Below are 70,283 nucleotides of genomic sequence, written 5' to 3' on the forward strand. Positions count from 1 at the left end.
AGGGATGCTCCAAACCCGACATTCCCAGCTCCCAGCGATGCTCCAAACCCGACATTTCCTGTCCCCATGGATGCTCCAACCCCAACATTCCCAGCTCCCAGGGGTTCTCCAACCCCAGCATTCCCAGCTCCAAGGGGTTCTCCAACCCCAACCTCCCGCTTTGGATGCTCCAACCCCAGCATTCCCAGCTCCAAGGGGTTCTCCAACCCCAACATTCCCAGCTCCAAGGGGTTCTCCAACCCCAGCATTCCACTTTGGATGCTCCAGCCCCAACATTCCCAGCTCCAAGGGGTTCTCCAACCCCAACCTCCCCCTTTGGATGCTCCAACCCCAACATTCCCAGCTCCCAGGGGTTCTCCAACCCCAACATTCCCAGCTCCAAGGGGTTCTCCAACCCAAACATTCCCAGCTCCCAGGGGTTCTCCAACCCCAGCATTCCCAGCTCCAAGGGGTTCTCCAACCCCAGCATTCCCAGCTCCAAGGGGTTCTCCAACCCCAGCATTCCACTTTGGATGCTCCAGCCCCAACATTCCCAGCTCCAAGGGGTTCTCCAACCCCAGCATTCCACTTTGGATGCTCCAGCCCCACTCCCCACCCCTTTAATTCCCAGCGGGATCCTCTTTGCAGGGTCAAGCACCTTCCCTGCAGCCTTTTCCCTGTTTTTTTGGGGGGGGTTTTGGTTGGGAATTTCACTCTGCAAGAGCCTCAAACTCTCCCCTCCTTCTTTCCCCGCCAGCCACCCCCAATTTTCCATATTTTCATGCTCTTCCTTTGTTCCTCCTCCTCCTTTCACACTTCCCCCACTTTCCCCTCCAAATGTCACTTCAGGAAAAGAAAAAGTTGGGCCGAGAACCCAAAAGACTCAAAAGCAGCAGGAAAAAAAAACCCAACCAGGATTATTTTTAACGGGAACAGGAACAATTCCCACCCTAATGATTAGCTTGGATTTTTTTCCCGACCAGGAACAGCTCCTGGGATAAGGGAGAGGAGCAAAACCAGCAAGGAAAGGGCAGATTTTGCCAGATTTTTATTGGATTTTCCCGCAAGGCTCAGCTGGATCCAGCTGAGTTCCTCTGGAATGGTGGCACTTCCCATTTTTCCTGGGAATTTTGCTTTGGGCTGGGAGATCCCGCAGCAGGGGAAGGTTTGGGGCTCTGTGGTGGAGGATGAGGGAATTGGGGTCATTCCCAGATTTTTCCAGAGCCAGTGGCCTCAATCAGCTCCCACCCATCCCGGATCCCTCTGGAAGGCCTCAATCATCCCTGGATGAAAAGGAGCGGGATAAGGACAGCGGGATCTTCTCGGTGTGCTGGGAAAATGGGATGGGATGAGCACAACGGGATGGGAATTCGGGATGGGAGAGGCTGGAGGGGCCACAGGCCCCCAGAAACCACACCGTGGTCCACACTCCCATGGAAATTCCAGGCTGGAAACACATTCCCGGTGCCTGGAGATCCTCAGGGATGTTCCATAAGCTGGGATAACACATTCCCAATGCCTGGAGATCATCGGGAATGTTTCACTAAACCAGGATAACACATTCCCAATGCCTGGAGATCACCAGGGATGTTCCACCAAACCAGGACAACGCATTCCCAATGCCTGGAGATCCTCAGGGATGTTCCATAAGCTGGGATAACACATTCCCAATGCCTGGAGATCCACAGGAATGTTCCACTAAACTGGGATAACACATTCCCAATGCCTGGAAATCCACAGGAACGTTCCACTAAACCAGGATAACACATTCCCAATGCCTGCAGATCCTCAGGAATGTTCCACTAAACCAGGATAACACATTCCCAATGCCTGCAGATCCTCAGGAATGTTAAACAGGAGCTGCTAAACCAGGATAACACATTCCCAATGCCTGGAGATCACCAGGAGTGTTCCATTAAACTGGGATAACACATTCCCAATGCCTGGAGATCCTCAGGAATGTTCCATTAACCGGGATAACACATTCCCAATTCCTGCAGATCATCAGGAATGTTCCACTAAACCAGGACAACACATTCCCAATGCCTGGAGATCCTCAGGAATGTTCCATAAGCTGGGATAACACATTCCCAATGCCTGGAAATCCACAGGAATGTTCCACTAAACCAGGATAACACATTCCCAATGCCTGGAGATCCACAGGAACGTTCCACTAAACCGGGACAACACATTCCCAATGCCTGCAGATCCTCAGGAATGTTCCACTAAACCAGGATAACACATTCCCAATGCCTGGAGATCCACAGGAATGTTAAACAGGAGCTGCTAAACCAGGATAACACATTCCCAATGCCTGGAGATCACCAGGAGTGTTCCATTAAACTGGGATAACACATTCCCAATGCCTGGAGATCCTCAGGAATGTTCCATAAGCTGGGATAACACATTCCCAATGCCTGGAATGTTAAACCTGAGCCCCTAAACTGGGGTAACTGAGGGTTCTCCATCCAAGGATCCCAAATCCAGGCGCATCCCTCTCTTCCCATCCTGACCTCCCCGCTCCCGCTTCTCCCGCGGCTCAGCACTTTTTCCATGTGAAATAAATGTTATTTTCTCCCCGGCCGGAGCTCAATTCATCTTCCTGTCAGGGGGAATCACGGCGAGAGGGCGAGAGCAGCAGCCAGCGAGTGCTTACACACGGAAAAATGGGATAACACAGCTCCCAGAAATCCTCCCTTCCCTGCTTAATCAGCCTCGAACGCTTCTTGGCAGAGAATTCAACCAGAAAAAAAAGGAAAAAAAAAAAAAAATCTAATGGGAGGTGGAAAAAGTGATCCCGGTCCCCTCCCCGGCCCCTTTTGTTCCGGAAAACCCTGGGAGATTTTTATCTTTCCATAAAGTTTTATTGGAGCTGATGGTGGGAGGGAGATCCAATTAAACTCCCCCTAATCCCGCGCTCAACTCCACGGCCCCGGTGGGAGATTGGGAACGGATCAAGGTGACAAATGAGGGGAGACAAATGGGAGCAGAGCGGGAGGAGGGAGGGCATGGAAAAAAACGGGATTTAATTGGGAAAGTCGGGACCCCTGGAACTGGGGATTCTGGCTTTCTGCAACGGGAGCTGGGAAAGCTGGAATTCAGCACATCCAGGGATTTTCCAGGTAGGGCCGGGGATGCCCCAGGTGAGATAAAATAGTAGAATTAATAGATTCTTAATTATTATCTTTAATAGAATTAAAGTTTCTAAGAGGGTTCACCCCCCAAGGAACAGTCTCTGTTCAAATCCAGGGATGTGTTTATCCAGACATGAGAACAGATCCATGGAATTCCCAAATCCAGCAGCCCAGCCCCTCCTCATCCTCCATGGAAGATGAAGATCAGGGAATCATGGAATGCTTTGGGTTGGGAAGGGACCTAAATCCCATCCAGCTCCAATCCCAACACCTCCCACTGTCCCAGGCTGCTCCATCCTGGACTTGGGCACTTCCAGGGATTCAGGGGCAGCCACAGATTCCCGGGAATTCCAGCCCAGCCCCTCCCAGCCAGGAATTCCTTCCCAAAATCCCATCTCACTGTGCCCTCTGGCAGTGGGAAGCCATTCCCTGTGTCCTGGCACTCCAGGCCCTCCTTCCCAGCAGATTCCCAGCGACCAGGGCTGCTCCTGGAGCACACACAGAGGGATGGGAAGACAAAATCATGGAATGGTTTGGGTTGGAAGGACCTGAAATCCCATCCACTTCCAACCACGACGCCTCCCACTACCCCAGGTGGCTCCAACCTGGCCCTGGACACTTCCAGGGATGGAGCAGCCACAGCTTCTCCGGGAATTCCACCCCACTTTGCCTCAGACCCCAACCCTGCGCTCCAACTTTTCCATCAAACCCCGGGAAGAGGCAAAACGAGGTGAATCCCTCCAAAGCAGCTCGGGGCAGGTTTCCTGGGAACAGCTTCCCTGCAGTCCACGTGCTCCCCTCCCGTTCCTCGGAGCAGAACTGAGCTTGGCCTTGAGCAGGAGCTGCTGCTTTTAATTCCCTTCCCACTGAGTCACCCTCCCTTCCCTTCCCTCCCCGATCCGCGCGCGGCACTCCAACGCACCGCAGCTATTTTGACACACTGAGCAAATATCAATTAATTCGCCTCACAGAGAGGAGGAAAAAAAAAAAAAAACACAAAACACAAAAAAAAAAAAAAAAAAAAAAAAGACCCGAAAAGAAAAGCTTAATTGAAAAAATCCCGGGCCAGATTCGCAGCCTGGCGTTTGCCAACACAGCCGAGGTTTAAAGCTCCGCCGTTCCTCAAACGCCGCGGATTTTGCGGCTCCCCCGAGGAAAAGCTTTCTCTGGAGGAGCTGTGTGAGTCACCCGAGTCAGGACGGGGGGAGGAAAAGGGGGAAAAGAGGCACTTCCGAAAGGGTCTCGCCTCCCACTGGCTGATCTGGGATGAGGGAGGTCATGGGAGGACCCCAACGCTGGGATCCATCCCGAGGCTGCGGAAAAAGGACAAGGACACGGATCTGGGGACCAGGGATGCTGCAGTTGTTGGGTTCCTCCCCAGACAGCCCCAAAACCCCAAATCCGCCCCAAACCAAGCAGCTTTTGTGGGCCTCCCATCACCTTCTCCCGCATCCCCCGGCAGGAGCAGCAGGAATTTAATGGGAATAAACAACCCCCGAATCCTCAGCCCCCGCAGAAGGACGGGACTGAGTCAATCAATGGCTTTGACTCACGGAATTATTTTGCTGTTAAAACGCAATTAACTGACGACTCCTGGCTTTGTTTGGGGGCTTTTCCTCCGCAGGGACGTCACCGGCACCAGGAGGGGACACAAAGGCTCCGGGCCCTCCCGCCAGTGGGTCGCTGGAGCAGGAAACGGCACCAGGAATGAAATTCCGGAGCGGTTGGGATGGGAATGGAGCTAAATCCCATCCTGTCCCACTGGGCCACCTTCCATTATCCCAGGTGATTCCAGCCTGGCTTGGGACACTTCCAGGGATGCGGCAGCCACAGTTTTCTTTGGGTATCTCCCAAAATCCCATCTATCCCTTCCCTGTAGCAGTGGGAAGCCATTCCCATATTTCCGAGCGCCATTTGCTGCTAAGCAACCCCCACCCCTATAAAAAAAAAAAAAAAAAAAAAAAAAAATCTGCGGTGGGAAAAGGGGAATAAAAAATCCCCACACCCCAAAAAATCTGTTCACGCTCTGACACCCCTAATGAGGGCCACCCTTGGAGCGGCACAGGAGGGATTTTGAATTCCAAGGAAAAGGCAGAACGTGCCAGACTCGCCGTATTTTTAGCCGGCACAACGCCACACTTCCCACCCGCCGCTTCCCCGCCCTCTGCTCTTCACAGCTGCCCCGAGCCGGGAACGTCAGCGCTTCCCGAGTGAGAACGGGAGCAGGGAAAGGTTATCCAAGCTGTCAGGAAGGGTTTTTTCCTCTCTCCCGGAGACGGGAAAACAGCGGAATGCGTTCGGCGTTGGCGCTAACGAGGAGCGGGTCCTGACGCTGAGCGCGGGTGACACCGGGGACGGCCCTTGGTGGCGGCGGATTCCCGCGGTGCCCGAACGGATTATCCCGAGTGTCTGGCGCCGGGAAGCCCCGCTTGGAGGATATTCCAGTGGTTCAAGCAGTGGGTTTGGAGAAGGGAATTCCAGCGGGAAGGGATGGATTTGGGATGTTTATGGAACAACTGGGGAAATCTAAAATGCTTTTGTTCCTCAATTTCACGAGTTTGTTTTCCCTTTAACCAAAATCCCCCAGAGCTTGGTCTCGGAGCAGGAATTCTGCGGTTCCATGTCGCAACGGGGTCTTGGAACGGTTCGGGTTGGAAAGGACCTTAAATCCCAGCCAGTCCCATGGGCAGGGACACCTCCCACCGACCCAGGTGGCTCCAAGCCCAGGGACAGGTGGGACAAGGAATTTGGGATGCTGGGGGATAAGGAGCTCAGTTTGACCCAGAAATCCAACAGAGTCCTGGGATGAGCAAAGACTTGGAGTTGTTGGAGAAGGGAAGGATCCAGGGAGAGCTCAGAGCCCCTTCAGGGCCTGAAGGAGAGCTGGAGAGGATCTGGGGACAAGGGATGGAGGGACAGGACACAGGGAATGGCTTCCCACTGGGAAAGGGGAGATTTGGGTGGGATATTGGGAAGGAAAGTCCTTTCTTAAGGACTTCCAGGCACCCTTCTCCATGTCCAGCCTGTTTTTTTTTTTTTTTCCCAAATGGAACACACTGAAAGTGTGTGTGGGGATTTTAAAACCCCTGGTGTGACACTCCCTGAAATTTCAGTGTCCGCTCTGTGTGGGAACCTCCCGGGTGTGTTTCAGCAGGGAGAGGGACTTGGGACAAGGGATGGATTCCCACTGGCAGAGGGCAGGGCTGGATGGGATATTGGGAAGGAATTCCTGGCTGGGAGGGCGGGGAGGGGCTGGGATGGGATTCCCAGAGAATCTGTGGCTGCCCCTGCATCCCTGGAAGTGCCCAAGGCCTGCTTGGAGCAGCCTGGGAGAGTGGGAGCTGTCCTGGTTGGAACTGGATGGGATTCATGCTCCCTTCCCATGCAGACCACTCCGGAATTCCACGATTCCACGATTCCTCCTGAGCTGCTGGCATCCAGGCTGCCACGCCTCCATCCCCAAATCCCATTTTTCCAGGCACTGGGAACAACTCCCGGGCACCGTTCCTGCTCCCGCTCCCGGATTTCGTGGGCAGCCGCGATTTCCCGGCTTTTCCCACGCGGCAGCAGGTGGTGCCAGGGAGGATCAAGGATAAACAGGGATAAACACGGACACAGGAGCCGCTGGAATTCGCTGGGATCCGGGAGCTCCGGCCTGCAGGCCCTGTTCGGGAATGCCACCAAACCCAGCATTTAAACCTGTCCTAACCCATCCAAAATAAACCCCAATAACCAAATCCAGCATTTAAACCTTTCCTGACCCACCCAGAATTAAACCCAGTACCAAACCCAGCATTTAAACCTGTCCTAACCCATCCAAAATAAACCCAGCACCAAACCCAGCATTTAAACCTGTCCTAACCCATCCAAAATAAACCCCAATTACCAAATCCAGCATTTAAACCTGTCCTAACCCATCCAAACTAAACCCCAATTAACAAACCCAGCATTTAAACCTGTCCTAACCCACCCAAAATAAACCCCAATTACCAAACCCAGCATTTAAACCTGTCCTAACCCATCCAAAATAAACCCCAATAACCAAATTCAGCATTTAAACCTGTCCTAACCCATCCAAAATAAACCCAATTACCAAACCCAGCATTTAAACCTGTCCTAACCCATCCAAAATAAACCCAATTACCAAATCCAGCATTTAAACCTGTCCTGACCCATCCAAAATAAACCCAGCACCAAACCCAGCATTTAAACCTGTCCTAACCCATCCAAAATAAACCCCAATTACCAAACCCAGCATTTAAACCTGTCCTAACCCATCCAAAATAAACCCCAATTACCAAACCCAGCATTTAAACCTTTCCTGTCCCATATAAAATAAACCCCAATTACCAAACCCAGCATTTAAACCTGTCCTGACCCATCCAAAATAAACCCCAGTAACCAAACCCAGCATTTAAACCTGTCCTAACCCACCCAGAATTAAACCCAGTACCAAACCCAGCATTTAAACCTGTCCTAACCCATCCAAAATAAACCCAGCACCAAACCCAGCATTTAAACCTGTCCTAACCCATCCAAAATAAACCCCAATTACCAAATCCAGCCTTTAAACCTGTCCTAACCCATCCAAAATAAACCCCAATTAACAAACCCAGCATTTAAACCTGTCCTAACCCACCCAGAATTAAACCCAGCACCAAACCCAGCATTTAAACCTGTCCTGACCCATCCACAATAAACCCCAGTAACCAAACCCAGCATTTAAACCTGTCCTAACCCATCCAAAGTAAAACCCAGTAACCAAACCCAGCATTTAAACCTGTCCTAACCCATCCAAAATAAACCCCAATAACCAAACCCAGCATTTAAACCTGTCCTGACCCATCCAAAATAAACCCCAATAACCAAACCCAGCATTTAAACCTTTTCTGTTCCATCCAAAATAAACCCCAATTAACAAATCCAGCATTTAAACCTTTCCTGACCCACCCAGAATGAAACCCAGCACCAAACCCAGCATTTAAACTTGTCCTAACCCATCCAAAATAAACCCAGTACCAAACCCAGCATTTAAACCTGTCCTAACCTATCCAAAATAAACCCAGCACCAAACACAGCATTTAAACCTGTCCTGACCCACCCAGAATTAAACCCAGCACCAAACCCAGAATTTAAACCTGTCCTAACCCACCCAGAATTAAACCCAGCACCAAACCCAGCATTTAAACCTGTCCTAACCCTGCCCCACCCCTCCAAAATGCAGCCCAGGAGCCAAACCCGATATTTAAATTTAGATTACCCCGACTCCCATCTCTGATTATTTTTAATTCTTTTTCCATTTGTGCTACCGGAGACTTTCTCCTTTTGTTGGGAATTAATTTGCTCTAATTTAGGGAAGCGTTTTTGATTGCTTTTGATTAAGTTTAACAAGCAGGGAGGAAAAAAAAAAAAAGAAAAGCTGCAGCTTTAGACATCAAAGCAAACAAATCCTTGGGCTGGGCTTAATTAATAACGGCTGGCACTCCCCGAGCAGGGAATTTATCCATTATGGAACAAGAAATTCCGTGTTGGAATCATTAATCCGCACGAAAACACGGCCTGGGCAAATCCACGGATTTCTGGGAGGTGAAGGCGTGTGTTGGTTTAAAATCTGGGATTTGGGGTGACGCTCAGGAGTTCAAAAAATGGGAATTTTCCATTGGAGAGGAGACAAGGCATGTGTGGTTCCCGCTGGAAGGACAGAAATTCCCGGTTTTTCCTCTTCCCTGTGATAGCCACAAATCCTCCTTTAACTCCCAAAGTAGGGCAGGACAGAATTCCAGGCTCAATCCTGCTCCAGCCAGGAGTGGGAAGCAAAAATCCCAAAAATCCCGGTGTTTGAACGGCTTTTAGGAAAACCACCCATAACCCAGGCTGGGAACCCATTCTGGGAATTGGATCCTAAAATGGGAATTTGATCCTAAAATGGGAAATGGATCCTAAAATGGGAAATGGATCCTAAAGTGGGAATTGGATCCTAAAATGGGGAATGGATCTTAACCTGGGAAATGGATCCTAAAATGGGAATTGGATCCTAAAATGGGAATTGGATCCTAAAGTGGGAATTGGATCCTAAAATGGGAAATGGATCCTAAACTGGGAAATGGATCCTAAAATGGGAATTGGATCCTAAAATGGGATTTGGATCCTAAAATGGGAATTTGATCCTAAAATGGGAAATGGATCCTAAACTGGGAAATGGATCCTAAAATGGGATTTGGATCCTAAAATGGGATTTGGATCCTAAAATGGGAATTGGATCCTAAACTGGGAATTGGATCCTAAAATGGGAATTAGATGCTAAAATGGGAACTGGATCCTAAAATGGGAACTGGATCCTAAACCGGGAATTGGATCCTAAAATGGGAATTGGATCCTAAACTGGGAAATGGATCCTAAAATGGGAATTGGATCCTAAACTGGGAATTGGATCCTAAAATGGGAATTTGATCCTAAAATGGGAATTGGATTTTAACCTGGGAAGTGGATCCTAAAATGGGAAATGGATCCTAAAATGGGAAATGGATCCTAAACCGGGAGTTGGATCCTAAAATGGGAAATGGATCCTAACCCAGCTTCTCCCAGGATAAGGCATGGAATGTTCTGGAAGCTGCTCCTCTTAATTACCCTAATTAGAGGAGAAGCTGCCCCAGATGCTGCTTTTCCATCATTCCCAAGGAAATCTGTGGATTGATTCCCTTTGCCGTTGGATTTTATGGATGGAGAGAGCGGGAAGGGAGCGTCCTTTGGTTCTTTCCCTTCATTTCTCTCCCTCACCAGCTCAGCAGATGGAAAATCCCTTCCAACGTTCCAAGGAATCCCAAAAATCCCTTCCAAACATTCCAGGGAATCCCAAAAATCCCTTCCAAACATTCCAAGGAACGCCGGCACCACAGCCAGGCCTTCCAAAAGATTTTTTCCTGGTTTTCAACCCGGGACAGGGTGTGGGGAAGGGAAACCATGGATCTCTCCACGTTTTGGGAGCAGGAGCATGATTTGGGAAGGCAGCTGGGATAAATCCCAGGAAACCCGAGGCTGTGGGATATGGATGCCCAGCCAGGGGTCGAGGAAGGAATTTTTTTATTCCATGCGAGGAATTTTCGGTGCTTTTTCATTCCGGGAATGGGAGGGGGAGCGAGAACAAGGGGGAAAAGTTGGGAGAGAGGGAATGGGAAGAATGGAAGGGGGAGAGGGGGAAGGAAAGGAGGGGGAAGGAAAAGGAGATGAACAAACAAACAAAAAAAAAAAAATTCCCAAATCCACCCGAGCGAAGGCTCCAAAACAAATTAAGGTTGCCACGGCAACCGGGGGTGTGTGGGCAGCTCCGAACGCACGGAATTAAAACCGGCGTCATGATCAGCGCTTAATTAAACCCCGGGCCAGCGCTGCCTCCCCGGGACACCGGGAATTCGGGAATTCGGGATATCGGGACACCTCCGCTCTGCCGGCGCCGGGAATGGGGCTGGGAATGCATCCCAAATCGCCGGGATGAGCGGCGCGGTTGATTCCCAAACGCTCCGAGCTGCGGTCGGTGCTCGACCCCCGCCCCCATCCAGGCACGGGGAGGGGTTGGGAGCAGATCCAGGGGGTCAATTCCAAGGTTTTCCCCTCCCCCCTTCCCGCTTCCTATCCACTTGATTTTCTCCAGGAGTGACCGCGCGAGGTCATCCAGAGGACCCCGGGGCCGCGGGGCTGACGGAGACAGCGGAGCCCTTGTTCCTCCCCGGGCTCCTGGGGATCATCCAGGGGCTGGAGGATCCTCTGGAAAATGCTCCCTTTATGCCCCGAGCTCTGGGAATGGGGCCGGGAGAATTCCTGGAGCTGGGGGATCCAACCCCATTGATCATCCCCGAGGAAAAACAGGGAGCAGGGCACCGTGACCAGTTCAGCGCCAGCCTGGGGGGAGATGGGGCCACTGGGAAGGAATTTTCCGTGCTGCCCCAGGGAAATTGGGATGCTTTTGGGTTTGATTCCAGCGGGATCCGTCAGCTTTTCCATGCACGGGTTTGAAATCCGTGCTGGAGCCACCTGTGACTTCCCAGCTCCTGCCTTAATCCTCCTTGACATCCCGGCTGCTGCTGCTGCTTCCATAATGAATATCCAGACGGGGAATTAGGGCCGGGATTCATTTCACCCACCGAGCCTAATTAAGGGATGCAAAGATGCAGCGCTGGAGCGGGAGGCAGGGATAATTCCCGAGTAATTCCGGAATCACTCAGGAGGACGCGGAAAAGGCTCCGCGAGGGCCTTGCCCCGGCCACGACAGCAAAACCTCCCCGTGCAGAGGCTTGGGAGAGCTTTTCCCACTTTTCCAGCCCTTTAAAAGGCACCCAAATCCAAGGAATTTGAAGGCAGGGGCTTGGAGCGCCCTGGGATCGTGGGAGGTGTCCCTGCCCCTGGCAGGGGTGGGATGAGAGGAGCTTCAAGGTCTCTCCCGAGCTGGATCATTCCATGATTCTGTGAATTCCCCTCCTGGAAAAGGCTGCCGGCTGTGCCCCCACTCCCACTGCGGGGTAACGTCCCAGCTGGCAGGGAATTGCTGCCGGCACATCCCAGGATTTGCTGCATTTAACCCCGAGGAAATCCCGGGAGCTTTTCCTCTTTTTCATGGATTTCTTCCCGAGGCCAGAGGTTAACCAGGAGAGCTCCCGTGGCTGTCATTTATCCTGGTTTTTTTTTTTTTTTTCCTCCCCAAGGAGCCTCCAGACAGGCATTTTACTGGAATTTACTGGGATTGAAACCTCCTCCACTGGAAGGTTTGGTCTCTCCTGCAAAGTTTTTTGGGAGAGAAGGTCATGGAATGCTGGAATGCTTTGGGTTGGAAGGGATTTTAGGGATCAGCCAGTTCCAGCTCTGACACCTCCCACTATCCCAGATTATCCCAGCCTGGCTTTGGACACCTCCAGGGATGCAGGGGCAGCCACAGCTCCTCTGGGAATTCCAGCCCAGCCCCTCCCCACCCTCCCAGGGAGGAATTCCTTCCCAAAATCCCATCCATCCCTGCCCTCTGGCTGTGGGAATCCTTTCCCTGTGTCCTGTCCTTCCATCCCTTTTCCAGCTCTCCTGGATCCCCTGGATGAAAAACCAGCAACGTTCCCCCTCCAATCCCAAACAGCTGCAAATCCTCCCATCCCTCTCCCACATTCCCACCCCTTTTCCTTGGATTTTCAGGAGAGAAACCCCAGAACACCAAGAGAGCCCCAATCCAGCAATGAACGAATCCCAATTTTCCAGAAAATTCTTCCCCCCTCATGTTTGAGGCTCCCTCCTGACGTCTTCCCAGATTTCTCCTGCAAAGTTCCGCTATTTTTAAAACCCTCCCTAAAACCCTTTTCCGTCTATTTTTCCTCCCTGCTCCCACTGCTTGGCATTTCCTCCGAGGAGCTCGGGGACTTTTTAACTGCTCCAGAAACCTGGATACAAAAAAAAACAAAAACTCTTGGAATATTTCCTTTGGAAGGACCCAGCTGGGATTCACAGCCCTGGGCACAAAAAGAAGGAATAAAAACACCTGGAGAGGCAAAAATTCCTTAAGGAGGCAAAAATTCCTGAAAGGAGCCAAAATTCCCATCACGAAATCCAGACATGGCCAGGAGGAAAAGGCTTGGGAATTCATGTGGAATATTCCAGGGAATGCTTTGCTCTCCAAAAAGGTTAAATTGCTTTTTGTTCCCCTTGGAATTGCTGCTCCAAGGAATCTGGCTGGGAATGGGAGATTCCAGCTGGGAAATGGGGGAAATGCCTCGTGGGATTTGAGGATTTGTGGGAGTTTTGGTGCAGGCACCACAAGATGATCCCAGGGACACAAAATACTCCTTTAAACTCCTCCAGAATTCCAAATTATCCCACAAAAAACCGAATTTCCCAGCAATTCCTCCTCGGAGCAAACCCTGTGACATTCCCACCCCAGCTGATGCATCCTAAAAAACCCCAGAACGTTCTTTTTGTCCCCAAACCCAACATTCCAAGGCCAGGAGGGTGATGCCAAGCTGGAATTCTGGAGCATTAACCGGGATTTATCCTCTCCTTTATCCCAGGAAGGAAAAGCTCTCCCAGGAAAAGCTTGAGTGGATTTTTTTTTTTTTCCCCATTATTATTTTATGCCACATCCCGAAAAAAAAAAAAAAAAAATAAAATTGTGTTTTCAGCACTTTCTCCTATCAGGAAAGTAATTGAGTCCAAATGAAGAGGGAATTATCTCCAGAGTTAATTATCCACCCTGGCAGCCGGGGTTTTACATCCCAGCATTTTCCACTTCCACACAAAGCACGGGAATTCTCCTCTCCTGTAATTAATGTGCTGGGAATGCGGTGGAGGAAGCGCCGGGGGCTGGGCTGTGGGTGCAGCTGGGGAGATTTTGGGAATCTGAGCGGAGAGGGGATGGGAATGACTCCAAAGCCTGGCACAGAGCAGTGCTGGAACCGCCATTCCTGGAGGGAATGTTGGAATTGCCATTCCCAGAGGGAATATTTGAGTAAAACCCATTCCCAGTGCTGGAACCGCCATTCCTGGAGGGAATGTTGGAATTGCCATTCCCAGAGGGAATATTTGATCAAAACCCATTCCCAGTGCTGGAATCGCCATTCCCGGAGGGAATGTTGGAATTGCCATTCCCAGAGGGAATATTTGAGTAAAACCCGTTCCCAGTGCTGGAATTGCCATTCCCAGAGGGAATCCTGGATCAAGACCCCATTCCCAGTGCTGGAATCACCATTCCTAAAGGGAATGTTGGAATCGCCATTCCCAGAGGGAATATTTGAGCAAAACCCATTCCCAGTGCTGGAACCACCATTCCCAGAGGGAATGTTGGAATTGCCATTCCCAGAGGGAATCCTGGATCAAAACCCATTCCCAGTGCTGGAACCACCATTCCTGGAGGGAATCCCACATCAAGACTCCATTCCCAGTGCTGGAATTCCTGCAAGAATTCTTGGAGTGAGACCCCATTCCCAGTGCTGGAACCACCATTCCCAGAGGGAATCCTGGAGCAAATCCCCATTCCAGTGCTGGAATTCCTGCAGGAATTCTTGGAGAAAGATCCTGCTCCCAGTGCTGGAATTGCCATTCCTGGAGAGAATCCTGGATCAAGACTCCATTCCCAGTGCTGGAATTGCCATTCCCAGAGGGAATCCTAGATCAAGACCCCATTCCCAGTGCTGGAATTGCCATTCCCAGAGGGAATCCCGGAGCAAATCCCCATTGGAATGCTGGAACTCCTGCAGGAATTCTTGGAGAAAGATCCTGCTCCCAGTGCTGGAATCAAAATTCCTAAAGGGAATGTTGCCATTCCCAGAGGGAATATTGGAGCAAGACCCCATTCCCAGTGCTGGAATCACCATTCCTAGAGGGAATATTGGAATCGCCATTCCCGGAGGGAATATTTGAGTAAAACCCATTCCCAGTGCTGGAATTGCCATTCCTGGAGGGAATTTTGGAGTAAATCCCCATTCCCAGTGCTGGAATTCCTGCAAGAATTCTTGAAGTGAGACCCTGCTCCCAGTGCTGGAATCGCCATTCCTGGAGGGAATATTTGAGCAAAACCCTTTTCCAGTGCTGGAATTGCCATTCCCAGCAGGAATCCTGGATCAAGACCCCATTCCCAGTGCTGGAATTGCCATTCCTGGAGGGAATATTGGAGCAAGACCCCATTCCCAGTGCTGGAATCACCATTCCTAGAGGGAATATTGGAATCGCCATTCCCAGAGGGAATATTTGAGTAAAACCCATTCCCAGTGCTGGAATTGCCATTCCTGGAGGGAATATTGGAGCAAGACCCCATTCCCAGTGCTGGAACCACCATTCCCAGAGGGAATCCTGGAGCAAATCCCCATTCCAGTGCTGGAATTGCCATTCCTGGAGGGAATATTGGAGCAAGACCCCATTCCCAGTGCTGGAACCACCATTCCCAGAGGGAATCCTGGAGCAAATCCCCATTCCAGTGCTGGAATTGCCATTCCTGGAGGGAATATTGGAGCAAGACCCCATTCCCAGTGCTGGAATCACCATTCCTAAAGGGAATGTTGGAATCGCCATTCCCAGAGGGAATATTTGAGTAAAACCCATTCCCAGTGCTGGAATTGCCATTCCCAGATGGAATCCTAGATCAAGACCCCATTCCCAGTGCTGGAATTGCCATTCCCAGATGGAATACTGGGATCAGCATTCCTGCAGGGAATCCTGGAGCAAATCCCCATTCCCAGTACTTCCCAGCAACCCCAGGACCTCCATGGATCACAACTCCCGAGCAGGGAATGCCGGGAACACCCAGCGGTGCTGGATGGAGACGCTTCCCTGGCCTTTCCAAGCAGTTCCTACTCCTGGAAAATCCCGGAGCACTCCCAGCTTTCCCAGCACCAGGAAGAAATCCATGCTGGATTTTCCAGCCTCTTTCCCAAGGAAACCCAGCCCAAACTGGGAACACCCAGATTTGGGAATCACCCGCAGGATGGATCCCAAATTTTGCCGTGGAGCTCCCAAATCCCCCTTTTTTTTTTTGGCTCCGGCTCAGAGCCGCCCTTTCCCGGGAAAAAGCAGCGCGGGATTGCGGCAGGAATTCCAGGAGAGACGGGGTTTGTTTATGTTCCCGGCGCCAACTCCCTCATCCCCCATCGGATTTTCCACGCTGGAAAAGGGAATGTTCATCCCTCCCTCCCCTCTCAGCCAGCTCCAGCTCCCGGCAAACAGCACTGGGATCCTTCCATCCCATTTTCCACATCCCTGGAATGTCCAAGGCCTGCTTGGAGCAAGCTGGGATAATGGGAATTGTTCCAGTCCCCAGTCTGGAATTCTGTGATTCCACAATTTTACCATCCCCAGGCTCCCAAGATTCCCCAAATCCATTTTTCCCACGGGAACAGCTGGGTGGGAATTGACATTTCTTGCTCCCAAAATCCCCCCCAAAAAATAAATAAAAATCCCAAATAAATAAAAAATTCCAGCCCCTCACTCCTCCTGTGCCCCAAATCCCAACATTCCCAGCGCTGCCAGGTTGTCTTGGGAGACAAAATTCCCAAACCCCAATTCCAGCCCAAGGGAGGGGCTGGAATTTGAAACCTGGAATTCTTGGAACGGAAAAATTCCCAAAATACTACCAAAAAATGGGAATGTGGCAGCTCCTTGGGAATGTTTTGCTGTCTCCCACAGGAAAAACAAAAAAAAAAGCTGGAATTGTTGAGTTTCAACCCAAATCTTGGCATTCCTGCAGCTGAAGGGTTCCCGGTTTTTCCCCCCCACCAGATATGGGGATTTTTATGGAATCTTGGATTTTAGGGCTGTTTCATTCCTTGGTTTGTTCTCCTTGGTTTATTTTGGGTTTTTTTTTTTTTTCCATTATAGACATCGTTAAAAAAAATAAATTTTCCAAGAATACATTTGGAAGTTGTTGTGGGAAATGGAGGAATTTTAAAAAAAAAAAAAAATTAAAAATAAAAAAAAAAAGGGGGGGGAAATAAAGGGGAAAATGGGAATTAAAAAGCCACAGGATGGGTAGGGTTATGTATATGGGAATATCCATGTGTCCTATGTATATGGGAAATAAAGTGGAGAGGGAAAATAGGGAATTCCAACCCTGGATGGGTTCAAAACCCACTCCCAACCCAAATTCCAAAATTCCAAACAAAAAAAAAAAAAAAAAAAAAAAAAAAATGGAACCTCTTCCCCTGGAATGATTGAAAACATCAGCACAAGCTCACACGTTTCACACCAGTTTCTTTTCTCTTCCATTCGGAAACTCTCCGAGGGAAAAATCCCAACCAAAATCCCGCAAAAAAAACAACGGGAAGAGCAGCGGGATTATCCTCCAGACGGCTCCCGATGGCGCCTTCGTCCTCCGGGATGTTCCCATGTGGAATCCTCGTTGTGCCAGTGCAAAGAATCCCGAAATTCACCTTTCCCAAAGCTTTTCTCCAGGTTTTTTTTTCCCTCCCCGGCACCGCTGGCAGCTCCAGACCCCCATTCCAGGGAGTTTTCCCAGGAGCCGCTCCGGAAAAACCAACCCAGAAAAACCCCCCAAAAAAAAAAAAAAAAAAAAAAAAACAAACAAAAAAACCACCCCAAAAAAAAAAAAAAAAAAAAACGGGAAAAATGAAAAGTAGGAAGAAAACCACCAAAGTTTCCCAGCGTGGTGAAGGCTCCTCCTGCCTCTCCGGAGCTCGGCATTCCCGGGATTTGGGAGCGTTCCAGTCTCCGGCACGAGCGCGGCAGCGGTGGGCGCTGGTGGGCGCTGGTGGGCACTGGTGGGCACTGGTGGGCACTGGTGGCACTGGTCTGAGCGTCCCCGTCCCACCGGCCGCTCCTTCCCGCCCCTCTATAGCCCCAGCGCCGGGATCAGGATGGGAATGAGGAGCAGGATCCGGCTCTCCCGCTGCCGGCTGCTTCCCGCCTTGGGATCCATGAAAGTCTTCTGCTCCGGCATCACATCCGTGGTCAGCTGGGCCTGGGGTGGAGGGATGGGAGCGAGGTTTTAGGGAAAAGCATCCCAAAAGTCTTGGGAAAGACCTCCGGGATGGCGTTCCCAAGCTGGTTGCTTTGGGAAAGAATTCCCAGCCTCGGGATCCCCCCCAAGTACCTGGGAGTAGCACAAGCTCTGCTCCTTGGATTTGTTGGGCTTCAGGCCTTGATCCTGGCGGGAGAAATTGGGAATGGTTAGGGGAGGAATGTGCCCCTGGAGCTGGTTTGGGGTCCCGAACTTCCCTGTGGGAATCAGCTCGGAGAGGGTGATGGAGCACAGGGAGATTTGGGAACGGCTCATCCAACGGGAGCTCAGGGGCTTCCGTGGATCCTGCCTCACTGCCACTGTGATCCTGCCTGGAATCCTGGGACACCCCACCAGTCCCCATCCCACTCCTCTGCATTCCTGGGACATCCCCGGCCATTCCCAAATCCCATTTCCCTGCATTCCTGGAACTTCCCCAATCCCATTTCCCTGAATTCCTGGGACATCCCTGGCCATTCCCAAATCCCATTTCCCTGAATTCCTGGAACTTCCCCAATCCCATTTCCCTGCACTCCTGGAACATCCCCGGCCATTCCCCAATCCCATTGCCCTGAATTCCTGGGACATCCCCGGCCATTCCCCAATCCCATTTCCCTGAATTCCTGGAACATCCCCGGCCATTCCCAAGTCCCATTTCCCTCCCATTCCTGGAACACCCCCAGCCATTCCCCAATCCCATTTCCCTGAATTCCTGGAACTTCCCCAATCCCATTTCCCTGAATTCCTGGGACATCCCTGGCCATTCCCAAATCCCATTTCCCTGAATTCCTGGGACATCCCCGGCCATTCCCCAATCCCATTTCCCTGAATTCCTGGGACATCCCCAGCCATTCCCCAATCCCATTTCCCTCCCATTCCTTTTCCATCCATGGAACAAAACACGGACGCCCAAGCCCCAGGCTCGGCAAGACAACACCGATTTTCCAGATCTCCCAAAAAAACCACGGAATTCCAGCTCCCAAACGAGGAGAAGCCAAGCTCAGGGAGCCACCTTGGCCGGCGAAGGGGAAGACGGGCGGGGAATCCCATTTCCCTCCCCACTCCAGACCCCAAACATCTCCCGGATCCTTCCGGCCCCCGGATGAGTCCGAGCAGGACATTTTTCCCATCCCACGGGATGCGGCCGGATGTCCCAGAGCCCCACCAGTGCTCCCAGTTGGCGGCAGGGACTGGGCGGGGCCGCACCTGGAGGGAGCTGCAGGTGCTGATGGCGCTCGTGTCGTAGGCGGTGTTGCTGCCGTTGACATCGTCCGGCAGCGCCGGGCTCTTCTCCACCTTCGGAAGCACCGTGACGGCGGGATTGGGATTTTTGGGAGCCAGGTTCATGTCGGTGCCGTTGCCAAAAGCTTGGATGGCGTTTCCTGGCGGCGGGAGAGATTTAGGAAGGATGGGAATGATAAAACAAGGTCAAAGGGGCGGGGCGGGGCGGCGCCTTACGGAGGCAGGGATTTTCCGTGAAATCCCGCAGGAATTTCTCGCACTCCTCCTCCATGTTCCCGCTGCCTTTGCAGGAGCACCAGGGCGAGATGGTGATGCTGGTGGTGCTGGCGTCCACGTAGTTGGGGGTGATGTCAAAGCCTGGCGAGGAGGAGGGAACGGGGATGAAATCCCAGCGGGAAAAGCCGTTCCCGCTCCCGACTCCCGGCACTCACCGATGAGCCCGGCGTAGGAGCCCAGGCACGCCTGGAAGTTGTCCCCGGGGCAGCTGGTCAGGGACTGGAAGGTGGCCTGGCAGTTGGTGTGGAAATCGGCCAGCCGGGATCTGCAGAGGAGGAAAAGTGGGAAAACAACGGGATTTCGGCACCGGTTCCATCCCAGAGCGACTCCGCGGCCAGCAGGAATTTTTTAAACGGAATAAAAGCGCCCCCGTTCCCAACATCCCCACACAGGCTGTGGAATTCCCAGGGCAAGTCGGGTTCTCCAGCTGGGTTATCCAAGCGCTCCCAAGAGGAGAAAAGATCCTGGGAATGGCTGAGACAGGATGCCGGGAATGGCCGAGATAAGATCCCGGGAATGGCTGAGACAAGATCCTGGGAATGGCCGAGATAAGATCCCGGGAATGGCCGAGACAGGATCCTGGGAATGGCCGAGACAGGATCCTGGGAATGGCCGAGATAAGATCCTGGGAATGGCCGAGATAAGATCCCGGGAATGGCCGAGACAGGATCCCAGGAATGGCTGAGACAGAATCCCGGGAATGGCCGAGATAAGATCCCGGAATGGCCAAGACAGGATCCCGGGAATGGCTGAGACAAGATCCTGGGAATGGCCGAGACAGGATCCCGGGAATGGTCAAGACAGGATCCCGGGAATGGCTGAGACAGGATCCCGGGAATGGCTGAGACAAGATCCTGGGAATGGCCGAGACAGGATCCCGGGAATGGCCGTGATAATATCCCGGGAATGGCCGAGACAGGATCCCGGGAATGGCCAAGACAGGATCCTGGGAATGGCCGAGATAAGATCCTGGGAATGGCCGAGATAAGATCCCGGGAATGGCCGAGACAGGATCCCAGGAATGGCTGAGACAGAATCCCGGGAATGGCCGAGATAAGATCCCGGGAATGGCCGAGACAGGATCCCGGGAATGGCTGAGACAAGATCCTGGGAATGGCCGAGACAGGATCCCGGGAATGGTCAAGACAGGATCCCGGGAATGGCTGAGACAGGATCCCGGGAATGGCTGAGACAAGATCCTGGGAATGGCCGAGACAGGATCCCGGGAATGGTCAAGACAGGATCCCGGGAATGGCTGAGACAGGATCCCGGGAATGGCTGAGACAAGATCCTGGGAATGGCCGAGACAGGATCCCGGGAATGGCCGTGATAATATCCCGGGAATGGCCGAGACAGGATCCCGGGAATGGCCAAGACAGGATCCCGGGAATGGCCGTGCTCATCCACGCCTCAGATCCCAATGAACAGCAAAACCACAACCGGAACCTCCTGGGGAAGGGACGGAATTGGGGTGGGCTTGAGGGGCTGCTCCGTGATGGGGATGGGAGGACGCCTCCAGGGGTTCCTTGGAACCTCCAGGGGTTCCTCCAGACCATCCCTGGATGCCTCCAGGGGTTCCTTGGAACCTTCAAGGATTCCTTGGACACCTCCAGGTCATCTCTGGATGCCTCCAGGCCATCCTTGGACATCTCCAGGCCATCCCTGGAAACCTCCAGGGATTCCTTGGACACCTTCAAGGGTTCCTTTGGCACATCCAGGCCATCCCTGGACACCTTAAGGGGTTCCTTGGACACCTCCACGCCATCTCTGAACATCTCCAGGAGTTCCTTGGACACCTCCAGGTCATCCCTGGATGCCTCCAGGGGTTCCTTGGAACCTTCAAGGATTCCTTGGGCACCTCCAGGCCATCCCTGGAGCACCTTCAGGAGTTCCTTGGACACCTCCAGGTCATCTCCGGACACCTCCAGGGGTTCCTTGGACCCTCCAGGTGTTCCTTGGGCACCTTCAGGCCATCCTTGGACATTTCCAGGGGTTCCTTGGGCACTTCCAGGGGTTCCTGGACATCTCCAGCCATCCCTGGACACCTCCAGGGGTTCCTTTGGCATCTCCACGGGTTCCTTGGACGCCTCCAGGCCCGGAGCATCCTCCGAGGCAAATATTATTCCCTTCATAATCCGTGAGGACGCGGCTGGGAAATCCTTCAGGGATGTCCGAGGCGGTCGTCGCTCTTCCCGCTGGACACGGCGCCTTTGGAAGCCGCTGGGTGGGATTCGCTGCCAGGGATAAAAGCTCGGCCCGGCGGGTTTCAGCTTTCAAGGGCTCCAAAGGAACGCAAAAAAAAAAAAAAAAAAGGGAAAGGAGAAGGAGCCAAATCCATCTTAGCGGGAACGAGGAGGAGTCGGCGCCAAATCGCTGCTGGCAGCTGGAGGAGGCAGCTGGGGATGGCCTGGAAAAGTTGGGAAGAGCTGGGCTGGCTCTGGATGAGGGATGGAGGGGGATTTTCCTAAGAGTTGCCTCCCCACCCCCCCCCAAAAAAAAAAAAAAACCAAAGGAGCGGAAGAAAAGGGATGAAAAGAATTAATTCTGGATGCGCGCTCAGGTCTGCCGCCCCAATCCCGCTCCCAGGGCTGCATTCCCAATCCTGGATTTGCTGCTCTTGGATTCCGGCAGGAAAAGGTCCCAGCAAAGGCAGCTCCAGGATCCCGGGGTGGAACAGGCTCTGCTCCCAAATCCTGGCGCTTCCCAAGGACCTGGATCCCCGTAAAAATCCTGGATTGAGAGGGGTTTTAATTCCCTACCTGGATTCCAAGTGCATAAATCCCAAATTTAGGGGGTTCTGTGCACCTGTACATTTATCCCAAGTGCTTAAATCCCAAATTTAAGGGACTTTGTGGATTCTTAGGCATACACCTGCTGCTGATATCCCAAATTTAGGGGACATTTTGTACCTGTACCTTCATCCCAGGTGCATAAATCCCAAATTTAAGGGATTTTTGGCACCTGTACCTTTAACCCAGGTGCATAAATCCCAAATTTAGGGGACATTTTGTACCTGTACCTTCATCCCAGGTGCATAAATCCCAAATTTAGGGGACATTTTGTACCTGTACAATTATCCCAGGTGCACAAATCCCAAATTTAAGGGATTTTTGGCACCTGTACCTTTAACCCAGGTGCATAAATCCCAAATTTAGGGGACATTTTGTACCTGTACCTTCATCCCAGGTGCATAAATCCCAAATTTAGGGGACATTTTGTACCTGTACAATTATCCCAGGTGCACAAATCCCAAATTTGGGGGACATTTTATACCTGTACAATTATCCCAGGTGCATAAATCCCAAATTTAGGGGACATTTTGTACCTGTACCTTCATCCCAGGTGCATAAATCCCAAATTTAGGGGACATTTTGTACCTGTACAATTATCCCAGGTGCACAAATCCCAAATTTAAGGGATTTTTGGCACCTGTACCTTTAACCCAGGTGCATAAATCCCAAATTTAGGGGACATTTTGTACCTGTACCTTCATCCCAGGTGCATAAATCCCAAATTTAGGGGACATTTTGTACCTGTACAATTATCCCAGGTGCACAAATCCCAAATTTGGGGGACATTTTATACCTGTACAATTATCCCAGGTGCATAAATCCCAAATTTAGGGGATTTTTGGCACCTGTACCTTCATCCCAGGTGCATAAATCCCAAATTTAAGGGATTTTTGGTACCTGTACCTTCATCCCAGGTGCACAAATCCCAAATTTAAGGGATTTTTGGTACCTGCACCTTTATCTCAGCTGCATAAATCCCAAATTTAGGGGGATTTTGGCACCTGTACCTTTAACCCAGGTGCATAAATCCCAAATTTAGGGGACATTTTGTACCTGTACAATTATCCCAGGTGCATAAATCCCAAATTTAAGGGATTTTTGGTACCTGTACCTTCATCCCAGGTGCATAAATCCCAAATTTAAGGGATTTTTGGTACCTGTACCTTCATCCCAGGTGCATAAATCCCAAATTTAGGGGACATTTTGTACCTGTACCTTCATCCCAGGTGCATAAATCCCAAATTTAGGGGACTTCAAGCATCCCTGCAGGCCCCACCTGCCTCCAGCTCCTCTCCCATTCCCTGTTTTTCGGCAGGAATTCCGCACCGCCAAAACCCCACTGGCTCTGACATGAAAATTCACCAAACGCGGAGGTTTTGGGATGGGTTTGGGGGTTTTTTTTTTTTTTTTTTGGTGATTTTTTTTTTTAAAGCGCTTAATTGAGTGTTAATTACTCCCATCCCTCCCCCGAGCCTCGGTGATAACTCAGCACTCATCCCATCCAACAGCATCCCACTCCTGAATATTTCATGGAAAAGACACCGGGATTCCTCCAGAAGTGGAATATTTTCCTTTTTTTTTCCCCCTCCAGCGGCAATTTATGGAGACTGAGGGAATTTTTTTTTAAAAAAAAAAAAAAAAGCTGGGAAAAATCCGCTCCCCCTCTCCTGCCCAGCTGGGGATGTTCAGGAAGCTGCGACAACACGGGGAAAAAAAACTCGGCGAGACACGAAAATCCCGCTGGGCATCGCCCTCCCAACACTCCCATCCTGCTGGAGAGGGATTCTTTTGAAGCTGGGAGATGCTGAGATTTTAAAAAAAAAAAAAAAAAAAAAAAAAAATTCCCCTCCAACGCTCCCGGGTAAATTCAAAGATTCCCAGGGAGCGGGAGCAGGCGGAGCAAAGAGGGAAGCTGGAATAAAAGTCGGCTTTCGGGGATGACCCGCTGCCAAATCGAGCGAGGAGTTCGCAGGGGAGGGGAGGAAGATCAATGGATGGATTTTTTTTGTTTTTATCCGGGAGAAGTTGTCTGCGGAGAGGAGTCACCTGCTCTGGGCTGAGCTGCGGCAGCTCGGAGAGGGGGGAAAAGGGAATTTTCTGTCGTCCTTCCGAGGCTCTCGGCCTCTGTTCCGTGAGGAATTTCCTCATGGAAAGGGGGTCAAGGCTTGGGAAGGGGCTGCTCGTGGTGGGTTTGGAGTTGTTGGTGCTGGAGGTGCCCAGGAACCCCTGGAGGTGTCAAAGGAAACCATCAAGGTGCCCAAGGAACCCCTGGAGGTGTCAAAGGAAACCCTCAAGGTGCCCAAGGAATCCCTGGAGGTGCCCAAGGAACCCCTGGAGGTGCCAAAGGAATCCCTGGAAGTGTCCAAGGAGCCCCTGGAAGTGTCCAAGGAGCCCCTGGAAGTGACCAAGGAATCCCTGGAGGTGCCCAGGGAACTCCTGGAGGTGCCCAGGAATCCCTGGAGGTGCCCAAGGAGCCCCTGGAGGTGCCCAAGGAGCCCCTGGAAGTGCCCAAGGAACCCCTGGAGGTGCCCAGGAACCCCTGGAGGTGCCCAAGGAGCCCCTGGAGGTGCCCAAGGAATCCCTGGAGGTGCCCAAGGAACCCCTGGAGGTGCCCAGGGAATGCCTGGAGGTGCCCAAGGAACCCCTGGAGGTGCCCAAGGAACCCCTGGAGGTGCCCAAGGAACCCCTGGAAGTGCCCAAGGAACCCCTGGAGGTGCCCAGGAACCCCTGGAAGTGCCCAAGGAACCCCTGGAGGTGCCCAAGGAACCCCTGGAAGTGTCCAAGGAGCCCCTGGAGATGCCCAGGAACCCCTGGAGGTGCCCAAGGAACCCCTGGAGGTGCCCAGGAACCCCTGGAGGTGCCCAAGGAGCCCCTGGAGGTGCCAAAGGAATCCCTGGAAGTGCCCAAGGAACCCCTGGAGGTGCCCAAGGAATCCCTGGAAGTGCCCAAGGAATCCCTGGAGGTGCCAAAGGAACCCCTGGATGTTCCCAGGAACCCCTGGAAGTGCCCAAGGAGCCCCTGGAGGTGCCCAGGAACCCCTGGAAGTGCCCAAGGAATCCCTGGAAGTGCCCAAGGAATCCCTGGAGGTGCCCAGGGAACCCCTGGAAGTGCCCAAGGAACCCCTGGAGGTGCCAAAGGAACCCCTGGAGGTGCCCAAGGAACCCCTGGAGGTGCCAAAGGAACCCCTGGAGGTGCCCAATGAATCCCTGGAAGTGTCCAGGGATGACCTGGAGGTGCCCAAGGAACCCCTGGAGGTGCCACTCAGATCCCTGGGCTGGGGACAAGCTGGGGACCAAAGGTTGGCCTCCGACCCTGGAGGACTTTCCCAACCTCTGGAATTCCTTGCTCAGAAACCCAACCCCACAACAAACCCCGGGAGAAACTCCCAGCGCAGCGGAAACCCCGCAGGGGGGACAACAATTAGAGCCGAACCTCCAAGTGGGGGGAGTCACTAATTAACAATTACTTAATTGTTTATTTTTTTCACGTTTTGAGATTTTTTTCACGCTGAGATCAGCGACTCCAAGGCGGTTTTTTTTTTTTGGGGGCGGATTTTTTGCGCTCCTGGAGCGCTGCGGCTGCCCGGGAAGGGGAGGACGGAGCGCGGGCACCGCTTGGATTTAATTTTATTTTATTTTTTTTTTTTTAATTGCGGACGTTCTGTCCCATTGAGCCGCTAACTGAGCCCAACAGGAGATTGTGTTTACACAAGCAAAGCCCGGCTCAAGACAGACTCGCTGTCACATTAAGTCAATACTTGGGAAGCCTCTCGAGTTAATTATTCAGCGAGAATTGATTGATTCTCGTGCTAAGAGCCCGGCGAGCCCGCAGGGAGCCGGGCCCTCCCCCAGCCGCCTCCTCGTGCGGGGGGAACCCCCCCCCGGGTGCTTCCCAAATCCACCAGATTTGGGGATTTTCACTGATTTTTCCCAGATTTCTCCGAGCTCTCCCAGCTCCCGTTAAATTCCAGGAGAAATTTTTCCCTGTTCCATCTTCCACCCCTGCTCCTCCTCCTCTTCTTCCCCAGCTGCCTCCACACGTGAGGGACCCCCCAGTGTTGCCCCCCCCACTTCCAAATCCACCAAATTTGGGGATTTTCACTGAATTTCCCAATCCCAAACCGGATTTGGAGGCTCCTCTACGTCCTCTCCCTCAGAATCTGAGCTCTCCCAGCTCCCATTCAATCCTGGAGAAATTTTTCCCTTCTCCTTCTTCTCCTCTTCTTCCCCAGCTGCCTCCCTATGTGGGGACCCCCAGTGTTGCCCCCCCACTTCCAAATCCACCAGATTTGGGGATTTTCACTGATTTTTCCCAGATTTCTCCGAGCTCTCCCAGCTCCCGTTAAATTCCAGGAGCAATTTTTCCCTGTTCCATCTTCCTCCCCTGCTCCTCCTCCTCTTCTTCCCCAGCTGCCTCCACACGTGAGGGACCCCCCAGTGTTGCCCCCCCCACTTCCAAATCCACCAAATTTGGGGATTTTCACTGAATTTCCCAATCCCAAACCGGATTTGGAGGCTCCTCTACGTCCTCTCCCTCAGAATCTGAGCTCTCCCAGCTCCCATTCAATCCTGGAGAAATTTTTCCCTTCTCCTTCTTCTCCTCTTCTTCCCCAGCTGCCTCCCTATGTGGGGACCCCCAGTGTTGCCCCCCCCCACTTCCAAATCCACCAGATTTGGGGATTTTCACTGATTTTTCCCAGATTTCTCCGAGCTCTCCCAGCTCCCGTTAAATTCCAGGAGAAATTTTTCCCTGTTCCATCTTCCTCCCCTGCTCCTCCTTCCTCTCCTGTTCCTTCTTTTCTTCCCCAGCTGCCTCCTCATGTGAGAGACCCCCCAGTGTTGCCCCCCCACTTCCCAAATCCACCAGATTTGGGGATTTTCACTGAATTTCCCAATCCCAAACCAGATTTGGAGGCTCCTCTACGTCCTCTCCCTCAGAATCTGAGCTCTCCCATCTCCCATTAAATCCAGGAGAAATTTTTCCCTTCTCCTTCTTCTCCTCTTCTTCCCCAGCTGCCCTCCCTATGTGGGGACCCCCAGTGTTGCCCCCCCACTTCCAAATCCACCAGATTTGGGGATTTTCACTGATTTTTCCCAGATTTCTCCGAGCTCTCCCAGCTCCCGTTACATTCCAGGAGAAATTTTTCCCTGTTCCATCTTCCTCCCCTGCTCCTCCTCCTCTTCTTCCCCAGCTGCCTCCACACGTGAGGGACCCCCCAGTGTTGCCCCCCCCACTTCCAAATCCACCAAATTTGGGGATTTTCACTGAATTTCCCAATCCCAAACCGGATTTGGAGGCTCCTCTACGTCCTCTCCCTCAGAATCTGAGCTCTCCCAGCTCCCATTCAATCCTGGAGAAACTTTTCCCTTCTCCTTCTTCTCCTCTTATTCCCCAGCTGCCTCCCTATGTGGGGACCCCCAGTGTTGCCCCCCCACTTCCAAATCCACCAGATTTGGGGATTTTCACTGATTTTTCCCCGATTCCTCCAAGCTCTCCCAGCTCCAGTTAAATTCCAGCAGAAATTTTTCCCTGTTCCATCTTCCTCCCCTGCTCCTCCTTCCTCTCCTGTTCCTTCTTTTCTTCCCCAGCTGCCTCCTCATGTGAGAGACCCCCCAGTGTTGCCCCTCCACTTCCCAAATCCACCAAATTTGGGGATTTTCACTGAATTTCCCAATCTCAAACCGGATTTGGAGGCTCCTCTATGTCCTCTCCCTCAGAATCTGAGCTCTCCCATCTCCCATTAAATCCAGGAGAAATTTTTCCCTTCTCTTTCTTCTCCTTTTCTTCCCCAGCTGCCCTCCCTATGTGGGGACCCCCAGTGTTGCCCCCCCACTTCCAAATCCACCAAATTTGGGGATTTTCACTGAATTTCCCCAGATTTCTCCGAGCTCTCCCAGCTCCCGTTAAATTCCAGCAGAAATTTTTCCCTGTTCCATCTTCCTCCCCTGCTCCTCCTTCCTCTCCTGTTCCTTCTTTTCTTCCCCAGCTGCCTCCACACGTGAGGGACCCCCCAAGTGTTGCCCCCCCCCACTTCGAAATCCACCAGATTTGGGGATTTTCACTGATTTTTCCCCGATTTCTCCAAGCTCTCCCAGCTCCCGTTAAATCCAGGAGCAATTTTTCCCTGCTCCTTCTCCTTCCCAGACAGGCTCTCATTCCAGGGAGTAATGAGAGGGTTGAGCTGCTGTTTATCATGGGAACATCCATCTCGGGGCCGCTCTGTCTGCTCCCAGGGCTGGCATTCCATCAATTCTCTCCCAGCCTGGAGCCCGTCCCCTCCTTCCCGAGCCAAAGCTGCAGCCCAAAAATCCTGGAGTAACAAATATCCCAGGAGGGGGAGCATCCCTGACACCCCTGGATTTAAACACAGCAAAAAACTGGGATAAAAAATCCAGGAAATGATCCAACATCCCCAATTTTGGGTGTTCCAACCCTGACCAAAATCCTCTTCACACAAACATCCTGAGAGGAGGAGCATCCCTGACATCCTTGGATTTAAACACAGCAAAAAACTGGGATAAAAAATCCAGGAAATGACCCCAACATCCCCACTTTGGATGCTCCAATCCCAACCAAAATCCTGGATTAAAAAATATCCTGAGAGGAGGAGTATCCCTGACACCCCTGGATTTAAACATAGCAAAAAGTGGGATAAAAAAATCCAGGAAATGATCCAACATCCCCAATTTTGGGTGTTCCAACCCTGACCAAAATCCTCTTCACACAAATATCCTGAGAGGAGGAGCATCCCTGACATCCTTGGATTTAAACACACCAAAAACTGGGATAAAAAATCCATGAAATGACCCCACATCCCCACTTTGGATGTTCCAACCCTGACCAAAATCCTCTTCACACAAATGTCCTGAGAGGAGGAGCATCCCTGACATCCTTGGATTTAAACACAGCAAAAACTGGGATAAAAATCCAGGAAATGACCCCACATCCCCACTTTGGATGCTCCAACCCCAACCAAAATCCTGGATTAAAAAATATCCTGAGAGGAGGAGTATCCCTGACACCCCTGGATTTAAACACAGCAAAAAACTGGGATAAAAAATCCAGGAATTGACCCCACATCCCCTCTGTGGATGCTGAGGAGCTCCAGCCAGTGGAGGTTGGGAATTTCTCCGGCACCACTGGAGCGTGTAAGAGCAGATTATTTGTGCTCCCGACTTGCTGATGCAAGATGAAAAATCCAGCGAGTGCAGCTGCTGAAATCAGCTCTTTTCTCCCCTTCCCTTCCCTTTTCCCCTTCGCTGAGGTTTGTGCTTCGCCAAAGGTTTTTGTGTTCCGGGAGCTAAAACCTGTCCCTTGTAATCAGCCACGAAAGAGCCCGGGCTTTGTCAGGCTCCTGAGAGCTGGGGGGGAAAAATGGGGGGAAAAAATGGGGGGGAAAAATGGGGGGAAAAAATGGGGGGGAAAAATGGGGGGAAAAAATGGGGGGGAAAAATGGGGGGAAAAAATGGGGGGAAAAATGGGGGGGAAAAATGGGGGGAAAAATGGGGGGAAAAATGGGGGAGGGAAATGGGGGGAAAAATGGGGGAGAAAAATGGGGGGGGAAAATGGGGGGAGAAATGGGGGAAAAAATGGGGGAAATAAATGGGAGGAAAAAATGTGGGGAAAAAAATGGGGGAAAATAAACTGGGGGGGAAAATGGGGGGAAAAACTGGGGGGGAAAATGGGGGGAAAAAATTGGGGGGAAATGGGGGGGGAAATGGGGGGGAAAATGGGGGGGAAATGGAAAATGGGGGGGAAAATGGGGGGAAAAAATTGGGAAATGGGGGGAAAAAATGGGGGAAATAAACGGGGGGAAATAAACGGGGGGGGAAAAATAGGGGGAAAAAATGGGGGGGAAAAAAGTGGGAGGGAAAAATGGGGGGAAAATGGGGGGAAAAATGGGGGGGGAAATGGGGGGAAAAATGGGGGAAATAAACGGGAGGAAAAAAAAGTGGGGAAAAAAATGGGGGAAAATAAACTGGGGGGGAAATGGGGGGAAAAAACTGGGGGGGGAAAAGTGGGAGGGAAAAAAATGGGGCGGAAAAAATGGGGGGAAAAAATGGGGGGGGAAATGGGGGGGAAATAAACGGGGGGGGGAAATGGGGGGGAAAAACTAGGGGGGAAAAAGGGGGGGAAATGGGGGGGAAATGGGGAGAAATGGGGAGGAAATAAATGGGGGGAAAATGGGGGGAAATGGGAGGGGAAATGGGAGGGGAAATAAACGGGGGGAAAAATGGGGGGGGGAATGGGGGGAAAAACTGGGGGGGGAATGGGGGGGAAATTGGGGGAAAATGGGGGGAAAATGGGGGGAAAAATGGGGGGGAAAAACTGGGGGGAAAAACTGGGGGGAAAATGGGGGGGAAATGGGGAAAATGGGGGGGAAAATGGGGGGGGAAATGGGGGGGGAATGGGGGAAATAAACGGGGGGAAAAAATGTGGGGAAAAAAATGGGGGAAAATAAACTGGGGGGGAAAAATGGGGGGAAAAAACTGGGGGGGAAATGGGAGGGAAAAAATGGGGGGGGGGGAAATAGGGAGAAATTTCCTGAGCTAGGGAAAATGGGGAAAAGCTGGGGGGGGGGAAAGCTGGGGAAAAAAGCTGGGAAAAAAAAAGCTGGGAAAAAAAAGCTTGGGGGGGGGAAAGCTGGGAAAAAAAGCTGGGAAAAAAAAGCTGGGGGGAAAAAATCTGGGGGAAAAAATCTGGGGGAGCATCAAATGCACAAATCCCAGCTCAGCTGCTCCCGGAGTCCTGGGGCAGCTCCCGTGGGATTTGAGGCCGGGTCAAAGCCGTTGGAATGGATTTGTGTGGAGCAAAAATCCTGGGATTTCAGGCCAGGATAAACCAGATGCTGCACTCCAAAGATCCTCACGGGGATGTGAGCCCTTGAGGGGACACAAGGAGGGACATCCCGGACCCCCCCCCCATGCCTTCAGAAGGACAACAGGGAATTGTTGCATCCAGAACATTCCACGTTCCCGGCAGGATGGAGCGGCTGGTGGCTCCTTTGGGACAGGGCTGGTGTCCAACTCCACACGGCTGGAAAACAGCACGGGGAGCCAGGAAAAGCTCTGCAAGGGCTGCTTTCCATGCTGGGATATTCATTTTCCCTCTCCTCAAATTCTCCTGCTTTTTTTTTTTTTTTTTTTTTTGGGAGGGGGGAGTGGAATTCTTGGCCTACAGGAGCTGGATCGATCTCCATGCAGGAAAAATCCCTCTGGAAAATCCTATCCTGCCAGAGAGGGTTTTCCCTCATTAGGCTTCGAGCCAGGAGGGTTAATTAATTACCCTGGCGGGTTAATTATTCTGGCAGGAGAATTATCTCATCTCCTGTCACCTCTGGCTCTGGGAGCACTTGGGATCTGCTCCGGCTCCCGAGCCCTCGCCAGGCCCCTGTCGGATCGGGATGAGCATCGGGCTGGGATGTGGGATGGAGAAACTCCGGGATAGTGGGAAATTCCATGGCCCTGCCTCGTCCTCCAGGATCAGGAGTTTTGGGATGGATAAATTCATGGATAATGGGAAATCCCATGGCCCTGCCTTGTCGGATAATGGGAAATCCCATGGCCCTGCCTTGTCCTCCAGGATCAGGAGATAAACTCCAGGATAATGGGAAATCCCATGGTCCTGCCTCATCCTCCAGGATCAGGAATTTGGGATGGATAAATTCATGGATAATTGGAAATCCCACAACCCTGCCTCGTCCTCCAGGATCAGGAGTTTGGGATGGATAAACTTCAGGATAATTGGAAATCCCACGGCCCTGCCTCGTCCTCCAGGATCAGGAGTTTGGGATGGATAAATTCCTGGATAATGGGAAATCCCACGGCCCTGCCTCGTCCTCCAGGATCAGGAGTTTGGGATGGATAAATTCCTGGATAATTGGAAATCCCACGGCCCTGCCTCGTCCTCCAGGATCAGGAGTTTGGGATGGATAAATTCATGGATAATGGGAAATCCCACAGTCCTGCCTCGTCCTCCAGGATCAGGAGTTTGGGATGGATAAATTCCTGGATAATTGGAAATCCCATGGTCCTGCCTCCTACTCCAGGATCAGGAGATAAACTCCAGGATAATTGGAAATCCCACAGCCCTGCCTCGTCCTCCAGGATCGGGAGTTTGGGATGGATAAATTCATGGATAATTGGAAATCCCACAGTCCTGCCTTGTCCTCCAGGATCAGGAGTTTGGGATGGATAAATTCCTGGATAATGGGAAATCCCACAGCCCTGCCTCGTCCTCCAGGATGAGGGGACACAGGGGTTTCATGTCCCAACATTCCCAGCTGGAGATGCCAGAGGGGAGCGGATGGGATGGGATTTTCTCCTGGAAACCCAGATCCAAGGAGCGCATCCATGCCCCATCCCAAGCTAAAAATCCCGGAGATTCCAGCAAAACTCTCCAGCAAAACCAACACAAATAAAATCCCAGATTTGGGCATTTTCCAGAGCAAGAGCCCCCGCCCGGCTCTCCCAAAAAAAAAAAAAAACACATTTCCACCTTGGAGCAAACAAACGCTGCCAGCAGCCGCCACCTTCCCCCTTTCCCACCTTCCCTCTGTGCGCGGGGATTTCATTCCCTGCAGGAATTAAAGCCTCCGCAGCCTCCCCGCCCCAGCCCCGTTATCCCTCTCGGAGCGCGGATCCGTCTGGGAGCGCGCTGACGGAGAGGAGCTGCCGTTCCCGCTATCTTTTATTCATGGCCACCGGCTCCTCGGATTACTTTTTGATAAAAAGCCGCATTCCCACGTTTCGAACATCTCCGCTCGCAGCCCGAGGAAGGCCCGGAGCTCGCATTCATTTCCCCGCCGAGCGCCGGGGAAGCTCCATCACCTTGACGGGAAAAGATCCCGCTCCCGGCGGGAGCCGGCGGATCCGGCTCCCGGCGGGGACAGGAGGGGCCGCGCCCCGTGACAAACGGGGTCCGTGAGGAGCAGGAGCGGGAATTCGGCGGCCGGGGAAGGTTTTTGGGGGATCCCGTTTTTTTGGGATCTGTCCCCCCGGATGTCCCCAGGGCGTTGTCCCAGTGCCGCTTCCTGAGCCAAACGCGGGGAAAAACATCCAGGGGAGTGACAACGATGGCTGGGGGTGACACTGATGGCCAGGGGGTGACACTGATGGCCAGGGGGTGACACCGATGCCAGGGGGTGACACTGATGGCCAGGGGGTGACACCAATGCCAGGGGGTGACACTGATGACCAGGGGGTGACACCGATGGCCAGGGGGTGACACCAATGCCAGGGAGGTGACACTGATGACCAGGGGGTGACACCAATGTCAAGAAGGTGACGCTGATGGCCAGGGGGTGACACTGATGGCCAGGGGGTGACACCGATGCCAGGGAGGTGACACTGATGGCCAGGGAGGTGACACCAATGCCAGGGAGGTGACAGTGATGGCTGGAGGTGACAGTGATGGCCGGGGCAGTGACACCAAAGCTGGGAGAGTGACACTGATGGCCAGGGGGTGACACCGATGGCCAGGGAGGTGACGCTGATGGCCAGGGAGGTGACACCAATGCCAGGGGGTGACACTGATGGCCAGGGGGTGACACCAATGCCAGGGGGTGACACTGATGGCCAGGGGGTGACACCGATGGCCAGGGGGTGACACCAATGCCAGGGAGGTGACACTGATGACCAGGGGGTGACACTGATGGCTGGGGGTGACACCAACGCCAGGGGGTGACACTGATGGCCAGGGGGTGACACCAACGCCAGGGGGTGACACTGATGGCCAGGGGGTGACACTGATGGCTGGGGGTGACACCAACGCCAGGGGGTGACACCGATGGCCAGGGGGTGACACCGATGCCAGGGAGGTGACACTGATGACCAGGGGGTGACACCAATGTCAGGAAGGTGACGCTGATGGCCAGGGAGGTGACACCAATGCCAGGGAGGTGACACTGATGGCCAGGGGGTGACACCAATGTCAGGGAGGTGACATTGATGGCTGGAGGTGACACTGATGGCCAGGGGGTGACACCAATGACAGGGAGGTGACACCAATGTCAAGAAGGTGACACTGATGGCCAGGGAGGTGACAATGATGGCCAGGGAGTGACACTGATGGCCAGGGAGTGACACCGATGTCAAGAAGGTGACACTGACGGCCGTGGTGGTGACACCAATGCCAGGGAGGTGACACTGACGGCCGTGGCGGTGACACCAACGCCAGGGAGGTGACACTAATGGCCAGGGGGTGACACCAACGCCAGGGAGGTGACACTGACGGCCGTGGCGGTGACACCAACGCCAGGGAGGTGACACTAATGGCCAGGGGGTGACACCAACGCCAGGGAGGTGACACTGATGGCCGTGGCGGTGACACCAACCGGGGAGGTGACACTGACGGCCGTGGTGGTGACACCAGCCGGGGAGGTGACACTGACGGCCGTGGTGGTGACACCAACCAGGGAGGTGACACTGACGACCACAGCAGTGACACCAATGCCAGGGAGGTGACACTGATGGCCACGGCAATGACACCAATGCCAGGGAGGTGACACTGATGGCCGTGGCGGTGACACCAATGCCAGGGAGGTGACACCGACGGCCGTGGCGGTGACACCACCCCCTGCCCCACGCCACAAGAACGCCCGGCGCGCCCTTTACCTGCACAGGTGATCCGCCCGGCAGGCGCCGCGCAGGTCCAGGCAGTTGGGCTTGTCCTTGTCCTCGTAGGAGCAGGAGGGGACGATGGTCTGGCGGCGGCGCTCGGCGCACGCCGGGTCCTTGCAGGAGCAGAAGAGCAGGCGGAAGGTGAACTCGCCGGGCACGCGGTCGAAGAACTGGCGCAGGGCCTTGTGGCACTTGCGGCGGCTGCAGGGCTCGGTGGGCGACAGCTCCCGGCTGCAGGTGGAGATGTAGCCCGAGCGCAGGCGCTTGCAGTTGTCGTTGAGGTTGCAGGCCTTGGCCGCGTCCAGGCAGTGGTTGCTCTTGGAGGTGGTGGCCGGGTCCATTCCTGCCCGGGGACAGAGATATTTGGGGTCAGGAGGGTGGGGAGGGATGGGTGGAGGGGTGGTCGTAAAGCTGGGGAGGTGGCATCGGAAGTGGGAGATGGTTCGGAGTGTGGGAAGGTGGGATTGAGGTGGGGGAAATGGCCTTGACCCCGGGAGGTGTCCTCGAAGGTGGGGAGATGCCGTCAACAACACCCCTGAGCTGGGACTGGGAGATGTCCTCAAGGCTGGGATGGGAAAATGCCCCTGAGCTGGGACTGGGAGATGTCCTCAAAGGTGGGGAGATGTCCTCAAAAACACCCTTGAGCTGGGATTGGGAGATGTCCTCAAAGCTGGGGAGATGTCCTCAAAAACACCCTTGAGCTGGGATTGGGAGATGTCCTCAAAGCTGGGATGGGAAAATGCCCCTGAGCTGGGACTGGGAGATGTCCTCAAAAACACCCTTAAACTGGGATTGGGAGATGTCCTCAAAGATGGGGAGATGTCCTCAAAAACACCCTAAAGCTGGGACTGGGAGATGTCCTCAAGGCTGGGATGGGAAAATGCCCCTGAGCTGGGACTGGGAGATGTCCTCAAAGGTAGGGAGATGCCCTCAAAAACACCCTTGAACTGGGACTGGAAGATGTCCTCAAGGCTGGGGAGATGCCCTCAAAAACACCCTTGAGCTGGGACTGGGAGATGCCCTCAATGCTGGGGAGATGTCCTCAAAAACACCCCTGAGCTGGGACTGGGAGATGTCCTCAAAGGTGGGATGGGAAAATGCCCCTGAGCTGGGACTGGGAGATGCCCTCAATGCTGGGGAGATGTCCTCAAAAACACCCCTGAGCTGGGACTGGGAGATGCCCTCAATGCTGGGGAGATGTCCTCAAAAACACCCCTGAGCTGGGACTGGGAGATGCCCTCAATGCTGGGGAGATGCCATCGAAACTGGGATGGGAAGAAGCCCTCAAAGCTGGGAAGAAGCCCTCAAGGGTGTTCCCTGGGATGGGAAGCGCCCTTGACTCCGGGGTGAGGAGAATTCCTCAAAAGTGGGGAGAAGTCCTCCAGCCTGGGATGGGGAAACGCCCCTGACCTGGGATGGGGAGGCGCCTTCGCCCTGGACCCACTCAGGCTCTGCTGCCAGGAGATCCCAAATCCAGGGGGGGAAAAGCGTTTGGGAAGAGCCCTGGAGGTGCCAAAGGCGCCATCCCAGAGCGGAACAGCCCGGGAGAGGTCGGAGGCGTCACCCCTGCCCTGGCAGCCAAACCCCAAACCCGGGATGGGGCAGGGACGGATGGTTTGGGGTTTCTCCACAGGATGGACACAGGATGGCTCGAGGGGAAAAAGGGGATTGAAGAGGTGAGGGAAAGGGGATTTAGGTGGGAAAAGGGGGTTGGAGAGGTGAGGAAGAGTGGATTGAAGTGGGGAAAAGGGGATTGAAGAGGTGAGGGAAAGGGGATTTAGGTGGGAAAAAGGGGGTTGGAGAGGTGAGGAAAAGTGGATTGAAGTGGGGAAAAGGGGATTGAAGAGGTGAGGGAAAGGGGATTTAGGTGGGAAAAAGGGGGTTGGAGAGGTGAGGAAAAGGTGGATTTAAGTGGGGAAAAGGGGATTGAAGAGGTGAGGGAAAGAGGATTTAGGTGGGAAAAAGGGGGTTGGAGAGGTGAGGAAAAGTGGATTTAAGTGGGGAAAAGGGGATTGAAGAGGTGAGGGAAAGGGGATTGAAGATGTGGGGAAAAGGTGGATTTAGGTGGGGAAAAAGGAGGATTTCAGTGGGAAAAGGGGATTGGAGAGCTGGGGAAAAGGAGGATTTGAGAGCTGGGGGACACCGGGGTCTCTTCACTGCCCCCGGTTTTGGGGGATGCACTGAGCCCTCCCCGCACCCCAGATCAGCCCAGCCCCCCGGGAAGGGTGAGCAGCAGATTTCCGGCAGCAAAGCCGGGATTTTTGGGATCCGTGGGAAGCGGCAGCCGGTTGTCTCCTCCTCGGGAGCTTCGCTCGTGGCCTGCCCGAGACCTGCGGGGACCCGGCTGCATCTTAATGGAAGCCGCGGCTTTGGAAGCGCCGCGCTCCCGGGGAGCTCATTAATAAAGCACGAGCATGAAAATTTCATGAGCCGGGACGGAAACGGGGGCCGGGGAGCTGGGGGTGGGCGCTGGGGACAGGGGAGGAGGAGGAGGAGGATGAGGAGGATGAGGAGGATGGAGGATGAGGAGGATGAGGAGGATGAGGAGGATGAGGAGGAGGATGAGGAGGATGAGGAGGAGGAGGAGGAGGAGGAGGAGGAGGAGGAGGATGAGGAGGATGAGGAGGATGAGGAGGATGAGGAGGATGAGGAGGATGGAGGATGAGGAGGATGGAGGATGAGGAGGATGAGGAGGAGGAGGAGGAGGATGAGGAGGATGAGGAGGAGGAGGAGGATGAGGAGCATGAGGAGGAGGAGGAGGAGGATGAGGAGGATGAGGATGAGGAGGATGGAGGATGAGGAGGATGAGGAGGATGAGGAGGAGGAGGAGGAGGATGAGGAGGATGAGGAGGATGAGGATGATGAGGAGGATGAGGAGGAGGATGAGGAGGAGGAGGAGGAGGAGGAGGATGAGGATGAGGAGGATGAGGAGGAGGATGAGGAGGATGAGGAGGATGAGGAGGATGAGGAGGAGGAGGAGGATGAGGAGGACGAGGAGGATGAGGAGGATGAGGAGGATGAGGAGGATGAGGACGATGGAGGATGAGGAGGAGGAGGAGGATGAGGAGGATGAGGAGGATGAGGAGGATGAGGAGGATGAGGAGGATGAGGAGGAGGAGGAGGAGGAGGAGGACGAGGAGGACGAGGAGGACGAGGAGGACGAGGAGGATGAGGAGGAGGAGGAGAGGGGGGTTTGGTGCCCACCCAGCGCTTGGGTGTGGTGCCCGCAGGGAGAATTCCCAGCCGGAGCCTCTCCCAGGGATCCCAGGGATCCCCTGGGGATCCAGCCGGGATGAGCATCCCCGGGGATCCTCTGCCACGGCGCAGCCCCCGCGGGCGCTCCGCGCTCTTTACGCGCGGGTTACACGCGGGTTACACAGCCCCTGCTCCCCAGCCGCCCCTCGGCTCCCAATTATCCCTCCAGGCAATTAACAGCCCCTGCTCCAAGAACGCGTTGGCTTCAGCGGCTCGCCGGCGGGTCGGGGCTGGATGTCCCCGCGGAGGGGACAGGGAAGGGGTGGCGGCAGCAGCGAGGCCACCCCGGCGCTCACAGCTGCACCTGGAGCCCGTTCCCCCCCTTCCCCCGTCCCCAAAATCTCCCGCCAGGCTTTTCCTGCGCCCTCCCGCTCCGCTTTCCTGGATAATCCAGGCTCTGATCCCCGCTCCAGACTCGCTGCTCCCCACATTTCCCGGCAGCTCCAAAAGGTTTTCCTGACGCCAACGTAATCCCAAAAAGGCGGCCGGGGGACGGGAGGGGGTGGCAGCGTCACCCCAAAAACCCGCGCCGAGCTCCCGGGGGAAAATTCCCCTGGAAAAGGCTGGAAAACCCGCCGCGGGGGCTGCAGGCGGTGGGTGACAGCGGCGACAGCGGCCGTGTCACAGCCGCGCTCAGACGTGTCCCCAGGTGAGCTGGGCACGGCCCTGGCGGTGTCCCCGGGGCGCGGGGACAGTGGGACCCCCCCCCCCCCAAATTCCCGCAGCGTGGGGGGGGGGGGCGGGCTGGGGGAGGGTTCGGAGGAGGAAGAGGAAGGAGAGGCCGAGGCAGCGCTGCCCTGGCTTGGGAGGGGGTGAGGCACGGGAAGGTTGTCATGGAAATGGGAGGGGAAACCCAAATTCCCGAGGATGGAGGTTTGGGCTCCTCGGGGGAGGACACCGGGATGTTCTGAGGGACTCTGGAATGCTCCAAAGGGACACCGGGATGTTCTGAGGGACACCGGGATGTTCTGAGGGACTCTGGAATGCTCCAAAGGGACACCGGGATGTTCTGAGGGACACCGGGATGTTCTGAGGGACTCTGGAATGCTCCAAAGGGCTCAGGGATGCTCCAAGGGGACACTGGGATGTTCTGAGGGGCTCCGGGATGATCCAAAGGGACACTGGGATGCTCCAAGGGGACACTGGGATGCTCCAAAGGGACACTGGGATGTTCTGAGGGACTCCGGGATACTCCAAAGGGCTCCGGGGTGCTCCAAGGGGACACTGGGATGCTCCAAGGGGTTCCAAGGGACATCGGGAAGTTCTGAGGGACTCTGGGATGTTCTGAGGGACTCTGGGATGCTCCAAAGGGCTCAGGGATGCTCCAAGGGGACACCGGGATGCTCCAAAGGGCTCAGGGGTGCTCCAAAGGGACACTGGGATGCTCCAAGGGGTTCCAAGGGACACTGGGATGTTCTGAGGGACTCTGGGATGCTCCAAAGGGACCCAGGGATGCTCCAAAGGGACACTGGGGACACAGGGATGCTCCAAAGGGACCCAGGGATGCTCCAAAGGGACACTGGGGACACAGGGATGCTCCAAAGGGACACAGGGGTGCTCCAAAGGGACACCTGGGGACACCGGGATGCTCCAAAGGGACCCAGGGATGTTCCGAGGGGCTCCAAGGGGACACCGGGATGCTCCAAGGGGCTCCAAGGGACACCGGGATGCTCCAAGGGGCTCCAAAGGGACACCGGGATGCTCCGAGGGGCTCCAAAGGGACACCGGGATGCTCCAAGGGGCTCCAAGGGACACAGGGATGCTCCAAAGGGACACAGGGATGCTCCAAAGGGACACAGGGATGCTCCAAAGGGACACCGGGATGCTCCAAAGGGACACCGGGATGCTCCAAGGGGCTCCAAGGGACACCGGGATGCTCCAAAGGGACACCGGGATGCTCCAAGGGGCTCCAAGGGACACCGGGATGCTCCAAAGGGACACCGGGATGCTCCACGGGTCTCCGCATCCCTCTCCCAGACTCAACTCGAGGCTCCTGCCCCGGGAGGGGACAGCGAACAGGGCCCCCCTCAGCTCCAGCCCATCCCGAGGCTCCCAAATCCTCCAGGACAGCGGGAATCCCACGGGGAATCCCCTGGGAGGGGCCGCACCCCGCCGGAGCCGGGGGTTTGAGCCTCCCCCAGTGCCGGGGGGGGGGGGCAGCACAAATTCAGGGAATCCCGGGAATTCCAGCGATTTCCCATCAACCCAAACTGGAGGCAGGGAGGGACAACCCTAAATCCCAGCCTGGGATGACGCGAAACGGAAAGAATCCATCCCCCCCCCCCCCCCAAAAAAAAAAAAAAAAAAAAAATGCATCGAACCCCAAAAATGACCCTCCAGTTTGGGGGGGGGGGACAGGAGGGGAGGAGAGGCTGGAGGAGCCCGGGGGAGGGAAGGGGAGAGGGAGAGGTTTTCCCTGGCTGGGAGCTTTTATTACCTGAGAAAATTGAAGCGAGTCTGAATATATCAGAGAGACGAGAGGTGACCGGCTCGTACGGGGAGGCTTCATAAAATTCCTCTCCTTCCGCGGGAGGAAAGAGGAAAAAAAAAAAAAAAAAAAAAAAAAAAAAAAAAAAAAAAAAAAAAAAAAAAAAAAAATCAAATTAAAACCCGCGGTGAATAATCTCAGCCGGTTCCAGGCACAGGAACCTCCCCAGCCCGGTTCGGGGAGGGAAAAGCAAAAAGATTTTCAGGCGCTGGAATGGAAGGAAAGGGGGATTTGGGAGTTTTTTTTTTGTGGGGTCAGCCAGGTTTGGGGGGGGGTTGGTGAATCCCAAAGGATTGCAGGAGCTGAGGGAATTGGGGTATGCCAGGAGGGGATGCTGAGGTCAAGGCTGGGAGTTTTGGGGTCCCCCACTCAGGTTTATTGTCACAAATTCCCCCTGAAAACACCAAAAACCCTAAAAAAAACCTGTTCTCAGCTCTGGGTTTCTTTATTGGTACAAATTCCCCTAAAAACACCAAAAAACCTTAAAAAAAACCAAAAAAAACCCCACCCTGTTCTCAACTCTGGGTTTCTTTATTGGTACAAATTCCCCTAAAAACATCAAAAAACCTTAAAAAAAAACAGAAAAAAACCCCTGTTCTCAACTCTGGGTTTCTTTATTGGTACAAATTCCCCTAAAAACATCAAAAAACCTTAAAAAAAAACAGAAAAAAAACCCTGTTCTCAACTCTGGGTTTTTTTATTGTTACAAATTCCCCTAAAAACACCAAAAAACCTTAAAAAAAAACCAAAAAAAAACCCCACCCTGTTCTAAACTCTGGGTTTCTTTATTGTTACAAATTCCCCTAAAAACACCAAAAAAACCTTAAAAAAAAACAAAAAAAAAACCCTGTTCTCAACTCTGGTTTCTTTATTGTTAAAAATTCCCCTAAAAACACAAAAAAAAAATCTTAAAAAACTTAAAAACCACTAAAAGAACCATAAAAAAAAAAAAAAGTGTTCTCAACTCTGGGTTCTTTTATTGCTACAAAATCCTCTAAAAACACCAAAAAACCTTTTAAAAACCCTAAAAAAAAAACCTAAAAACACCTAAAAAAACCATTCTCAACTCTGGGTTCTTTTATGGTTACAAAATCCCCTAAAAAAACACCTAAAAACGGAATTTGGGAATCGCTTGGAAACCCCTGTGTGGAAATCCAGGCGGGGAGAAAAGCAGGAGGGTTTGCTCCGAGCTCGGCGACATTCCCGGGAAATCTGGGAAAGGGGGAATTCGGGAGGGAACTGGGATGTCCCTGTTCCCTGCGGGTTCCCAGCGCTGCTCTCGGGGCGATGGGATTTGGGGACAACGCCCCAAGGGCGGCTCCAGCCCCTCCTGATCCTCACTGGGAATGGGAACGGGATCCAAATCCTGCTCCAGACCATTCCCGGGAAATCTGGGAAAGGGGGAATTCAGGAGGGAACTGGGATATCCCTACTCCCTGCAGGTTCCCAGCAGTGTCACCGCTGTTCTCGGGGCGATGGGATTTGGGGACAACGCCCCAAGGGCGGCTCCAGCCGCTCCTGAGCATCCCCGGGAATGGGAACGGGATCCAAATCCTGCTCCAGACCATTCCTGGGAAATCTGGGAGGAAAAGACCCTGCTGGAATGCCGGGCTGGGCTGTCACCTTCCTGAGTGAGATGGGATTTGGGGACAACGCCCCGAGGGCGGCTCCGGCCCTTCCTGATCCTCACTGGGAATGGGAACGGGATCCAAATCCTGCTCCAGGCTATTCCCAGGAAATCTGGGAGGGAAATGGGAAAATTCAGGAGGAAACTGGGATGTCCCTGTTCCCTGCGGTTCCCAGCGCTTCTCTCGTGGCGATGGGATTTGGGGACAACGCCCCGAGGGCGGCTCCAGCCGCTCCTGAGCATCCCCGGGAATGGGAACGGGATCCAAATCCTGCTCCAGGCCATTCCTGGGAAATCTGGGAAAGGGGGAATTCAGGAGGAACTGGGATGTCCCTGTTCCCTTTGGGTTCCCAGCGCTGCTCTCGGGGTGATGGGATTTGGGGACAACGCCCCGAGGGCGGCTCCAGCCGCTCCTGAGCATCCCCGGGAATGGGAACGGGATCCAAATCCTGCTCCACAGCCACATTCCCGGGAAACGTGGGAGGGAAAGTGGGGAATTCAGGAGGGAACTGGGATGCCCCTGTTCCCTGCGGTTCCCAGCCCTGCTCTGGGGGTGATGGGATTTGGGGACAACGCCCCAAGGGCGGCTCCGGCCCTTCCTGATCCTCACTGGGAATGGGAACGGGATCCAAATCCTGCTCCAGACCGTTCCCGGGAAATCTGGGAAAGGGGGAATTCAGGAGGAACTGGGATGTCCCTACTCCCTGCAGGCTCCCAGCGCTGCTCTCGGGGCGATGGGATTTGGGGACAACGCCCCGAGGGCGACTCTGGCCCTTCCTGATCCTCACTGGGAATGGGATCCAAATCCTGCTCCAGACCGTTCCCGGGAAATCCGGGAAAGGGGGAATTCGGGAGGGAACTGGGATGTCCCTGTTCCCTGCAGGCTCCCAGCGCTGCTCTGGGGGTGATGGGATTTGGGGACAACGCCCCGAGGGCGGCTCCAGCCGCTCCTGAGCATCCCCGGGAATGGGAACGGGATCCAAATCCTGCTCCAGACCGTTCCCGGGAAATTTGGGAGGGAAAGACCCTGCTGGAATGCCGGGCTGGGCTGTCACCTTCCCGAGTGAGATGGGATTTGGGGACAACGCCCCGAGGGCGGCTCCGGCCCTTCCTGATCCTCACTGGGAATGGGAATGGGATCCAAATCCTGCTCCACAGCCACATTCCCGGGAAACGTGGGAGGGAAAGTGGGGAATTCAGGAGGGAACTGGGATGTCCCTGTTCCCTGCGGGTTCCCAGCGCTGCTCTCGGGGCGATGGGATTTGGGGACAACGCCCCGAGGGTGGCTCCAGCCCCTCCTGATCCTCACTGGGAATGGGAACGGGATCCAAATCCTGCTCCAGGCCATTCCTGGGAAATTTGGGAGGGAAAGACCCTGCTGGGATGTCCCTGTTCCCTGCGGGTTCCCAGCGCTGCTCTTGGGGTGATGGGATTTGGGGACAACGCCCCGAGGGTGGCTCCAGCCGCTCCTGAGCATCCCCGGGAATGGGAACGGGATCCAAATCCTGCTCCACAGCCACATTCCCGGGAAACGTGGGAGGGAAAGTGGGGAATTCAGGAGGGAACTGGGATGTCCCTGTTCCCTTCGGGTTCCCAGCCCTGCTCTCGTGGCGATGGGATTTGGGGACAACGCCCCAAGGGCGGCTCCAGCCCCTCCTGATCCTCACTGGGAATGGGAACGGGATCCAAATCCTGCTCCAGACCATTCCCGGGAAATCTGGGAAAGGGGGAATTCAGGAGGGAACTGGGATATCCCTACTCCCTGCAGGTTCCCAGCAGTGTCACCGCTGCTCTGGGGGCGATGGGATTTGGGGACAACGCCCCAAGGGCGGCTCCAGCCGCTCCTGAGCATCCCCGGGAATGGGAACGGGATCCAAATCCTGCTCCAGACCATTCCTGGGAAATCTGGGAGGAAAAGACCCTGCTGGAATGCCGGGCTGGGCTGTCACCTTCCCGAGTGAGATGGGATTTGGGGACAACGCCCCGAGGGCGGCTCCAGCCGCTCCTGAGCATCCCCGGGAATGGGAACGGGATCCAAATCCCGCTCCAGGCCGTTCCCTCTCCGGCTCTCCCGCTGGAATCCAGCGCGTTTAGGCAGCCCCGTAACCGCTGCCATCAATAATTGAACACCCGCTTGACTCCTGCTGCTCGCCGGGGAAATTACCGAGCATTAACGGGGCGCTGGACCCGCCTGGAGCCGCAATTAACCCCCGGGAATGAGGCTGGAGCCTCCCAAACAGCCGGGAGAGCTGGGATGGGAGGAGGGGAGCCCCGAAATCCCCGCTAAAAGGCACAAATTTGCCTTCCTCGCTGCCTTTCCGCTCGCGGTGAAGGATCGCCACAAAGCTTCCGCCTCTCCTTCAAGCTCGGCTCAGTCGCCGCTCTTCCCTCCTCCTCCAGGCACAATTCCCATCCCCATTCCCGCATTTGATTCCCGCAAAACCCCGGGAAAGCGCTCAGTGAGGGCAGCTAATGAGCGGGAGAAAACAATGAGGGTGTAATTCCTGCTCTGGGCCGGGGTTTGGGGCTCTGCTTCCTGCGCTGACCCAGATTTGAAGGGAATTTCACCCAGGGGGGCTCTGGGCTCGGGCACGGCTCCCCCACATCCTCAGGAAGAGTTTTCCCACCCTCTGGAAGAGCTCTCCCACATCCTCGGGTACAGCCCCTCCACGCTCAGCTCCAGCTTTCCCACAGAATCCCAGAATTCCCGGCCTGCCTTGGGCTGGAAAGGGCCTTAAAAAAATCTCATCCCAACTCCCCTCCCACGGGCAGGGAGCTCTCCTGCCAGCCCAGGTGATTCTGGCACAAACGCAGCTGGGTTTGGGGGCTCAGCGCTGAGGCTGAGGTGCCCACCTGGATTTCCTGGGGGTTTTAATCTGAATTTTCTGGGGGATTTAATCTGGATTTCCTGGGGGTTTTAATCTGGATTTCCTGGGGGTTTTAATCTGAATTTCCTGGGGGTTTTAATCTGAATTTCCTGGGGGTTTCACCTGGATTTCCTGGGGGTTTTAATCTGGATTCCCTGGGGGTTTCACCTGGATTTCCTGGGGGTTTCACCTCGATTCCCTGGGGGTTTTAATCTGAATTTCCTGGGGGTTTTAATCTGGATTTCCTGGGAGTTTTCACCTGGATTTCCTGGGGGTTTCACCTGGATTCCCTGGGGGTTTTAATCTGGATTTCCTGGGGGTTTCACCTGGATTCCCTGGGGGTTTTAATCTGGATTTCCTGGGGGTTTCACCTGGATTCCCTGGGGGTTTTAATCTGGATTTCCTGGGGGTTTCACCTGGATTTCCTGGGGGTTTTAATCTGAATTTCCTGGGGGTTTTAATCTGAATTTCCTGGGGGTTTTAATCTGGATTTCCTGGCCTGCCCACCTGCCCGACCACCCCTCACCCCATTTCCCCCCACCTCACCCAAACCCCCTCAAACCTCCAGCAACGCCCTCCCCATCCCCATCACCCCCAGGGCGCTCCTTTGGGGTCTCCCCATCACCCCCAGAATCCTCCTTTAGGGTCTCCCCATCATCCCACGCTGATCCATTTAGGGTCTTCCCCATCCCCATCACCCCCAAGACTCTCCTTTGGGGTCTCCCCATGACCCCAGGGCGCTCCTTTAGGGTCTCCCCATCCCCATTACCCCAGGGTGATCCATTGGGGTTTCCCCAGGGCGCTCCTTTAGGGTCTCCCCATCCCCATCATCATCACCCCCAAGACTCTCCTTTGAGGTCTCCCCTTCACCCCAGAGCGCTCCTTTGGGGTCTCCCCATCACCCCACGCCGATCCATTCGGGGTCTCCCCATCACCCCAAGATGCTCCATTCGGGGTCTCCCCATCACCCCACGCCAATCCATTTGGGATCTCCCCATCACCCCATGTCAATCCATTCAGGGTCTCCCCATCACCCCAAGACTCTCCATTTGGGATCTTCTCATCACCCCACGCCGATCCATTTTGGGTCTCCCCATCACCCCATGCCATTCGGGGTCTCCCCATCACCCCACGCCAATCCATTTGGGATCTCCCCATCACCCCATGTCAATCCATTCAGGGTCTCCCCATCACCCCAAGACTCTCCATTTGGGATCTTCTCATCACCCCACGCCGATCCATTTTGGGTCTCCCCATCACCCCATGCCATTCGGGGTCTCCCCATCACCCCACGCCAATCCATTCGGGGTCTCCCCATCACCCCAAGACGCTCCATTCGGGGTCTCCCCATCACCCCATGCCAATCCATTTGGGATCTCCTCATCACCCCAAGACTCTCCATTTGGGGTCTCCCCATCACCCCACGCCGATCCATTTGGGATCTCCCCATCACCCCAAGACGCTCCATTTGGGATCTCCCCATCACCCCAAGACTCTCCATTTGGGATCTCCCCATCACCCCAAGACGCTCCATTTGGGATCTCCCCATCACCCCAAGACTCTCCATTTGGGGTCTCCCTATCACCCCACGCCAATCCATTCGGGATCTCCCCATCACCCCATGCCATTTGGGATCTCCCCATCACCCCACGCCGATCCATTCGGGATCTCCCCATCACCCCATGCCATTTGGGATCTCCCCATCACCCTATGCCAATCCATTCGGGGTCTCCCCATCACCCCATGCCATTCGGGGTCCCCCCATCACCCCAAGACTCTCTATTTGGGATCTCCCCATCACCCCACGCCGATCCATTCGGGATCTCCCCATCACCCCAAATCTCTCCATTTGGGATCTCCCCATCACCCCAAGAGTCTCAATTTGGGGTCTCCCCATCACCCCACGCCGCTCCATTCGTGCTCCCCCCACTCCCCCCACCCCAAAGCTCTCCCCCTGGGGACGCCCGCGTACCTTCGGCCAGCCCCAGGTGGATGCTCCAGTAGATCTGAAGGCACTGCAGCTCCTTCTTCATGCCCCTCTTGCAGCGGCAGCGCTGCAGGGCGCTCTCCTGCAGCACGTCCAGGGCCAGCTGGCACTCGCGGTTGGCGAGCATGGTGCTCCTGTCGCGGCCCGCCAGGCACTGCCGCAGGGTGCGGTAGCGGGCGCTGCAGCCCGGCTCGCCCGCGCACAGCTCGTTGGCTCGCACGCAGTCCACGGGCGCTCGCCAGCCCGGCGCGACCGGCCCCGGCGGCGACGGAGAGCCGGCCAGAGAGCGCAGCACCTCATCTGGGCCGGCAGGGAGGAAGAGGAGGGCACGGGTCAGCGAGGAAGAGGAGGGCACGGCTCAGCGAGGAAGAGGAGGAAGGGTATGGGTTAGAGAGGAAGAGGAGGGCACGGCTCAGCGAGGAAGGGCACGGGTTAGGGAGGAAGAGGAGGAACGGTATGGGTTAGGGAGGAAGAGGAGGGCACGGGTTAGGGAGGAAGGGCACGGGTCAGCGAGGAAGAGGAGGAAGGGTATGGGTTAGGGAGGAAGAGGAGGGCACGGGTCAGCGAGGAAGGGCACAGGTGAGGAAGGGCACGGGTCAGCGAGGAAGGGCACGGGTTAGGGAGGAAGAGGAGGAAGGGTATGGGTTAGAGAGGAAGAGGAGGGCACGGGTCAGCGAGGAAGAGGAGGGCACGGCTCAGCGAGGAAGGGCACGGGTCAGCGAGGAAGAGGAGGAAGGGTATGGGTTAGGGAGGAAGAGGAGGGCACGGGTCAGGGAGGAAGAGCACAGGTCAGTGAGGAAGAGGAGGAAGGGTATGGGTTAGAGAGGAAGAGGAGGGCACGGGTCAGCGAGGAAGGGCACGGCTCAGCGAGGAAGAGGAGGAAGGGTATGGGTTAGGGAGGAAGAGGAGGGCACGGGTCAGCGAGGAAGGGCACGGGTTAGGGAGGAAGAGGAGGAAGGGTATGGGTTAGGGAGGAAGAGGAGGGCACGGGTCAGCGAGGAAGGGCACGGCTCAGCGAGGAAGAGGAGGAAGGGTATGGGTTAGGGAGGAAGAGGAGGGCACGGGTCAGGGAGGAAGAGCACAGGTCAGTGAGGAAGAGGAGGAAGGGTATGGGTTAGGGAGGAAGAGGAGGGCACGGGTCAGCGAGGAAGGGCACGGGTTAGGGAGGAAGAGGAGGGCACGGGTCAGCGAGGAAGAGGAGGAAGGGTATGGGTTAGAGAGGAAGAGGAGGGCACGGGTCAGCGAGGAAGGGCACGGGTTAGGGAGGAAGAGGAGGGCACGGGTCAGCGAGGAAGAGGAGGAAGGGTATGGGTTAGAGAGGAAGAGGAGGGCACGGGTCAGCGAGGAAGGGCACGGGTCAGCGAGGAAGAGGAGGAAGGGTATGGGTTAGGGAGGAAGAGGAGGGCACGGGTTAGGGAGGAAGGGCACGGGTCAGCGAGGAAGAGGAGGGCACGGGTCAGCGAGGAAGGGCACGGGTGAGGGAGGAAGAGGAGGGCACAGGTTAGGGAGGAAGAAGAGGAAGGGCACGGGTCAGGGAGGAAGAAGAGGAAGGGCAGAGGTGAGGGAGGAAGGCAAGCACCGCCCGCAGGAGCAGCCCAGACACGGCAGGTGACAACCCCGGGAGGAAAAATGGGGTGGGGAATTCGGATTAAAACCCCCGGGAATTCGGATTAAAACCCCCGGGAATTCGGATTAAAACCCCAGATGAAAATCCCAAAAAACTCAGATAAAACCCGCGGGAAATTCGGATTAAAACCCCCGGGAAGGAGAAATTGGCACCCCAGGAAATTCAGATTAAAACCCCATGTGAGCACCCCAGGTAGGGCAGATGAAGGAGGGAAAGAGGAATGGGCACCCCAGGAAACCCAGGTGAAAATCCCCCAGGAAATCCAGGTGAAAATCCCAGGAAATCCAGGTGAAAATCCCAGGAAATCCAGGTGAAAATCCCAGGAAATCCAGGTGGGCACCTCAGCGCTGAGCCCCCAAACCCAGCTGCGTTTTTTGCCAGAATCACCTGGGCTGGCAGGAGAGCTCCCTGCCCGTGGGAGGGGAGTTGGGATGAGATTTTTTTAAGGCCTTTTCCAGCCCAAGGCAGGCCGGGAATTCTGGGATTCTGTGGGAAAGCTGGAGCTGAGCGTGGAGCCGGCTGAGATTATCCACCACGGGCTTGAATTTGCTTTTTTCTGCCACCAAAGGAGAGGAATTTTTCCAAGTGTGGTGGTGTCAGCCCAGCCTGGGAAGCATGGAATTGTCTGGGCTGGAAGGGGCTTTAAGGTTCCATGAGGAAAGGAAAGGAAAGGAAAGGAAAGGAAAGGAAAGGAAAGGAAAGGAAAGGAAAGGAAAGGAAAGGAAAGGAAAGGAAAGGAAAGGAAAGGAAAGGAAAGGAAAGGAAAGGAAAGGAAAGGAAAAGGAAAGGAAAGGAAAGGAAAGGAAAGGAAAGGAAAGGAAAGGAAAGGAAAGGAAAGGAAAGGAAAGGAAAGGAAAGGAAAGGAAAGGAAAGGAAAGGAAAGGAAAGGAAAGGAAAGGAAAGGAAAGGAAGGAAAGGAAAGGAAAGGAAAGGAAAGGAAAGGAAAAGGAAAGGAAAGGAAAGGAAAGGAAAGGAAAGGAAAGGAAAGGAAAGGAAAGGAAAGGAAAGGAAAGGAAAGGAAAGGAAAGGAAAGGAAAGGAAAGGAAGGAAAGGAAAGGAAAGGAAAGGAAAGGAAAGGAAAGGAAAGGAAAGGAAAGGAAAGGAAAGGAAAGGAAAAAAGGAAAGGAAAGGAAAGGAAAGGAAAGGAAAGGAAAGGAAAGGAAGGAAAGGAAAGGAAGGAAAGGAAAGGAAAGGAAGGAAAGGAAAGGAAAGGAAAGGAAAGGAAAGGAAAGGAAAGGAAAGGAAAGGAAAGGAAAGGAAAGGAAAGGAAAGGAAAGGAAAGGAAAGGAAAGGAAAGGAAAGGAAAGGAAAGGAAGGAAAGGAAAGGAAAGGAAAGGAAAGGAAAGGAAAGGAAAGGAAAGGAAAGGAAAGGAAAGGAAAGGAAAGGAAAGGAAAGGAAAGGAAAGGAAAGGAAAGGAAAAGGAAAGGAAAGGAAAGGATTCCTCTCTGGGAGTGGCTGGGATGAAATTCCCACAGGAGCTGTGGCTGCCTCATCCCTGGAAGTGCTCGAGGCCACCTTGGAGAAACCTGGCATGGTGGAAGGCGTCCTTGCCCGTGGCAGGGGCTGGAATGGGATCCCACAGTCCTGGAATGCTTTGGGCAGGATGAGACCTTCAAACCACCACGGGCAAGGAACACCTTCCCTGCCGCGGGCTGCTCCGAGCCCCGTCCAGCCTGGCCTGGAGCACTTCCAGGGACGTCCCTGTGCCCGAGATTCCCGGCTGGGGGTGGGAAGGGGCAGGGTTAACCCCACATCCCAGCTCGGCTGCTCGCGTTCCTCGTTCCACGCGAGCCGATCCAGAACCCGGCGCTTCCCGGAGCTCTCCGGGGCCCCGGCGAGCAGCGGCTCCATCGCGGTTCCCCCCCCCCCGCGCACGGCCTGGATTCGGCTGCTCATCGTTCGCAGCCCCGTCACGGGATTTTTTTTTGGGTTTTTTTTTTTTTGTTGTTGTTTTTTTTTTTTTTTTAGGGCATCTGACTCATGGCTTTTGGAGCGCTCGGCCTTGGCAGGGCCGCGGGGCAGCTGCGGCTCCCAACAGGCGCTTCCCTGCGGGGTGGCAGCGGGCCAGCCCCTGTCCCTGTCCCCTCCTGTCCCCCCCCGCATTCCCACAGCTCTGCCGCCACCCCCATCATTTCCGCGTCCGCTTTTCCCCCTGGGAATATCCCTGCTAAATCCAGCCCGGGCAAAGCCTGGCTTGTCCCCTCTCAGGGGAATTGGGGACAGGCAGCGCTGCTTCCCCCCCGCCCCCCGGGGGATGGGGACAGGGCAGGACTCGCTGCCACTCCCAGCTCCCAGGGAAAGCCCCGGAGCAGGGAAAAATGGGAATGACGGCACCTGGAGGGGACCCTGGGGGTGATGGGGAGGGGACCCCTCTCTGTGCCCGCCCTGGCGCCCCCCGAGGGTGGTGGGCAGCGGTGACCCCTCGGTGTGAGTCCCCGTCCCTGTCCCCTCCCGCCTGGCACCACCCGGGCCGCCGCTGGCAGCCCCTTCCCAGCCCGGGTCTGGCAGAGGGACAGTGACACCTGCAGGAACGCGACAAGGGCCACCCGTGTGTCCCCCCACCCCCGGCGGGTGCGGCTGGTCCCCTGCCACCCCCGGGAGCGGGTGGCACTGGAGCGGGTGGCACTGGAGCAGGTGTGGGTGGCACTGGAGCAGGTGGCACTGGAGCAGGTGTGGGTGGCACTGGAGCAGGTGGCACTGGAGCAGGTGCGGGTGGCACTGGAGCGGGTGTGGGTGGCACTGGAGCAGGTGGCACTAGAGCAGGAGCGGGTGGCACTGGAGCGGGTGGCACTGGAGCGGGTGGCACTGGAGCGGGTGTGGGTGGCACTGGAGCAGGTGGCACTGGAGCAGGTGTGGGTGGCACTGGAGCAGGTGGCACTGGAGCGGGTGTGGGTGGCACTGGAGCGGGTGGCACTGGAGCGGGTGGCACTGGAGCAGGTGTGGGTGGCACTGGAGCAGGTGGCACTGGAGCAGGTGTGGGTGGCACTGGAGCGGGTGTGGGTGGCACTGGAGCAGGTGTGGGTGGCACTGGAGCAGGTGGCACTGGAGCAGGTGTGGGTGGCACTGGAGCGGGTGGCCGTAGATATCTCTGCCCACCTCAGGTGCCAGCTCTGAGGAGGGCCAGGAGCAGGGTGGGCAGTGCCCGGGTGGGGCCACCTCCGCTGGCTGCGGTCACTCCAAGGAACAGCTCCCGCAGCTCCCGGTGTCCGGCCGATGTCCCCAAACCAGCCCCGCTGGGTTCCGAGAGGTCTGGAGCGTCCAGGGCCACGTTAGATCCAGCCTGGAGCTGCAGATTCCCCTCGGGAATGCCAGGCCAGGCCAGGCCAGGCAGGATTGTATTCCACACGGGAGGCAGGCGGGATCCACGCAGGGACTGGAGCAGAAACGGGCACCCCAAATGCTGATCCCGGGGCCGGGAATGCCGGAGCCTCACCACGCCGTGGATGATGCTTTGGGATGATCCTTTGGAACTCTGCACCTTCACACGCTGGGAAATCCCATCCCGAGGCATCCAGCTGGGAAAACCTGGTCCTGCTGCAGCCATGGCCACGGAGAAACCCCTCCAGGGCATTGGAGACATTCCAGAGATCCACCAGGCATTCCAGAATTCCAGACTATTCCAGAATTCCATGGAGAGCCATTCCAGAGCTCCACGGGGTGTGAAGAGCTGTTCCAGACATCCACCAGGCATTCCAGAATTCCAGACTATTCCAGAATTCCATGGAGAGCCATTCCAGAGCTCCACGGGGTGTGGAGAGCTGTTCCAGACATCCACCAGGCATTCCAGAATTCCAGACTATTCCAGAATTCCATGGAGAGCCATTCCAGAGCTCCACGGGGTGTGGAGAGCTGTTCCAGACATCCACCAGGCATTCCAGAATTCCAGACTATTCCAGAATTCCATGGAGAGCCATTCCAGAGCTCCACGGGGTGTGGAAAGCCATCCCACAGCTCCACCAGATCTGGAGATTCATCCCTCAGCCCCACCGGGCGTGGAGAGCCATTCCAGAATTCCACGGGCATGGAGAGCCTTCCCACAGCTCTGCTGGACACGGAGAGCCATTCCAGAATTCCACGGGCATGGAGAGCCTTCCCACAGCTCCGCTGGACACGGAGAGCCATTCCAGAATTCCATGGGCATGGAGAACCTTCCCACAGCTCTGCTGGACACGGAGAGCCATTCCAGAATTCCATGGGCATGGAGAGCCTTCCCACAGCTCTGCTGGACACGGAGAGCCATTCCAGAATTCCACGGGCATGGAGAGCTATTCCACAGATCCACCGGACATGGAAAGCCATTCCTGAGCTCTTTTGGGCTTGGAGCACCATCCCAGAGCTCCACTGGGTGTGAAAAGCCATCCCAGAGCTCCACGGGATGTGGAGAACCGTCCCAGAGCTCCACCACATTCCATCCTCTCCCAGCTCAGCTCCAGCTCCAGCTCTGCCTGCCCCAGCTCCAACTCACACTTCTCCAGAAGCCTCTTCCCAAAAATCCCCTCCTCCGGCCGCGTTGCTGTCCCCATGGGCAGGGCAGGGCCACCTCCTTGCCCTGGCACCAAAGGACCACCTGGAATATCCTTGGGTGCCCTCCCGGTGCCGGGTGGGCCGGGTTGGGAATCCCACAAGAAATCCACCCTCTGGAAGCAGCAGGGATGAGGTGTGTGGGCGAGCTGGCCCCCGTCCTCCTGGCTTTTGCCATTTTTCCCACCTTTCTCCCACGGTTTTGCAGGGAACGGGGTCCTGCGAGCCCCTCGGCAGCACCGGGAGCATCCCGGAGCATCCGGCAGCACCGGGAGCGCCGGCGGATCCTGGAGCGGGAAGGGCGGGCACAGCCCTTTGTTGTGCTGCCCCGAATCCCGCAGGATTGGGGCTTTTTCCAGGCTGGGCGCTCTCCCTGGAGCCCCCCGCTCCTCCCGGCTCCTCCTTCCCACCGAGGCTCCAGCGGGGAGTTTGGGTGGAGGGAGAAACTGAGGAGGGGGATTTTCTATCCCCCCCCCCCCCCCCAAAAAAAAAAAAATCCCTCCTGGCAGAGCCGCCCTCCCCGAGCTCCGAAACATCTGCAGAGAATTCCCGGCTAATCCTCGGCGGGCTCTGGGGTGCCGGAGCACAGCGAGGATTTCCACAAGGCGCCGGCCTCTTTTCCTGCCGCTCCCGCGGCTTCTCCCGGCTCCAGCCGCCTCTTCCCGAGCTCTAATCCATGTTCTCCTGCTCTGCTTCTGCCGGAGACCTTCGGACACCCGGCAGCTTTAGAGGGAAATGTTTCTCCTGGCGAGGATCACTCCGGAACGCGCAGCTTCCCAGCCAGGAGCAAAGGGATTTTCTGGCTTCCCGGGAATGATCCCGGCTGGGAAGAGCTGGGTGTTCCCCGCTCCAGGTCACCGCATGCCTGAATCTGGGGGTGCAGGGTCCCCGCTCGGGGTCCAGCTCCTCAGCCTCGCCCTGCGCCCACAGAACCTTGGGGACACCCAGGGATGGGGGTGGGGACACACGCAGGGTCCTGCTTCGATGCCAACCCCGCTGTGAGGGCGGGTGGGCTCTGGTTTGGATGCCTGAGGTGGGGCACCCCTTTCGCCCCCCGGAGGTCCCTGCACCCCAAATCTCTCCCTGAGCCATCCAGCTGTGCCTGGACACGTGTCCAGATGTCCAGCTGTGCCCCCCCCAGCCAGGCTGGAGCACCCTTCCCCCGTCTTGCACGGGGGTGTCCCCACTCGTGTCCCCACCCTGCCCCCCCGAGCGCCCCTTTCTCTGTGTCTGAGGGCACCCCCCGACCCCTCCGGGCAGGGCTCGGCCCCCGCCTGCTCAGGCCTCTGTCCCCCCCTCCCCAAAATCTTGGGGGGCACCCCCCGGGCACCCTCTCCGTCGCCGGGAGCAGGGCAGCGCCCGTGCCCCCCGTTCCAGGCGGGAGCAGAGCGCTCCCCGGGGACCCCGAGCCCCCCCTGGAACGAGGCTGTGCCAACCTTCAAGTCTCCCTCAGCGGCCTCCTGTCCCTCGTGCCTGTCCCTGTCCCTGCGCCCTGTCCCTGTCCCCGAGCCCAGGCCGGCTCCGCAAAGTTCTCCGGGCGCTGCAGCGAGCCGGGATCGCATCCCAGGCAGCCGCGGGAGCCGGGAATGGCCCCGGCGGCGCGACACGCCCGAGCCGCGCAGGGCGAGCCCCGAGCCTTGCCCGTTCCCTTTCCTTTTCACCCCGAAGCCAGCGCGGGCTGCGGCTGCTCCCCTTCCCGGCGGCTCCTGCCGGCAGCGGGAGCGTTCTCCCGGCGCAAAGCTCCGAGCCGAGCCGAGCCGAGCCGCCCGCGGGGCCGGCGCGATCCGGGCGCGGGGCCGGCGATTCCCCCACGCAGGCACAGCCGAGCCACCGGCTCAACTTTCCCCGCCGAGTCTCCACGCCGCGTTGCCAACCTCCGGAATGGCGCGGGGTGGGGGGGGGGGGATGGAGGGCAGCGGGAGACACGGGTGGGAGGGGGAGAAGGGGGAGATCTCCCCCAGACGCGAATCCCTGCTGGTTTGCCAAGGGGAGCGGCGATGGGAGACGGGCAGGGCTCGGCTGCTGCCTGATCCTGCCCGCTCCGGCCCCGAGGGGGCGGCGGGGCTCGTGTCCCCCCGTGTCCCCCCGTGTCCCCCCGTGTCCCCCCCTGTCCCCCCCGTGTCCCCCTCCCCGTTTCAAGTTGACGGGGAATCGGAAATGAAGTTAAACCCCCTCGCCGTGCCCCTCTCCTGCCGCAGCGCCGGTGCCAGCTCGGAGGGGCCCGCTCGCTGCCTCAGCCCCTCGCCCCGGGGGGGGGGGACGCGCCACCTCGGCCAGGCGACAGCCGCCACCCCGCCCCCGGCACCCCCGCTGGGGCCACTCACCTACGAGGAGGACGATGCAGAAGGCGTTTGCCAAGATCATGGTAGGAAATCCACGCGCTCCTCCACGTGTGCAAAAAATTATGTTAAAAATCAGGCAAAAAAAAAAAAAAAAAAAAAAAAAAAAAGAGGGGTGGGGGAGGAGGACGACAATAAAAAAATAATTTAATAATCCCCCAAGGCGGTCAGGTAGATCCCAAATCCAGCGGGCTGGAAGCGAAGGGAAGGGGGGTGTGCTCCGCCCGGCGCGGAGCCGGGTCCTCAGCCGCTCGCCGCCTCCCGCATCCCCGCCGGGCTCCGCTGCGCGCTCCGGGCTCGGCGGCTCCGCCGGGCTCCCGCCGGCTTCTGCCGAGCTCCGGCTGCCGGGGAGGGGGCGCGGCGAGGGGCGGCCGCGCTCCGCCGAGCCCCGGCGAAGGGGCAGAGCCGGCGGGGCCGCCGTCCCCTCCCCGCCCCTGCCCCCGCCCGCCCCTCCGCCGGGGCCGGGGCCGCCCTTCCGCCCGGGGCGGGGGTCGCGGGGGGGAGGCTCTGCGCGGACCCGCGGCTCCCCGTCCTCGTTATCCTCCAGGCCCGTCTCCCCATCCATCCCTCCTCGCTGGGATGCACCTGCCTGTCCCCTCCGGGGCACCCCCGCGGCTCCGGCGCTGCCGCAGAGGCGAAGGCGAGACCCCCGCCCTGCCCAAATTCCACCCCCCGTGCCCCCCGCGCTGCTCCATCCGAGGGGTGGGATGGGAGGGGGGCGCCCGGGGGGGCTGCAGGGACGAGGTGCCGCATCCCTGGGTGGGTGACAGCCGCGGGGATGGGAAAAAAAGGGGGGGGACGCTGTGGGGTGGGAAAGGGTCTCTGGGTGGGGGATGACCTTGGGACCGGGAAATGGGGACACCCTGGGGGTGGCAGAGGGACACCGGGGGCTGCAGGGACAAGGTGCCACATCCCTGGGGGGGGTGACAGCCGTGGGAACGGGAGAGGGTTTTTTTTTTGGGGGGGGGGATCACACCCACACACCCCCAACGCAGAGAACCCCAAATTCCCACCGGACACTCCCGGCACAGCATCCTGTTCATCCTTCCCAGTGTCCAACCCCTCTGCCCCACACTGGGAGTGGGAACGGGGTCACCACCCCACTGCAGGGCCACGGTGCAGCCTTCCTCCTCCTCCTCCTCCTCATCCCCCAGCCAGGGGCTGGAACCTCTCACCCCTCCCTCTGAGGGAGGGATCAGGACCTGATTTGGGACCTGATCAGGACCTGATTTGGGACCTGATTTGGGATCAGGACCTGATTTGGGACCTGATCAGGACCTGATTTGGGACCTGATTTGGGATCAGGACCTGATTTGGGACCTGATCAGGACCTGATTTGGGACCTGATTTGGGATCAGGACCTGATTTGGGACCTGATCAGGACCTGATTTGGGACCTGATTTGGGATCAGGACCTGATTTGGGACCTGATCAGGACCTGATTTGGGACCAGATTTGGGATCAGGACCTGATTTGGGACCTGATCAGGACCTGATTTGGGACCTGATTTGGGATCAGGACCCTCCAAGCCCCTCCTGGGAAGCAGGAATGAGGAGGCTCCACTGGGATCACCCCTAAAAGGGGCCTGGGGAGCAGGAGGGGAGTGGGGGCGCAGCGCTGGGGCTCTCCCCATTCCCGAGAGGAGCCAGCAGTGACCAGGACATCCTTCACTTGGCCGGGTGGCAGCTGGCTCGTTGTTCTGGGCGTTACACCTGCAGCCAGAGTTCCCAAAATCCATTCCCGGGGCACAGATCCCGCTGTTCTCCCTCCCCTTCCTGCTCCGATGGGATCCCAGCAGCGGGAGCTGCTTCAGGCCATGGCCACATCCCTCTGCCTCGTCCTCAGGAGGGCAAATTCCTGCTCATTCCCTGCCTGGATCCCTGGGAAAAAAATCCCACCTGGAGCCCTGGATAAATCCTGCCTGGATCCCTGGATAAATCCCGCCTGGATAAATCCAGCCTGGATAAATCCCTGGTTAACTCCCACCTGGAGCCCTGGATAAATCCCGCCTGGATCCCTGGATAAATCCCACCTGGAGCCCTGGATAAATCCCACCTGGATAAATCCAGCCTGGATAAATCCCTGGTTAACTCCCACCTGGAGCCCTGGATAAATCCCGCCTGGATCCCTGGATAAATCCCACCTGGAGCCCTGGATAAATCCCGCCTGGATCCCTGGATAAATCCCACCTGGAGCCCTGGATAAATCCCACCTGGATAAATCCAGCCTGGATAAATCCCTGGTTAACTCCCACCTGGAGCCCTGGATAAATCCTGCCTGGATCCCTGGATAAATCCCGCCTGGATCCCTGGATAAATCCTGCCTGGACAATTCATGTCTGGATAAATCCTGCCTAGATCCCTGGATAAATCCAGCCTGGATCCCTGGATAAATCCCACCTGGACAATTCATGTCTGGATAAATCCTGCCTAGATTCCTGGATAAATCCCACCTGGATCCCTGGATAAATCCCACCTGGATAATTCATGTCTGCATAAATCCCACCTGGATCCCTGGATAAATCCTGCCTGGATCTCTGAATAAATCCCACCTGGATAATTCATGTCTGCATAAATCCCACCTGGATCCCTGGATAAATCCCACTTGGACAATTCATGTCTGGATAAATCCTGCCTAGATTCCTGGATAAATCCTGCCTGGATCGCTGGATAAATCCCACCTAGATAAATCCCACCTGCATCCCTGGATAAATCCTGCCTGGATAAACCCCACCTGGATCCTTGGTTAATTCACATCTTCTTCACCTCAGAGCCAGGGAAAGGATTCCCAGCGCAGGGATCCTCTCTCCATTCCCTCCCTCTCGGCCCTCCCAGGCTCACGGCCGTGCCAGAGGGCGGCTCGGTCCCCCCCAAGGTGACACCGGAGCGCTTTTGTCCCCACGAGGGAAGTGGCAGCTTCACCCGGGTTTTATTCCCTCAGCCCCCGCCCCAGAGCCTGCCGGGGGTGGGAACCTCGGGATCCAGCGGGAAACACCCCCTCTAATTACCCAAGGACGTTAATTAGCTCGGCCCGTGAGGGGTCAGGGATCCCGCGGGGTTGATCCCGGAGCGTTCCCACTGCGGGACTGATCGCGGCGCCTTATCAGGAGCAGGCAGCTCCCTGGCCTCGCATTTGGGATTTATTCCAGCCCAGTTTCCTAAAAGGGGGGCAGCACCCCGCGGTTCGTTGTCCCTCCTCACGCCGGGTTTTGGGGGGAAGGGGAGGTTGGATTCTCCTGTGCGAGCAGCGGGGATGGCGTTGGGAGGGGACGCGCAGGGGACGGTCCCTTCGCAGCCATCGCAGCACAAAGGGGGCTCTGTCTGGAGCTGCCCGGCCTGGTCAGAAGGAAAAGGGAGGCTCGGAGGGGTTATAGGGTGGGTTTTGGGATCAAAGGAGACCGGCAAGGCCTCATGGTGCCGGGGGAGAGCAGGAACCGCTCCTCTCGGGGAGGGGAGGAAAAAAACCATACAAAAACCCTACAAAAACCCTACAAAAACCCTACAAAAACCCTACAAAAAACCCTACAAAACCACAAGAAACCCCACAACTTTATCCCCAGCCTTTGTGGGGTGACGAGGTTAATCAGCAAAGCCGATTACGGGGACACAGCCAGCTCCCAGTGCTCCCAGTGCTCCCAGTGCTCCCAGCGCCTCCAGCAGGGACGGGCACCCCCGGAGCGCAGCCAGGGCTTGCTGCTCTCTTCCACTTCCAAAAAAATCCCGCTCCCGATGGCTCCAGCGATCCCTGGGGGATGGAGAGCCCTCCGTGGCGTGGCTTTGTTCCCGCCCGCACGGGAGTTGATCGATGGGGCCGGCGGATCCCTCCCCTCGTTCCCTTTAAGCCCCGTTGGACACGGGTGGGATTTGCTCGCCCTCCCGGCCCCGGGCTTCGATTCCGCGGAGCGTTATCGCACGAACGGGAGCCAAGGTTGTTTCCCGTGATGGATTAGGCATTAGCGGTGTAATCCGTGGGGACAGAGCCGCTCTCCCTGCCCGCTCCTCACCCTAAAAAACGCCGCGAGGAGCCTCAGGGACACCGGGGTGAGGACAGGGGACATCCGCACCTGGAGGCTGCTTCCCCTTCCGCCGGCGCCCTGGCTCTGCTGCCCGGGAAATGCCTCGTTTCAGGCACCTGCGGCAGCCTGAGCCCCACATGGGTTTTTTTTTTTTTTTAGCGCCCCTGGGAGGTTTTAGGGTGTCAGGGACGGCTGGAATGTGGGAACTCACCTCTGCTCCCGCTCCCGGGGCTCCCGAATCCCAGCGATGGAGCGGGAGCAGACTGGGAATTCCCAGATCGGGGCTTTGCCCTCCCGGCGTGTGCACCAAGCCCCCTCTGATTTAATTCCTTTTAGCTCCCAACCCCTGGAATCCCGCCCGTTACAGACCCCCAGCTTGCTTCGTTTGGAAGGGACCTTAAAGCCACCCAGTGCCACCCTTGACATGGGCAGGGCCACCTCCCACGATCCCAGCTCGCTCCAAGCCCGGCCCGCGATTCATTTCCTGCCCTTGCAGATGTGACTCCAGTATTTTATATTCTTTTTTCACTCGGGGCAATTTTTCACGGAGGGCACGGCGGGTTCACTGCGGCCACAAGGACACCCTTGGGGACACTGCGCGTCCCTCCCCGCTTGCCGGAGCTCCCCCGCGCTTCCCGCTGCCGGGAAAGCCCCGCATCCTCATCCTCCCTCCGCCCCCGGGCCTGCCCGGGGCTCTCCGCTCCCGGGGCCCAACCCGCGGGGCCCTCGGGGCTCGGCCCGGCCGAGCTCGCCCTTCCCGCGGGCGATTCCTCGGGGGTGGCGTTCCCAGGGCTGCTGACAGCAGCCGCCTCGTGGCCACGGGCGATGGGAGTCCTTGGAACACCCCGACGCTGATGGAGCCCGACAGCTCCACGCAAAGCTGAGGCTATTTTTGCCCTCGCTGCTGTTTTCTGAACTGATTTTGCCTCTTTAACCTCTGCCGGGGAATCCAGCCCCTTCCCTGCTGCTTCCTGACGGCTCGGCAGTCACCGTGAGAAATGCCACCCCCTCCTGTCGCCGAATTTTTGGGAGTTTGAGGTGACCTGAGCATGGCCCTGCGAGGGGACAGACCCAGTGCCACCAGGGATGTCACAGCCAAACCCTCCTGTCGCCAAATTTTTGGGAGTTTGTGGTGACCTGAGCATGGCCCTGCGAGGGGACAGACCCAGTGCCACCAGGGATGTCACAGTCACCCCTTCCTGTCACCGAATTTTTGGGAGTTTGAGGTGACCTGAACATGGCAGAGCCGCCATGCTGGTGACTCTGCGAGGGGACAGACCCAGTGCCACCAGGAATGTCACAGCCACCCCTTCCTGTCACCAAATTTTGGGAGTTCACAGTGGCCTGCACACGGCAGAGCTACTCACTGGTGGCCCCCATTGGGGACAGACCCAGTGCCACCAGGAATGTCACAGCCACCCCTTCCTGTCACCAAATTTTTGGGAGTTTGAGGTGACCTGAACATGGCCCTGGTTGGGGACACACCCAGTGCCACCAGGAATGTCACAGCCACCTCTTCCTGTCACCGAATTTTTGGGAGTTTGAGGTGACCTGCACATGGCCCTGGTTGGGGACACACCCAGTGCCACCAGGAATGTCACAGCCAAACCCTCCTGTCACCAAATTTTTGGGAGTTTGAGATGACCTGAACATGGCAGATGGCCCTGGTTGGGGACACACGCAGTGCCACCAGGAATGTCACAGTCACCCCTTCCTGTCACCGAATTTTTGGGAGTTCACAGTGACCTGCACACGGCAGAGCCACCACGATGGTGGCCCCCACTGGGGACAGACCCAGTGCCACCAGGAATGTCACAGCCACCTCTTCCTGTCACCAAATTTTGGGAGTTCACAGTGGCCTGCACACGGCAGAGCTACTCACTGGTGGCCCCCATTGGGGACAGACCCAGTGCCACCAGGAATGCCACAGCCAAACCCTCCTGTCACCGAATTTTTGGGAGTTTGAGATGACCTGAACATGGCAGATGGCCCTGGTTGGGGACACACCCAGTGCCACCAGGAATGTCACAGCCACCTCTTCCTGTCACCGAATTTTTGGGAGTTTGAGGTGACCTGAACATGGCCCTGGTTGGGGACAGACCCAGTGCCACCAGGAATGTCACAGCCAAACCCTCCTGTCACCAAATTTTGGGAGTTCACAGTGACCTGCACACGGCAGAGCCACCACGATGGTGGCCCCCACTGGGGACAGACCCAGTGCCACCAGGAATGTCACAGCCACCTCTTCCTGTCACCGAATTTTTGGGAGTTTGAGGTGACCTGCACATGGCCCTGGTTGGGGACACACCCAGTGCCACCAGGAATGTCACAGCCACCTCTTCCTGTCACCGAATTTTTGGGAGTTTGAGGTGACCTGAACATGGCCCTGGTTGGGGACAGACCCAGTGCCACCAGGAATGTCACAGCCAAACCCTCCTGTCACCAAATTTTTGGGAGTTTGAGATGACCTGAACATGGCAGATGGCCCTGGTTGGGGACACACGCAGTGCCACCAGGAATGTCACAGCCACCTCTTCCTGTCACCGAATTTTTGGGAGTTTGAGGTGACCTGCACACGGCCCTGGTTGGGGACACACCCAGTGCCACCAGGAATGTCACAGCCAAACCCTCCTGTCACCGAATTTTTGGGAGTTTGAGGTGACCTGCACAAAGCAGAGCCACTCACTGGTGACCCTGCGAGGGGACACACCCAGTGCCACCAGGAATGTCACAGCCACCTCTTCCTGTCACCGAATTTTTGGGAGTTTGAGGTGACCTGCACATGGCCCTGGTTGGGGACACACCCAGTGCCACCAGGAATGTCACAGCCACCTCTTCCTGTCACCGAATTTTTGGGAGTTTGAGGTGACCTGCACATGGCCCTGGTTGGGGACACACGCAGTGCCACCAGCGCTGCCGCCAAGGGACGCCACAGCCCCCCCGTGTCCTGCCGCTGAGTTTTTGGGAGCTCTCCGTGACCCGCCCGCGGCAGAGCCACCGCGCTGGTGGCCCCGGGGAGGGGGGACAGGCGCGACCCCTCCCCCGGAGGAGCTGCCACCTCTGCCGCTCTCTCGGCCGTCAGCCTCGGCGGCCCCAAATCGCAGCTGACATTTCCATCCGAGCCCTCGGCACCTGCGCCAGACGCCGGCGCTGGGAGGGAAGCGCTCGGGAATTCTCTGTGCCGAGGAGCAGATTCCTGCTCGCTGCTCCTCGCTCTGCCCCGGTGTCCCAGCGCGGCTCCAGCCCCGGAGCCGGGATCGCCGGGAGCGGCAGCGGGCACAGCCGGGATTTGGGATCGGGAAGCTCCTGGGATGGACTGGAAGGGCCTTCCGTGGGCAAGCGGAGTGTTCCCGTGGGATAGACGGGGGGAAAGACAGGGAATTGTTCCCAGGAAATGCAGGGAACAGGTTTGGTGAAAAAAGGGAATTGCTCCCATGGGATGGAGGATGCAGGGATGGGGGGAAAGGACAGGGAATTGTTCCCGTTGGATGGAGGGAACAGGTTTGGTGAAAAAAGGGAATTGTTCCCATGGGATGGAGGGAGCAGGGAATGGTTCCCATGGGATGAGGGCACAGGGAATTGTTCCCATGGGATGAGGGCACAGGGAATGGTTCCCATGGGATAAGGGCACAGGGAATGATTCCCATGGGATGAGGGCACAGGGAATTGTTCCCATGGGATGAGGGCACAGGGAATGGTTCCCATGGGATGAGGGCACAGGGAATGATTCCCACGGGATGAGGGCACAGGAAATGGTTCCCATTGGATGGAATGCACAAGGAATTGTTCCTGTTGGATGAGGGCACAGAGATGGAGGGCACAGGGAATTGTTCCCATGGGATGAGGGCACAGGGAATGGTTCCCATAGGATGAGGGCACAGGGAATGTTTCCCATGGGATGAGGGCACAGGGAATTGTTCCCAGCAGATGGAGGGCACAGGGAATTGTTCCCATGGGATGAGGGCGCAGGGAATTGTTCCCATAGGATGAGGGCACAGGGAATGGTTCCCACGGGATGAGGGCACAGGGAATTGTTCCCATGGGATGAGGGCACAGGGAATTGTTCCCACGGGATGAGGGCACAGGGAATGTTTCCCATAGGATGAGGGCACAGGGAATGTTTCCCATGGGATGAGGGCACAGGGAATGGTTCCCACGGGATGAGGGCACAGGGAATTGTTCCCATGGGATGAGGGCACAGGGAATGGTTCCCACGGGATGAGGGCACAGGGAATTGTTCCCACGGGATGAGGGCACAGGGAATGTTTCCCATAGGATGAGGGCGCAGGGAATGGTTCCCATGGGATGAGGGCACAGGGAATGGTTCCCATGGGATGAGGGCGCAGGGAATTGTTCCCAGCAGATGGAGGGCACAGGGAATGGTTCCCACGGGATGAGGGCGCAGGGAAGGACACGCAGGACAGGGAGAAGAGGCGCTCGCAGAGCTCGGGAATGCCGCGGGAGCAGCCGGGGAGCGGGGCCGGCTCCGAGTCACGCCCTCCCGGCCGGGGAATGCAGCAAATCGAGTTGGGCTGGAAGCTGGGCCGGGGCCGGGCGGCCGCTCCCGCCCCCCGTTCCCGGGAATGAGATTTCCCTGCGCTCCCGGGATGTTAAGTGAGTCATTGCCTGGACGTGGCGTCCTTGGCTGATGCTTCCCGAGCCTCCACGGCTCCGGTGGAACAGCAGGGCTGGGAAACGTCTGGAAAAACACTGAATTCCTGAGTGGATGTCTCCTCATTCTTTGGGGTGCCAGGAGAGGATCCCCATCCCATGAAAAATGGGAATTAGGTGTTAGAAATCCTTCCCTGTGAGGGTGGTGGGATGGAATTCCCAGGGAAGCTGTGGCTGCCCCATCCCTGGAAGCGTCCGAGGCCAGGTTGGACCCGCCCGGGATGGCGCGAGGTGGAAGGGGACGGGTTTAAATCCCTCCGAAGCTAAACCATCCCAGGATTTCCATGGATGCGGCTTCCCAGCAGCGCCTGGCAGCCTCCCACCTCCCCTGGCACAGCCGCACCCGCGGCTGCCGGGCTGGGGAGGGAGCGAGGAAAACCCCGCGGCGTTGGAAAAGGGGGATGGGCGGGAGCTGGGATCGCATCCCTGCCTCGGGAAAAGGATCAGAGGGAGCTGGGATCGCATCCCTGCCTCGGGAAAAGGATCAGGCCGAGCTGGGATCGCATCCCTGCCTCGGGAAAAGGATCAGAGGGAGCTGGGATCGCATCCCTGCCTCGGGAAAAGGATCAGGCCGAGCTGGGATCGCATCCCTGCCTCGGGAAAAGGATCAGGCCAAGCTGGGATCGCATCCCTGCCTCGGGAAAAGGATCAGAGGGAGCTGGGATCGCATCCCTGCCTCGGGAATGGCTCAGAGGGAGCTGGGATCGCATCCCTGCCTCGGGAAAAGGATCAGAGGGAGCTGGGATCACATCCCTGCCTCGGGAATGGCTCAGAGGGAGCTGGGATCGCATCCCTGCCTCGGGAAAAGGATCAGAGGGAGCTGGGATCACATCCCTGCCTCGGGAAAAGGATCAGGAAGGAGCTGGGATCGCATCCCTGCCTCGGGAAAAGGATCAGGAAGGAGCTGGGATCGCATCCCTGCCTCGGGAAAAGGATCAGGAAGGAGCTGGGATCGCATCCCTGCCTCGGGAAAAGGATCAGGGGGGAGGTGCCACCCCTGTCGGGGACGCGCAGGGGACAGATCCTGGGAAAACATCGCGGGAGGTGCCACCCGTGAGGTGCCACTCGGGAGATGCCACCCAGGAGGTGCCACCCGGGAGGTGCCACTCGGGAGGTGCCACCCGGGAGGTGCCACCCGGGAGGTGCCACCCGGGAGGTGCCACTCGGGAGATGCCACTCGGGAGATGCCACCCAGGAGATGCCACCCGGGAGATGCCACCCAGGAGGTGCCACTCGGGAGGTGCCACCCGGGAGGTGCCACCCAGGAGATGCCACCCGGGAGATGCCACCCAGGAGGTGCCACTCGGGAGGTGCCACCCGGGAGGTGCCACCCAGGAGATGCCACCCGGGAGATGCCACTCGGGAGGTGCCACCCGGGAGGTGCCACGGCCACCCCCGGCTCCGCTGGCACCGCTCGGGCCCGGGGGCCTTGGCAAGATCCCGAAATCCCTGAGGATCTCTGCGTTGTCTCATCCCTGCAGCCCTGCCTGCCGGGATATTTATTTATAGCTCAGGAGCGGCCTTGCCGGGATCCGATCCCTGCCCGGCGCTCCGGCCTCTCCCGGCCCGGCCTCCCGCGGCCGCTTTTCCCCCGCGTTCCTCATGGAAAACCCTTCGTGGAGCGGCTCTGGAGATGGGAATCCCTCGGGAACGCGGGGGGATGCGCAGGGCAGGGGTGGGCTCGGGGATCTCCAGCTGGGATTTGCCGCTTTCCTTTCCCAGTTTAATTGGGGATATTTCGGAGCTCCGCCAGCCCCGCACGACCCCGTCCTCAAATAAAACAGGCACGGGTGGGGTGTGGGGGAAAGCGGGATTTAACGAGGCTGATCCCATCCCCAGCGCGGGCACGGCGTGGGGCTGCTCCGTCCTCTTCCTCAGGGAGGAAATTCCTCTGGCTGGGGGTGGTTTTCCTGCCCCTCAGGCCATTTCCAAAGGAAAAGGATCCACGGGGAAAATCAGGAGCACGGGGATGCTCCAGGAGGCCAAGGAGTCCATCCACACCTCCACCCCCATCCCAAATTCTGCCCCATTGCCCCGAGGCACCGGGCAGGGAATCCCTGCTGGGGAAACCTTGGGAAATTCCTCCTTTTCTGCAGAGCAAAGGCTCCACATCCCCGAGCTCGCGGCTGGGAAAATCACATTTTCCTGCCAATGTCCTGAGGAACATTCCAGGAGGGCAAGAGGCTGCAGTGAGAATATTCCGAACAATCCAAAGCCTCTGGAAAAAAGCAGATCCTGCAGCTCAAAGCCAGTCCCCCTTTGGGAATGACATTTCAAGCACCACCCGAAAGCCAAACGTTTCTTTTCCAGGAACTCCTTTCCAAAGGAAAACTTGGGGGTTGGTTTATAAGTCCAAAAAAAAAAAAAAAAAAAAATTAACAAAATACAAATAAGGGAAGGAAAATCCCCGCTGCCTGCGGATCCCAGGATGGCAATTCCACTGGAATCGGAATCCAGGCATGGCCTCAGCCCCTCAGCAGCCCGGGGGGAGCGGGGTGGGATTGATTAGAAAAGCCAGGGCAGCTTAATTGAGCTTCGCGAGGCTGCTGCAGGCGCAAATTGGATGTGCCCGGCTCCGAATCCAGGCCGATCCCGGCTCCTCCTGCGCATACGGAATCTTCATTTAGGCAGCGGCTCCTGCCAATTAACTCAGGGGCGCTCATTAGCGCCCTGGCGTTGATTGCCCCGCAGGGCTCCCCCCGGAGCCGCTGGAACGAGCCCGGAATGGGTTTGGATCCTGAACATCCCAGCCGCGGGCAGGGGCTTGGGATGGGCGTGTCCCCATTGTCCCCAGTGTCCCCAATGTCCCCAGTGTCCCCAGTGTCCCCAGTGTCCCCATTGTCCCCAGTGTCCCCAGTGTCCCCAGTGTCCCCAGTGTCCCCAGTGTCCCCAGTGTCCCCAATGTCCCCAGTGTCCCCAGTGTCCCCAGTGTCCCCAGTGTCCCCATTGTCCCCAATGTCCCCAGTGTCCCCAGTGTCCCCAGTGTCCCCAGTGTCCCCATTGTCCCCAATGTCCCCAGTGTCCCCAGTGTCCCCAGTGTCCCCATTGCCCCAGGTGTCCCCAATGTCCCCAATGTCCCCAATGTCCCCAGTGTCCCCAATGTCCCCAGTGTCCCCCCAGTGTCCTCAGTGTCCCCAATGTCCCCATTGTCCCCATTGTCCCCGGTGTCCCCAGTGTCCCCAATGTCCCCAGTGTCCCCAGTGTCCCCAGTGTCCCCAGTGTCCCCAATGTCCCCATTGTCCCCATTGTCCCCGGTGTCCCCAGTGTCCCCAGTGTCCCCATTGTCCCCAGTGTCCCCAATGTCCCCAATGTCCCCAGTGTCCCCAGTGTCCCCAATGTCCCCATTGTCCCCAATGTCCCCGGTGTCCCCATTGTCCCCAATGTCCCCAGTGTCCCCAGTGTCCCCAATGTCCCCAATGTCCCCAATGTCCCCAGTGTCCCCATTGTCCCCAATGTCCCCAGTGTCCCCAATGTCCCCAGTGTCCCCATTGTCCCCAATGTCCCCGGTGTCCCCAATGTCCCCGGTGTCCCCATTGTCCCCAATGTCCCTCAGTGTCCCCATTGTCCCCAATGTCCCCGGTGTCCCCAGTGTCCTCAGTGTCCCCAGTGTCCCCATTGTCCCCAGTGTCCCCAGTGTCCCCATTGTCCCCATTGTCCCCATTGTCCCCAGGGTCCCCATTGTCCCCAATGTCCCCATTGTCCCCAGTGTCCCCAGTGTCCCCGGTGTTTCCAGTGTCCCCATCATCCCCGGTGTCCCCGGTGTCCCCAGCATCCCCGGTGTCCCCCGTGTCCCTGGTGTCTCCAATGTCCAGTGTCCCCAGCATCCCCAGTGTCCCCATTGTCCCCGGTGTCCCCGGTGTCTCCCGTGTCCCCGGTGTCCCCAGCATCCCCAGTGTCCCCGTTGTCCCTGGTGTCCCCCATGTCCCCACTGTCCCCAGCATCCCCGGTGTCCCCGGTGTCCCCGGTGTCCCCGGTGTCCCCGGTGTCCCCAGCACGGGCCGAGCCCGCGGAGCCGCTGGAGCCGCTGCCGCTGCTGCCTCCGGGTGCCGTGTCCCGGTGATTTCCCTGAGCGCGCCGAGGCCGCGGCGGAATGGAATTAGGGAAATATTACGGGCAGGAAAATGGGCGGATAAATGGCTTAAAGTGATCGAAATGACCTGGAGGTGCCCGTGCAAATGGTCTGGAAAATATCCTGGAGCAGCCCCGGCCTGGCAGCTCCCGGGAGCCGGAATTCCCGGCACAGGGGGCTCCCTGAGCCCCTGTCCCCGTGTCCTGCTCCCCCTGGGGCAGGGGGCAGCCCTGGCACCCCCTCCCCATCCCCCGGGAACAGGGAATTCCATCCGGCTCTGGGGATGAACGCCTCGGAATGGTTTTTCGGGACGCTGGGATGGTTTTTCCCCCCAGCCCGTGGATTCCCCTCCCCAGGGGGGTTCACAGGGTCAGGCTCAGCCAGACACCACATCCCCACCTCCGAGGCAACCCCTGGCACTGGGATCAGTACGGGATGGAGCTGCGAGCTGAGCCCCCCCCCGGGCTGAGGGAAGCGGGAGGAATTCCAAGCACAGCCCAGGATCGGGCTGGAAGCTCTTCAAATCCCCCTCCCCGCAGGTAGGGAAGCTGGGAGCGGGTGGGAGGAGGCGTTAAAAATGAAAATAATCCTTTTTCCCAGCGCGGAGCGGCGAGAGGAGACCGAGCCATCAATGCCCGCTGTCCCCAGGGAGGTGGCAGTGCCACCCCACCGGCAGAGAGGCCGGGAGGAGCCCTTTTCCCTCCCTGAATCCAGAGGAAAGCGCTGGAATTGGGAGCGGAGCGAAGCCAGCGCTGGCTGGAGACAAGGGGTGTGTGACAGCGGCGGCTGTCACCCGCCGGGGGGACAATTTTCCTGACAATTTTCCACGGGGGTTTGGCGCTGGAGCATCCAGAGGCTGGCAGGTGGCTCAGGTGGGAGCCTGCAGCTCTGCCTGCGTCCTGAAACAGGAATTCCTGCGTCCCGAAACAGAATTCCTCATCCTGAACCGGAATTCCTGCATCCCGAAACAGCAATTCCTGCATCCTAAAACAGCAATTCCTGCGTCCTGAACCAGAATTCCTGCATCCTGAAACAAACAGCAATTCCTGCATCCCGAAACAGAATTCCTGCATCCTGAAACAGAATTCCTGCATCCTAAAACAGCAATTCCTGCGTCCTGAACCAGAATTCCTGCATCCCAAAACAGGAATTCCTGCGTCCCAAAACAGAATTCCTGCATCCCAAAACAGCAATTCCTGCGTCCTGAACCAGAATTCCTGCGTCCTGAAACAAACAGCAATTCCTGCATCCCAAAACAGCAATTCCTGCATCCTGAAACAGAATTCCTGCATCCTAAAACAGCAATTCCTGCATCCCAAAACAGAATTCCTGCATCCTGAAACAGGAATTCCTGCATCCTGAAACAAACAGCAATTCCTGCATCCCGAAACAGCAATTCCTGCCTCCCGAAACAGGAATTTCAACATCCTGAATCAGCAATTTCAGCATGCCCAACCACAATTCCAGAACCAGCAATTCCTGCCTCCCAAAACAAACAGCAATTCCTGCATCCCGAAACAGAATTCCTGCATCCCAAAGCAGCAATTCCTGCATCCCAAACCAGCAATTCGTGCATCCCAAAGCAAACAGCAATTCCTGCATCCCGAAACAGAATTCCTGCATCCTGAAACAGGAATTCCTGCATCCCAAGCCAGCAATTCCTGCCTCCCAAAACAAGAATTCCTGCATCCCAAAGCAGCAATTCCTGCATCCTGAACCAGGAATTCCTGCATCCCAAAGCAGCAATTCCTGCACCCCAGTGGAGCGAGGCCCAGCCAGGACAGTTTCCCTCCTGTTTTTTTGGGATATCCCGCATTCCCAGAGCTTCCTGGGCTGTGTCCCAGCTCTTCCCAGTCAGCCAGGGAGGATCCACATCTGGAACCTCTGGGCTCCCGTAACGATTTTAGCAGGAATAGATTCCATGGGACGGGATCGGGTTGTGCCACTGGACACATCCTCATCTTTTAGGGGAAAACCGGGAATAACAAAACGTCACTGGAGGACGGAAGGGAAAACGTGTGGTGACGATGAAGAGATGAATTTATTTCCTCTGAGTCCAACATTTAGAGTTTTCCAAAGGTGCCAGAGGGAAGGGAAGGGAAGGGAAGGGAAGGGAAGGGAAGGGAAGGGAAGGGAAGGGAAGGGAAGGGAAGGGAAGGGAAGGGAAGGGAAGGGAAGGGAAGGAAGGGAAGGGAAGGGAAGGGAAGGGAAGGGAAGGGAAGGGAAGGGAAGGGAAGGGAAGGGAAGGGAAGGGAAGGGAAGGGAAGGGAAGGGAAGGGAAGGGAAGGGAAGGGAAGGGAA

General features: G+C 56.5%; 1 protein-coding gene across 1 annotated transcript; it reads right to left on the reverse strand.

Annotated features, from left to right (window-relative positions):
• Positions 1-16,418: 16,418 nt before the first annotated feature.
• GFRA2 (GDNF family receptor alpha 2) lies at positions 16,419-55,262 on the reverse strand. The gene is made up of 9 exons (XM_053966303.1): positions 55,214-55,262; positions 46,726-47,040; positions 40,209-40,292; positions 34,511-34,859; positions 19,260-19,369; positions 19,045-19,185; positions 18,793-18,968; positions 17,680-17,733; positions 16,419-17,547 (listed from the first exon to the last, which is right to left on the reverse strand). Exons 1-9 carry the CDS (start codon positions 55,251-55,253, stop codon positions 17,419-17,421), a joined length of 1,398 nt encoding a protein of 465 aa, XP_053822278.1. The 5' UTR covers positions 55,254-55,262; the 3' UTR covers positions 16,419-17,418.
• Positions 55,263-70,283: the final 15,021 nt, after the last annotated feature.

Source organism: Vidua chalybeata, chromosome 28, assembly GCF_026979565.1.
Source record: "Vidua chalybeata isolate OUT-0048 chromosome 28, bVidCha1 merged haplotype, whole genome shotgun sequence".
NCBI lineage: Eukaryota > Metazoa > Chordata > Aves > Passeriformes > Viduidae > Vidua > Vidua chalybeata.

Bases quoted from the DNA above. Each gene is read 5' to 3' on its own strand.
- GFRA2 (XM_053966303.1), bottom strand. From the start codon at position 55,253: ATGATCTTGGCAAACGCCTTCTGCATCGTCCTCCTCGTAG. The intron at 34,860-40,208 runs GTAATAAAAGCT...GTCCCCGGGCAG, and splicing joins ACTCGCTTCAATTTTCTCAG to GAATGGACCCGGCCACCACC. The intron at 19,370-34,510 runs GTAAAGGGCGCG...CCTCCTCTGCAG, and splicing joins CGGGCGGATCACCTGTGCAG to ATCCCGGCTGGCCGATTTCC.